This window comes from Platichthys flesus, chromosome 5 (genome assembly GCF_949316205.1).
Source record: "Platichthys flesus chromosome 5, fPlaFle2.1, whole genome shotgun sequence".
NCBI classification, from domain to species: Eukaryota; Metazoa; Chordata; class Actinopteri; order Pleuronectiformes; family Pleuronectidae; genus Platichthys; species Platichthys flesus.
This window is the reverse complement of record NC_084949.1, coordinates 27,747,377-27,814,832: the sequence shown is the minus strand read 5'-3', so window position 1 is coordinate 27,814,832 and position 67,456 is coordinate 27,747,377. Positions and strand designations below refer to the sequence as shown.

The following is a 67,456-nucleotide window of genomic DNA, read 5'->3' as shown; positions in this document are numbered from 1 at the left end:
AAGTGAGTTCAGATCAACTGAGCTGAAGAGGCGTCACATGGAAAAAGGAGAATAACAACCACAGCAACAGTTTCCTAGTTTTCATTTGAGAGTCTGAACAAAGTTATATATATATATTTTATATATATATATAAAAGCATGTAAATTCAAAACCTGTTTACTTCTAAAGTATTTTTACATTGTTGGTGTCAATCAAGCAAATGATTAGTGAGAAAGAATTCAAAACAAAGCCACAGAAACAGAGGAAGTTAAAAAAAGACGAATTAACATAAACATTTATAAATATAAAGATGAATATATATTAAGATGAATAAGTATAATGATGTATACATAAATAGATAAATAATCATAAAAAATTATAAATATGAACAAATATAAAGATGAATACATATAAAAATGTACGAATATAAAGATAAATAAATATAAAAATGTATAAATATAAAGATGAATGAATTAAAGTCTGAATGAACCCCCCCCCCTCTCTCTCTGCAGTGCACAGTCATGGGTCCTCTGTGCGCACGCGCACCATCACATCCTGCTGATCAATAAATCCGGACTAACCCGGGTCAACAATCAAGGATCATTTACAATGTGACACATTCCGGGTCTGACCCGGGTTACAGGTTTCTGATCAACCGTCTGTGATCCGGATCAACACACACACACATACACACACACACACACACACACAGACACAGACACAGACACACAGACACACAGACAGACAGACATACACACACACACCCACACACACTGTCTGATATGTGTATCTGGCCCGCTGTGGCCCGCTCTGGCCCGGCTCTGGTCCGGGTCTGGCCTACCTGGCGCACCGTCCGCTCCTTTTCCGCCTTTTGGAAATCTTCATCTGGGATTTGATTCTGCCACAAATCGTCCTGGTCCAGAAAACCCACTGTTCCTCAGGAGGGGGTCCGGGGTCCGGGCCTCAGTCTCCCGCAGGTTCAACCAGACCCGGGTCCGGCCTCAGACCAGACCCGCTGCAGGACCACCGAGTCCAGAGGGAGGCAGAAGCCCGGGTTTCATGTCCGGCTCCACGGGTCCAGGAGCTGGGTCCAGGTCCGGGTCCACCTCGGGTCCTCCTCCGGTCCTCCTCCGGTCCTCCGGATGCTCTGGAGGAGGAGGATGCGGACGATGATGCGGAGGATGATGATGATGATGCGGACTCACGGTCCGTCCTGCTCCGGGACCGGGTCCAGGACTCAGGGCCGGGGCAGATTCAGATCCAGGGCCCGGCTGAGGCTGCGGAGAGGCGGTGTGACGGGTCCGGTTCTCCGGCTCCGGTTTGTCCGCACTGCAGCTCTGACTCCAGCTGAGTCAACACCCCGACACAGCGACACTACATCCGGGGCTCACTTCAAAATAAAAGTCCGCTGACAGTCCCCTTTATATTGTTATATTATTTATATAAATATCATTTATATGATCTCTGGCTTTATCTGACTTTATCTGTAATATTGTATGTAAAAAATTAAGTATTTAATATTGTGTCTGACTTGGACTAATGTTAATTGTACTAGTTTATTACCGTCCTCACAGATATTCAGTATTTGATTAATATGTGAAGTTTATTTATTAGGTCACATGTCACCTCGATGATAACAAATCCTTCGTACTCATTTCTCCAGACTGTGGAGGTGAAGAGAGACAGAAGCAAAGCAGCAGCAAGGACACGAGGACACGAGGACAGGAGGACACGAGGACAGGAGGACACGAGGACAGGAGGACACGAGGACACGAGGACAGGAGGACACGAGGACACGAGGACACGAGGACAGGAGGACAGGAGGACACGAGGACAGGAGGACACGAGGACAGGAGGACACGAGGACACGAGGACACGAGGACACGAGGACAGGAGGACACGAGGACAGGAGGACACGAGGACAGGAGGACAGGAGGACACGAGGACACGTGGACACGAGGACAGGAGGACACGAGGACACGAGGATGCTCGTTTGGTTATAGAAATCAGGGAGGTTATGAATCTGCTGCAGAGTCGCGGGTCAACGTCTAAACACAGCGCTGGTGTCATCATCGCCACATTCAATAATTATAGAAATTTCAGTTTATGTAAATGTTGTTCTAAAGATGATGAGAAATTGAGCCAAAAGCAGCAGAACTTTAAAATGTTTTTACTGGCTTGTAAATCTTTAACTGGATGTTTTACTCTTCGTTGGAATAATGTGATGATGATGAATCTACAAACAACTGTCACATTAATTAATAATGAAACTATTTCAGTGCAGAAATAAAGTGTTTCTGTTTTTCATCCTGCAAAGAAAACTCAGGTTCATCTTCATCCAATGGGTTTCTAAAAGAAATCTGCAAATATATAAATATATATATATTTCTTTTTTACATTTTTATCTGTGACTTCTATGTGTAGGCAGCAAGTGTTTTTATGAACACACACACTTTTGTGTAATTAGCTATTAACTACAATGTATTTTACTGTATACAGAAATAGTGCGGTGGCCGACAGCTCAACATGTGTAAATATAATAATACAACTTGACAAACACAAGCAGATGTAGAAACACAGAAACACGAGGTTATTGAATCTGCTCCTCGTCGGTGATGATGCAACGTCCCAACGCTCTGAACCACAGCAGCTTCATCACGTCTTCGGTCTTTTGCTGTTTGCAACATGTTTCTGTATTTCCATGAGTTGCAGCTCACGTGTCGTCACACTGATGATGTGTCTCAATTTGTGTGTTTTTTCTATTTGCGTGTGAGGCTACAATCCTGTTTCAATACCTGCTTGATGTGTTTAATGAAAGTGATTTTACATGTGGGTGTAATGTATTTTTATTCTGAAAGGACTGACTGGAGGTTGTGTGTTATCTCTACCTTGACAGTGACTCCATCATTTCTTGTGTTCAGTGTCAGGTCCCACCCACAGGGCTGCACCTGAACGTCTCATCCTGCTCCTCATGTCCTCCTCTATTCTCCTCCTGTTCTCCTCCTGTTCTCCTCCTGTTCTCCTCCTGTTCTCCACATGTTCTCCTCCTGTTCTCCTCCTGTTCTCCTCCTTCTCCTTCCGCTGGAGCTTTTATTTTCTTAACACAAGAAATCCGCTGGATTGTGTTTTTCTGACAAGATACACACACACACACACTCACACACACACTCAGCCACACACACACAAACACAGACACACACACCTCGCTCGTCGATCAGCTGATTCTCTTTGTCTCTTTGTTTGTGACGCAGCTCTTGTTTGTTTGTTTGTTTTTACCTGAATGTTGTTTCCCTCCGAGCGACAGAGAAGGTTCCTCCCTGTTCTCCATCTTTACAGCATCAGCACCACACGCACACACACGCACACAATCACACGCTTAGCTTCTCCATGTTACATCTGCAGCTCCACACCGCCCCCTGCTGACACGGAGGTTGTTTTGCTCATATATTATATATATATATATATAATATAAAGACACTACACATATACATACATTCATCAATGTTTCTCACATTAACCCAAGAGTTCTGATTTCTTGCTTCTTTTATTTGTTCATGAATGTAATTTTATCTAATTTAAGATGAACATGTTTTATTTTATTATTTTCCAGATTGAAGCAGGATGTGTTTTATCTTCCTCTCTCTCATTCACTTGTTTCTATGATGGTTGTCTTCACTAAGATAACATTGAAACAGAAACATCTGACTTTAAAGCATGAATATTATTTTTAAGTTTGTGAATTTAGTGAACAGGGACACGAACATAGAACAACCACATCAACTTTAAGTGTAAATAGACTTTATGTGAAAAATACAGATTTCATTTGTGTCCCTACAGAGAGCGACAGGACAGAAATATAAAAATATACAGATCCCTTCATGTTTGTTTGTTTGTTTACATGTTTACATGTTTACACAGAGCTGAACGACGGGTTCGTGAAGTTCCCGTCGTCCTGAGCGTCGTCGTTCTCAGCGAAGTCGTCCGGGTCGAGATCGGCTTCAAACATCCGCTGCAGCAGGGCGTCCACCGTCCGGTACCCTGACACACGGACAGACACACATCCACTGAGGCAAAGAACCCTGACTTCACGTGTGTTGGAACTAATAAATGAAAATGAATTGAATGGAGGAGCAGTAGGTGGCGCTAGTTCTCCACTAAGGTGTCATCATACCAGTGAAGACAGAGCAGCGTGACAAACATAGATATATATATAAAGGCCAGATGTCTCGTCCGCGTTTCCGTCCAACGGAGTCGAACGTCCGCACATGGCGGCCATCTTGCCACAGGCGGCTCGCTCACCCATAACATTGTGTTGGTAGTGGTACATGTACTTTTTAAAGAATATAAAATAAAATAATTCTTGATGTATATTTGTAAAGGGATATCTTGTACCTATTTAAGAACATTATTCAATTTTTTTGCAGTGTCATAACTACCTCTCTGACGTCTATAACAAACCAAACTGTTTAAAAATCGGTTGAAAATTGAACAAGTTATGTTTATTTAAAAAGTACGTACGACTACAACACAATGTTATGGGTGAGTGAGCCGCCTGACGCAAGATGGCCGCCATGTGCGGACGTTCGACTCCATTGGCCGAGACATCTAGCCTTTATATATATATCTATGGTGATAATAACTGGTAAATGAATCGTACACTGGTCTACTTTTCAAAACAAAAGCCTCTATTAGGTCCAAACATGCTCTTATTGTCTAAATGGGCGTGGTCTTTTCTCCCCCCCCCCCCCCCCCCCCCGCTCAGTGCTTCTTACTTTTTGAAGCGATTTTAAACATCAGGGTCGGTTTGTTGGAGGCTGCTGATTGGCCGGTTCCCAGGTCGTTGTCGATGGTTTCCATGGCGTTCACCAGGTTTTCCTGCATCTTCTCCCTGAGCAACACAACATCACGGAGACACACAACATCACAATTCATCATCTGACACAAAGCTGAACTCTCAGAGCTTTCACCTTCCAGACGACACGCAGGGCACGAGACACCTGGATGTTACCTGAACTGAACTGAGTCTAAATATTGACTTTCATCTTTCAATTATTAATAATTACACAAACGTCCTGACAACACAAACCTGAGTCATTGAATTATAAGATCATTTTACTTATAAAAAATGACTGCAGTAAAATAAGGTTAAAAAGAAACAAAGGACTAAATCAGGGTTGTTGCTTAGATTTGTTTGAATGAAAGTCTTGTTCTAACTCTAACTCTAACTCTAACTCTAACTCTAACTCTAACTCTAACTCTAAATCTAACTCTAACTCTAACTCTAACTCTAACTCTAACTCTAACTCTTACTCTAACTCTAAATCTAAATCTAACCCTAACTCAAACCCTAACTCTAAATCTAACTCAAACTCTAACTCTAACTCTAACTCTAAATCTAACTCTAACTCTAACTCTAAATCTAACTCTAAATCTAACTCTAAATCTAACTCTAAATCTAACTCTAACTCTAACTCTAACTCTAACTCTAAATCTAAATCTAACCCTAACTCAAACCCTAACTCTAAATCTAACTCAAACTCTAACTCTAACTCTAACTCTAAATCTAACTCTAACTCTAACTCTAAATCTAACTCTAACTCTAACTCTAAATCTAACTCTAAATCTAACTCTAAATCTAACTCTAAATCTAACTCTAACTCTAACTCTAAATCTAACTCTAAATCTAACTCTAACTCTAACTCTAAATCTAACTCTAACTCTAACTCTAAATCTAACTCTAAATCTAACTCTAACTCTAACTCTAACTCTAACTCTAACTCTAACTCTAAATCTAACTCTAAATCTAACTCTAAATCTAACTCTAAATCTAACTCTAACCCTACAGCCAGTCGCTGTGTTCCAGTAACCGTCTAGACGTGTGACCAGTGGAACACTCCTTCAGACCCATCAGTGTTTACAGTGATGGGTCCACTGGTTGTGATGGTCACGTACTGCTCCACAGCCAGCTCCAGCTCTGAGATCTTCTTCTCCAGAGACGTGTGCAGGTCGCTCTTCTCCAACGAGTACTCTACGAAGAACGCCTCGAGGACAAACGCCACGAAGATGCTGAAAGAAGAACAGACGTGGGACGAGATGATGACATCGGGTCACATGCTCGTCTGGTCACTGCTACAGCAAAGGCAGCAGCAGCAGCGCCCTCTGCAGGTCGTTAATCATGGATCTATTACATTCAAATTAAAAAATACTTTTGGTTTGAGTCCATATTAGTGTTTAGGGGATCATGACCTCACTCCTCTTACTTGATGATGACGATGACGACCAGGATGTGGAAGAGGACGAAGAAGATCCGGGCCGACGCGTGGGTGACGAAGGAGAAGCCGCTGCTCAGCAGTGGAGTCGCGTTAAGGAATCACACAGTTCAGAGAAACAACAACAGAGGTTTTCATTGTGTGTGTGTGTCTGTGTGTGAGGATATCGTGCCACTGGTTGACCACAGTCAGCTCCACCAGCAGGATGAAGGAGGACACCACGTTGTTGAAGTTGTTCTTGCAGTAGTTGAGGTGAGCGAAGGCCGTTCCTCTCAGTCGAGGGTTTCCACAGTAGAGCTTCTCCGGGTCGTCCGGATCCTCAGAGAACTTCACTTTGTCTTTGAACAGCTCCATCCCCACCATGGCGAAGACGTAGTACACCACCTGTGGAGCAGGACCAGCACTCACTGAGCCGCTCAGCACCATCATCAGGTCACAGTAGGTTGGATTGAGCTGCTGTGACTTACGAGGATGAGTTGTCCGAACGTGAGGATGGCCGGTCCGATCCGGATCAGGGTGTTGATGATCGTACGGAACCTGGGACAGAGACGCAGATCAAACAACCACAGCTTCAGACAGAAAAGGGTTCGATTCCTTCATCTGCTGACGGCGCTTCTGGGTTCAACTGGGAGGAAACCTTCAAGATGCAAAGGGGCGTGGCCTAAATCAAACGCCTCATCCTCCACTGAATCTTTCTTCTACACCTGATTCGCTGAAATGGATTTTAGACGTTTTAGTTGTGTAATATTGTCGTTAGCAGCAATTACACAAACATGGAGAAATCAAGCCAGATGAATAAAAGCAGGAAGTCAGAGATCAAACCTTTGGATGCTGTCCACCACCCGGATCAGCCGGAGGACCCGCAGGACGAAGACGATGTCCAGGATCTGACGGCTGGTGTAACCTCCAGCTTCAACAGGACGGGGGGGGGGGGGAGACGTGTCAGCAGAGTGGAAACCAGTTCAGTGTTCAGTTCACAAACAGAACTCACATGACTTCATGGCCGAGTTGACGACCGTGGCGATGAGAGCCGACACCACGATGATGGTGTCGAACCTGGAGAAGGTTCAGAAAAAGAAAAGTTGGACTTTGTGAAGTGAATGTGATGTTTGAGCTGCTGCACTGGGCAGAATGAGACTGGGACTGGTGAGTGAACAACCAGTAGCCTCCCAGTACACACTCTCCAACTGGTTTCACACTGGAACCTGATTGGACAAAGACTATCCAGACTCAGAGTGCGTCTCCCAAAACTCATCCTGAGTAAATCACTGGGAGGAGTTAGATGACTCAGCACGTTTGTCCATCTGGACCATCGACCCCACTGGTCAGGGCCCGGGGGGGTAAAGCAGACAGAACCACCTGGCCTCTGACTGGCTATGTGATTGGACTGTCATTGTCCAATCACGTGACATGAGGTTAAGAACATCGGGTGCTCACCAGTTCCAGAAGTTGTGTCTGGAGAAGAAGGCTTTGGGCTCGAACACGTAGAGCTTCAGGAGGATCTCCAGCAGGTACAGAGCCAGAAAGACCCACTCGGAGTTGGCGATCATCGGATTCTCCTCGTCCAGCCCGATGAACACGGCGTTCACCAGGATGATGAGGTCGAACAGGATCACAAAGGCCCTGGAACACACACACACAGTCTGTATCGACCTCCATGTTGTTTCTGAGGTCACGTCTGGTCAACATGTGGCTGCTAACCCCCCCCCCCTCACCTGTGCTGGACCAATCGGCAGAGTAGGCGGCTGGGCCCTGATAGGTAGAGGGCGGGGCACAAATGGTAAAGTGGGTGTGGTCTGGACTTGAGGGTGATGACCTCGATGTTCAGGAGGTCGGCCAGCTGGACGAAGGCCACCTTACCTGTCAATCAAGCACAGAGTGAGTGGGGGTGTTAAAGCAGGAATCAGACTGCCGGTTTGTGGGACCCACCGATGAACCCCTGGTTCTTGTTGTCGGAGACGCTCCACAGCAGCTCTCTGTGGGCGTTGCTCATATCGGGCCGGACCAGTCGTACCACCTGGTTCCAGTTGGCCTGGGTCACCCCCGGTTCAACCCCCTCCCCCCTCGGCTCCTGCAGGACGGTGAACGCTCGCACCATCTTGTGCCGTTTGGCCCTGACCAGCTGCCGCATCTCCTCCTAGTGGACCAGGACATGTTAGAGTCCTGTGCTCTTCTCAGATCTTTTGATGGATTCTACTGGATCATGAGAACAATGTGTTTTGTGTCTTTGAGAGGGAATCAAACCACGTTAGCACCTTCAGGTGTTTTTTGTAGTTGTTGTAGACGACGGCCAAGAAGACGGACATGAAGATGTAGGTGTTGATGAGGATGTACACGATGAAGAAGATGGCGAAGACGAAGCTGGAGTTGTACGCCGGCATCCTGCCAACGAGGAGCAGAGAATGAAATGAGCAGAAAGAATCTGGAAACGAGGCTTTGAGCTCACACGGGACGAAATATGATCATAAACACAAAGATCATAATCTGGAATTCTGCGTTAGACGTTCATGCAACTGAGAGGAAACAGGGTCTCGAGTTTGTGGGTTTGGTTCTCGTCCCATCTGCTAACATGGAGGAGGATTATGACCTACACTGCCCCCGCCACCAGGGGGCAAACACAATGTTCTGGCTCCACTGTTGGGAGCTGTCCTTCATCCTTATCTACAGTTATTGGACGTGAAGGAAACGTACGATGAAGCTGAGAAACACTGAGGGAAACAGATTCCTTCACCAGGTCTCAGATCAGTTCAGTGACTCAGCGTCAGATCTGTGGACTCAGGAGCTCTTACATGATGTCGGGGCTGTTGGCCGTGGTGACCAGGACGTACAGGTCGAACACGATCTCCAGGTAGTTGGTGAAGTACGGAGATCCGTCGATGGTCTTCAGACCTCTGGAGAGAAATCACAGAGTATCATTCTGTGTCTGTTTTTATCACAATAACAATGTCACCATGTTTTAATGGTTAAAATGTTTTATATTCAGAACTTTCAGATTATAAACAGGAAGTCACAAGTTCTTGAGTCTGATGAATCTTCATCAGTTTGATTCCAACGATCCAGAAACGTTTTCTGATGTTTAATCTCTCAGTTGATGAGTTGGCAGATATGAAACTGAGACACATTTCATATCTGAGTCTTTCAACAAGGTGAAGAAACCTTCTCACTCACACGACAGATTCAAGTTTGATGGTTTAATGAATGAAACAGTGAAAAGTTGATGACTCACCGTTTACCCAGAAGCTTCAGAGCCATGAGGGAGAAGATGAGGACGCTGAACATGAAGAGCAGGAAGACGTAGAAGATCTGAGGCAGAGCGTTCCTGATGCTCCTGAACGCCCTGCGGAGCTGGCACATGAACAACACACAACAACACACAAACACACACACACCAACTGAGCTTATGTGTGACAGGATGTATCGTGTGATTTATACAAAATAAATGTTCTCTTAAATGAACGTCCTCAAACTCAGAGCATGAACATCGTAAAACTTCATTCCTGTGACAACATGAATCATTATCGTCGTATCATACGAGGAGAAGTGAGACGGAGCCGGGGGGGGCGGTTACCTGCCGTCCCTCTGTGACGTTGACCAATAGGAGCGGGCGCAGGACTCTGGACCAGCGGAGGGCGTGGCAGTCGGCAGCTCTCAGCGCTCCGTAGATGATCATATCCACGAGAGTCAGCTGGAGTCAAACCAAGAAACAAAACAGAATCAATTCAGTTGATCTTCTGAGTAGTGACCAGCAGGGGGCGACTCCTCTGGTAGATTCTATAGAAGTACATGAGAAAGTGACTTCTCACTTTATAGGTTTCTGTCTCAGTCTCTAGTTTCAAGTCTTCTTCAAACAGCTGATGTTCATTTAGTGATTTATGATCATTTAGAGTCAAACAGACCATAAAATGAGTTATTCCCCAAAGAACATCAACACTGACATAATGACTGATAAACCTGAAATGTTCCTGAAGCCAGTGAAGGAAACACGTTCACAGAGAGAAACAGGATTCAAGTGATTCAATGGAACCTGAAGTGGCCGAGGCCTCGAGTCACTGAGGCTCAGGAAACACTTCCTGCTCCGGAGTCGCTGACGAGGCGACTTCACGTGAAAGGTTGTTTCACAACAACAAGCAGAAAGTGATGTCAGCACATCCTGACTTCCACAGGAACTCTGCTCAGCAACTTCAGCTTTCACTCAGAATAAACCAGGAAATAGCCTCGTCCCTGAGTCCACACAAACTCCCAGTGATCTGTGCTCTGGGACCAGTCTGTCCAGTCCAATCCCCCCACAGCTCGGCTCTGGCCCGTGAGAAGAGAACACGGATCCTCACAGCTCCAGCACATTTCCTGCAGTTTGTAATTTTACCACTTAACAGTAAATTCATTATGAATCAAGTCACAGAGTAATAGAGTCACAGCCATCGTCTGCTTCAAAGACTTTGTTACAGGCAAACAGAGGAACTACATCTCCCATAATTCACCTCTCCCGCATCAGTCACATGTCTTAAAAATGTAACTCGACTTTAAAAAGGACCCGTGAACCTTCTCACGGGTCCTGGTCCTGGTCCTGGTTCTGGTTCTGGGGTTTGAGCAGATGTGTTTTTATCATTGCAGTACAGTGAGCGGCCACTAGGCTGTTACCATGAGGACGACAATGATGCAGATGTTTTTGGCGTCTTTCCAGAACTTGTCCCGGGGGATGACCTTGGCGTAGTGAGCCAGTCGAGCGGTGAAGACCAGTAAGCAGAGCAGCTCCACCAACATGGTGGCCTGAAAACGATAAGCACATCTGGTTTGATGAAAGGACACAAAGGTTCTGTCCTCTGAAGCTCTCTGACGTTTGACACTCATCACATCTCCATCATGACACCAGGCGGCCATCTTACCCAGGAAGGCACAGTGAGGACGGCCGGCTCCTCGAAGACGGCCAGAGACAGATCCAGCAGGATGAAGAAGTAGAGCAGAACCTTCAGAAACCAGTGGTTATAGAGGAGATAGAGTCTGAAGACACACACACACACACACACACACACACACACACACACAATGAAAGATTACAACACTATTAGCAAATAACCCGTACACACGCTCGACCAATCCTGAGCCAGTGTCAGCTGTCAATCATCAGGTCTCAGCCCGTTCTTACATCATCAGACTGATTCAAACCAAACTGATCAGAAAATGGATCAAACATCAGAGAGAGAAGAACCAGCGGGAACCATAGACACATCTTCTGTTTGGTTCAGGTCTCATCTGCTAACATGGAGGAGGAGGAGGACCTATACTGGAGCCAGCCTCCAGGGGGACCCCGGGACTGGCTTCACTTTCAGGAGCTGTCATGTCGTCCATCTTTATTTATCTCTGGTAACTTTGGAGTTTCATCTTTAATGTGTGACTCAGAACCTGAGATCAGCTGATGATCTGAAACACACTGATCTTAACAGACCAGCAGGTTCCATCTTCAGTCTGAGCTGAAGATGGAACCTGCTGGTCTGTGAGGAGCCTCCAGGTTCTGGATGAAGACATGAGACGTCTCACTTCACAGCCCGAGGAGACGTGTCCACACAGATGTTCCTGTTGTACTGAGCGTCCGACACGTAGATAGAAGCCAGGTCCAGGTCCTGAAACACACACACACACACACACACACACACACACACACACACACACACACACACACACACACACACACACACACACACACACACACACACACACACACACACACACACACACACACACACACACATTTACAGCATGAAGATCATGTGATTGTATGATGGCTGAAGATCCATGAACCAGTTCACACCTGGCGGAGTTCATTCAGATCAACAACAAAGTTTCACAATAAACTTCAAACACTGATGACATGGAAAGAGAGAGAGTGTGTGTGTGTGTGCGTGTGAGAGAGCGAGAGCGAGAGAGTGTGTGTGTGTGTGTGTGTCTGTGTGTGTGTGAGAGTGAGAGAGAGAGAGAGAGAGAGATGGTGAGTTTCCTGTTAAATCGTTTTATGAGAGAAAACGGGACAAGAGTCCATCAGTTTACAGATGTCATGTGAAACCTCTCTCTCTCTCTCTCTCACCCCCCCTCTCTCTCTCTCTCTCTCCCCCCCTCTCTCACCTCTGTGCTTTTCTCCGGGTTCCCTCTGTTCCTTATTTCTTCTTCTCCTCCTTCAGACTCAGAAATCTTTTCACTTTTCTCTTCCCCCGACATCATGAAGAAAAAAGTTCCAACAAAACCTCCTGAGAAGAAGTTTCCGATCGGTTCTGCACAGTGTGTGTGTGTGTGTTTGTCTGCGTGAGAGTGTGTGTGTGCGTGTGTGAGTGTGTCAATGTGTGTAACTGTTTGTAACTGTTTGCTAATGTGTGTTAATGTGTGTGTGAGCTGCAGGTTTGAAGAAGTCCGAACAGATCGACCATCTCCTCTCTGCTCCGTGATGCCTTCACTGACCACGGGACATCACACTACTCCATGGTGCCTTCACTGACCACAGGACATCACACTACTCCATGATGCCTTCACTGACCACAGGACATCACACTTCTCTGTGATGCCTTCACTGACCACACGATATAAACATTTCTAATATACAGCTTCTACAACACAGGACACTTTTGTGATTGATGAAAAGACTTTCTGACAACCCAGTGATTTATTGTGTTTTAAATATACAGAAAACAGTGAAAGAGTCAAAGTCAGGACAAAGTCGGAATTCAATATTTCATATTTATCATTCCTCAGAGACTAATTCATTTCAGTAAAATCAAAACAAGGCTTTTATTTTGAAATTTGAGATTGAAACATGACAAGAGCACCAGTCTTTGGTCAGCTGATCGATTGTTCAGATTCAGAATTCATGTTTGTCATAGAATCCAGCATGAGATAAGTCATAAACAGCAGCGAATGAAGAAACAGCAGAAACAGTTACACAACTTTAAATAAATCTAAATATTGATGTAACACAGAATGAGATAAAATGGTAGAAAAAAAAAACAAATAAAACCACAAACAAACTCAAACCAAACAGAGTTTAATGTTGTTAACTTAAAATAAGGTGAAGGCGAAACTGAGGTGAAAATCACACATGAGAAACAAACACACAATTATATATTATATATTTTAATTTGTGTCTACACACTATAACTGTTCATTATGTACAGAAGCACTTTGACTTTAAAATGTTTTTATTTCCTCATTTTAAAAACACCGATCAGCCACAACAGTAAAACCACTGAAGTGAAAAAATAACTTGTTAAAGGAGGCGCTGGTGACGAGTGAGATGGATCTGAGCGACTCTGACATGAGGCAAAGTCATGTGGGGTGTATAAATCTGTATATATCTGTATATAAACACAATCAATGAGTGTGTAGAAAGACATAAATACAGATGGAAGACTCATCTCCACTTCCTGTCGGAGGTCCGATCTGCGGCACAAGGGAACCTACTGAACCTCGGCAGGTGGTTTTAACTTTGTGGCTGATCAGTGTATGTTGAACTCTGTACACTGTCTTTACTAAAGTGTTTTAATAAAGTGCAAATAACGTTGAATCAGAAATAATCCTGATTCATTTTAAGAAGATAGTAGTGTTTATTTTGATGAGTTGGTAAACGTTGACTGATCACGAGCAGCTCTTTAACAAAGAGGACGATCCATCAGCAACAATCAAATCTTTAAGGTGCTCCGTTAAACCATATCTGATATAAATCTTATTTATTCAATCATAACTATAAATGAACCCGCTACCGTTTTTCAAGCAAACAAAGAGTTCAACCGTTTCGATCACATGAGGCGTTAGAGTTTCAGATCGATGTCTCCTGGGGTTAGACCACAGACACAAAGCCGGACAAAGGCTCTAACTTCTCTAAAGAGAGAAAGAGATTTTCAGGAATATTACAGTGTCATTAGTGGCAGTGTGAGAAACTGTCATAGGCCTGATGGTTTTACTTTGGCAGCGACTTCCTGTTGTTCGTCCAGCAATTCATTAAATGTCATTACTTAACACAAGTGCAAATTAAATACACATTAAGAGTAATTTCTATCAGGGATGAGTCATGCATAATATTATATTTATCAGAAATGCACTTATCAATCAAGATGGTCCACTAATGGCAGTGACTGATTTGATCTGTTGTGTGAATTCTGCGCCGGTTGAAAAGCTGCAGATCCTTAGAATGTCCACTTGGTGGTGCTCTAACCTTATGAGCGGTTCATTCATAAACGGGTGAGTTTGATGAAAAAAACAACAAACAAAACAGTAAAAAAAAACATCAGCTATCAGCCAAATTGTTTCTGTGAACATTTTTATCAGCCAAGATTTTCACAATCAGTGTTTCTCTGATTATAATGTCCAGCGTCAGGAGCATCGAAGGCACATGGAGCGTGGGGAGCAGGAAGTCCGGTGAACTGTCGGACATTTTATTAATCTGTTGATTTAAATGTGAGGGAAAAAGTTGATATTGACCTGTTGTGTTGTTTTGCTAGAAAATGAAGGACGCTCGAAAGCAAAGGCGTCCTGAGCAAGAATCACAAAACCAGAGCATCCAAGAGTGTTTAAATGTTAAATATGCTCTACATGTAAAAAAGGGCAGAGACACAAACACAGGTTAGGCTGCTCGACAAATGTGGTAACATGAGGCGTGACATTTCCAAATGGAGGAAGGTGACCGCTGGAACCCTGCTCCTGCGTTCTATCTCAAACCTCTGTACAAAGACAGGACTGTAAAATACAAAAGAACACAATCAGAATCACATGTTCACGACCTCATTCTGTCTCAGTGAATCCTGGTCTGGATTCAGCGTCCAAAGAAGTTAACCGTTTCTCAACCACACTACAACTTCCTGTTTCCTAAACTGACGTAGCCGAGACAGATGTCACTTCGATGTGATTTAAATGCTTTGACAGCCGAGAAGACGAAGACGTCTGATCACTGCCTGGTGTTTAAACTCCTGATCAGTTTGTTACACTGGAACGTTTCCAACCAAACACAAACTGGAAGGAAGAGATCGAGTCAGATGCTTTCAAACCCGTAGCTGAGTTTCAACCAGATCTGGATGAACGGGGAACAAGTCTGAGCAATCTTCATCGTATCCATCCAACACGTTGATAATTGAAAAAATCTGTAACTTTTGAAGGTGGATGATGAATCGTTAAGGCAGCAGCGGAGGGGTTTTAAAATATCATAAAGAAATAAAGGCTCATGTTTAAATCAGCTACATCTGTATTTGTACGTGTCTGCACCAAACTGCACTTAGACACCAGTCGACTGATTCGTCAGAAGAACAAAGTGTAAACGAATCACTTCAGATGAATAGAAATCAGGAAAGTCCCAGAAGCCGATTAAAGAAGTTCTCCAGCATGATGATGTTGAATCTTATAAATATATATATGTCCTCTATCTTTCAGTTTTGAGTCTCCTCTTGTTATAAACTCTGATGGAAGAAGCTTCAGCCGAATGGACTTTGTGTTTCTAACATTTTGAAAGGCACCTCATGTCCTGGTGTGTGACTGAACACTGTGACACCGACCCGCTCTCTGGAGACGTTACTGAGACAAACATCAGAACTTAGTCCCATTTCTTCCTGATGACTTGACAACTTCTTCCCTGAAAATCCCCCAAATCTTCTACTCACAATGTGGGAGGGGTCCAGAAGGGGGCGTGGCAGGAAGGAGGAGTAGAGCCCAGTAGGAATCTGATCCACCACCTCCTGGTTCTGTCAGAGGAGTTTGGGCCTGGATGGGTTGGGCCTGACCGAGGAGAAGGCCCCGATGTGGGTGACCAGGTTGGGCTCCACGCTGTGAGCCGTCTCCCCCGGGATGGTCCTCGCCATCTGGTACAGGACCATGTCTTTAGCGTTCCCCTTCACGCAGAACGAGCCGTCCAGATACTCGGCCACCCTGAGCGAGGCGTTCCCGGGGAACAGCATGGCGGGGGTGCAGCACTCGGTGGCCGGGGACACGGCGTAGAGCTGAGGGGAGAGTCTCCGCAGCTCCAGGACGTAGTGCCGCCCCAGGAGCTCCGCAGCCGCCATGAAGTACAGGGTGAAGAAGAGGAGGTGGCCCAGCGACAGGGTGAAGGAGAAGGAGAAGGGGTTCCAGTAAGCGAGGCCGAGGAGGAGGGCTGTGGCTCCCACCAGGCCGAGCCCCACCCACTCCAGGATGCGGTAGGGCTCCGGGTTCCAGTAGCGCTGCAGCCTCTCCGGGTGATAGAGCTTGATGTAGAGCGTCTGGAGGGAGAAGCGACGAGACAGAAGGTCCTTCACAACCCAGAAGAAATCCTCCCTGGGCAGCGCGTCGTCCTCCAGGACCACCATGTTCCGGGGCCTCAGCAGCTCCCAGCCCCTCCGGACGCAGAACACGTAATCCCTCTTCTCCCTCTCGAAGGTGTTGACGGGCTCCCGGGCCGCCTGCTGCTCCTCAGGCGAGCGCCGCACCACCCTGACGTGGTTCTCCAGCAGCTTGGCGTCCTGGTTCTCCTGGGGACCGCTCTCCACGTCACAGACCAGCAGCTCGGCGCACCCCCGCTCCCCACAGCCCCCCACCAGGCCGCTCAGCTGCTGCATCACCTGGAGCAGGTAGTGGAAGTCCCGCCCCTCCCTCCGCCTGACGCTCACCACAGTGACCAGCAGCTCGGGGTGCTGGGCGGGGCTGCGGAACCTGGGAGACCCCCCCCCCGCTGGGCTGGAGGCGCTCTGCCAGAAGCGCAGTGCATCCTGACCCCGGGTGAGGCTGTCCTGCAGGACCTCCTCACTCATGGAGTCCAGGTACACGGACTTCATGAAGAAGTAGGAGTAGAGCAGCTGGTGGCAGCAGAGCGGCAGGACGATGCAGAAGGTGAGGAGGGTCAGGACCAGGGCCTGAGGGACCGGGCTGGACCACCGAGAGCAGAGACTGAAGAGAGCTCTCCATCGAGGCATCGAGCTGACGAGAGGGACTGGGAGGAGGAGGACGAGGAGGAGGAGTTCTTAATGTCCCAGCATGCACTCTGCTTCAACCCACGGGACCGATCCCTTCAGTGGAACCTGATGAACCTGCTGGGAGCGACTAACTGGAAAGTGAGCAGGGTGTTGGCAGGAGAACGTCTCAGCTCGTCCTGCTGTTGTGTGTCTGTGGAGAGACCAGAGCAGATTGTTGTTGTGTCAGTTGTGTCAACACAACGCACATTTTCAAACACGTGATCACATGACTAGACACCACCTGTGAGTGTCGTCTGTCCTCTGGACGAGAGGAAGACGAGGACGAAGCTTCTGCAGCTGCTGCTTGTACATGTTGTGTAGAAGTCTGTGTTGACCGTGAAACGTGTGTGTGTCGTCTCTCTCTCTCTCTCTCTCTCTCTCTCTCTCTCTCTCTCTCTCTCTCTCTCTCTCTCTCTCTCTCTCTCTCTCTCTCTCTCTCTCTCTCTCTTTGTCTAAACAACATAAACACAAACATCTGGATTGTTTTTGTCCACTCACTCTTCTTTTAATCTGACAGATTGCGTCACTTCCGGTCTCATGTATCCACACGCTCAATGATCAGTGTAACACCGAGTTAGCTCCCGGCTAACATAGGTTAGCCGGGAGCTAACTGACATGCTAACAGACAATGTGAAGAAACAGTGAAGAAGAAGAAGAAGAAGTTGAAGAAGGAGAAGGAGAAGGAGAAGAAGAAGAAGAAGGAGAGGAGGACTCACCGCCGCCATGTTCAAACACCCCTGTGCCTCTCAGCTACCGTAACATCTGTCTAGACCCGCACTATCAGGTACCGTAACATCTGTCTAGACCCGCACTATCAGGTACCGTAACATCTGTCTAGTCCCGCACCATCAGGTACCGTAACATCTGTCTAGACCCGCACTATCAGGTACCGTAACATATGTATAAAAATATATTTTTCACTTTCTAAAACACTGTGTGATAAAACGTTATTCAACCTTTTACTGATTTTATCAGTAGAGAATAATTCAGTGATCGTGTTTAAAGGAATGAAGCTGAAAGTCGGCAGTTCGATCCCCAGTCTTCCCTATCTGCGTGCTGAAGTGTCCTTGGGCAAGATGCTGAGCCTCGAATTGCCTCTCATGGAAAAACAAAGTGCTGCTAATAGATGCTCTGTGTGATTGTAAAACTGTAAAGTGCTTTGAGTCATCAAGACTAGAAAAGAGCTATAAATACAAAACCTTTACATATCAATGATTTAAGTGACTGTTGAGATCTTCTGAGTGATGTTCTAGTTGATTTAATTTCCATTAGTATATTTTAACTTGTCTCTTTCCAGCTGCTTCTGTTGTATAAGAGCTGCTCTAACAATAAAGTTCATTATCTCTGTGACTCTGAAGTGACCCGGTCTCTATCACACGTCTCATGCATGATCTGAACACACGCCTGTCGTCAGGGTGACGTCAACCAACACAAACACACCTCTTCAGATGTTTGATCAGGAATGTGAGAGATGAGGATCGAGAACCAGGACGTTGACGTGTGGTCATGTGATGAGCACGACACAGCCACAGGAAATCACTGTGTGTTCATAATCAACTCTTCTTTCATTGTTATTGTATTTTATCGGACTGCAGCTACGTTCATGAATGAATTCACTGACTACCAAATGGATGGTACAATATGAATGATAGATATTTACAGTTTGAAGTATAAACAGTTATTATGGGCCACACACAGTTCAGCTGTCCCAGCTGTGGTCCACCTGAGGCTCTGTTCGGGTTCCTCTCCTCCTCAGGAGTTGGTTTCCCAGTCGAGGGATCCGGTGACCGCGGCAGGAAACCAGATCCAGCCGCTGATTGTCTGAGGTGTTTGTCCGACAGCTCGGCGACTTGGTGCAGCCAAACAAGAAGCTGGCTGTTTCCATGGCTCTGTTGTTGACCCTGTGTGAGGTGTGAGGGCTGCAGGGTCTCACGCTGATTCACATGTATGAATATACACTGAAACAAAAGGAAGACGTGTTCATATTTGAATTAAACCCAGTGTAGGACTCTGTATGATCCTAATAAAAGTGGCTGCTCTGACAGAGGAGTCACATGTTGAGGTAAAACATTTGACCGACAGCGTCTAAGAGCCAAGACACACGAGGAGAGAAGTGGTTCATGTGTCATGTTGTGATAGAGTTGTGTTAGAGAAGGTCTTTCTCCAGAAACGATTCAGAGGAGGAACCTCTGGAGAAACACGGGTTCAAACCCAGAGCTCTGATATTGTGTGATGTTGTAAACAGACCTTCCCTCCAGGTCTTCACTGGTTGACCTCTAACTAGTTGAGAAGGAGCTTCACAACTGCAACAACAGAAGTTTCGTTGCTGATGGAAGCAGAGGTGACGTCATGTGGATAGATGAGTCACGCGGGTCTTGATAAGTGTCCCTCTCTGATCCTCCATCACTGAAGCTGCAGCAGCTCGGGAGCGGGTTCGGCCTCGTGTCTCCCTCCCTGCGCGCGGCCGATGGGGGATTCCGGTTTTTCCAGTTGGTTCCTTCAGGTTTAACGCGCAGCAGCTGAGAGACGCGCGTCAGTCCGAGCAGCAGCAGCATCATGGCCTCCAGCTCCACCACCATGGGGAACCTGCCCCGCGGGATCGGGATCTGCACCACCATCCCCGACATCCTCTACCTGCCGGAGCTGGTAAGAAGCAGCAGCTGGTCCCCTGGAGATCTCTGTGCGCGCTCTAACGCAGCTTTTACGCAGCTTTTACGCACAGTGCGGACACTTTTACGCACGGAGTAAATTCGGTGAATCCTTTTTTTAACGATTCAGCATCAAACAAACCAAAGAGCAGATGAATCTCAATGAGCGACTGAAGGGAAACTGAGCTGTTCCGTTCTGTGCAGACTGACGGTCTTTTCTGTTTCAACTTATTTAACAAAACATCTTCATGTTGAAAGTTATTCAGTTTTAGTTTTATTTTATTTTATTTAATCAAGCCAGACAACACAAATGGATTTTAAATACTTTTCTAAAACCAAGAAGGAGTGAGTGTGATTTTATTTGACAAAGAACGATTCATTCCCTGAGTTTCTCTTCTTGGTTCAAAACAAAACCTTTTTCAGATAAATTAAATAGACAAAGGACCTGTGGTTATTTTCAGTTCTGGCCGATGGGCAGGTTTCCTGTTGCTTATTAGATTATGACTGAACCATCTGCTGCTGTAGATTCACAGTTCATGTGAATCTGCTCAATCCAAACTTCATCTTTACTGTCAAAATATTTCCACTTTAACTCTCGATCCTAAACTGTGAACGTCATAATCTCAACCATGAGATGAGTCTGATGCTTTTTAAGATCGTATATTGTTTGTAATGTTTGTTTTAACCAATTTCCTTACAAACTTATAAAATGCACAATCACTTTAAAACCTTGGAGTCATGAAACAGTTGAATGAAGTTAAACTGTTTAACTATAAACTTTAAACCTTAAACTCAAAGCTGAATCGTTTTATCATGTCTGTAGTTTGGTTTATTAAAAATCACTTTCTGTCAGATATGATGATTATGGTATAATCTTCAGAGGTCAGAGGTCACAGCAGCCGAGCGTTAAGAGACAGAAGGAATTCCTCGAATGACGCAAGAGATCAGAATGAAGCCGAGAGCTGATATGAAATGAACGTCATGAAACTTAGGCATGTGTGAAGAAGGAGGAATCTACACACAAACAGACACACAAACAGGTGTGTGGCAGCAGGTGGAGGAGGGTGGAGCTGCATGAATAATGTAGACTGTCAATCATCAGAGGTGTAGGGTGAACGGAGGCAGGAACACCAGAGCTGGAGACACGACAAAATAATGGAGACGCCACGACTGGAAATCAGTGAAGTGATCGGACGTCAGGTTTCAGATCTGAGAGGAAAGGTTTCTGTCTTCAGAGGAAGAACAAAGCTCATCGGTTGAGACTCACGGAGCTTCAGGTTGAGTCAGAGAACCAGACTGAGGAACCGGATCGGACTCTTTCCTCAGGTTTCCCTGGACCAGGTTCAAACTTCTCTTCTGAAGCAGAATCACTGAAACATGAGGATCTAAACTGGTTCTTCTCACTAAACACGATGTGAAACCAAACTACTGACCAGACACTAATCAGCAGATGATTCACAGATGAAAACATTCGCTGCAGAAAGTCTGATTAATATCTGTTCTATGTCCTTGTGTCACCTCGTCTGCAGATCTTCGGCGGCCTGGTGTGGATCCTGGTGGCGTGCACCCTGGTGGTGCCGGCCAACCCTCAGGGCTGGGTCATGTTCGTCTCCGTCTTCTGCTTCGTGATGACCTTCACCTGGATGCTGGTGTTCGCCTGCGGGGGGCATCAGAACAGAGGCAGCTGGGCCGCAGCAGTAAGACGTCCACACACTGATCCTGGATCAGATCATTAACTCACGTCCAGGGTGGAAAGTAACTGAGTACTCTGTGTGATGACTCCATCCCTTGTTCTCTCTCCCTCTTCTTCTTCTGTCAGGACTTTGCGTATCACGGAGTCGCCGCCTTCTTCTACCTCAGCGCCTCGGTGGCTTTGGCCAAAGTGACTCTGGAGAAGAAGGCGGAGTCAAACCCACAGAACTATCGGCTGGACATCTCTGCTGTGGTGAGTCCAGTTTAACGTGATGATGGAAACCAGTGAAACGAAGATCAGGCTGAGACTCTAGAACCTGAAGGTCTGAGGTGGACTCACTCAAGAACCTGCTGAGCTGTCATTGGTCCGCTCATGGCATCAATACAGATGTTTCTAGTGCAGATGTTGTGTCTCTCTGAATGTGTTGTTTGTCTCTTCTTAGTTTTGTGTCTCTTGATCTTCACACGAACCAAACACTCCAACGTTCTTCTTCTTCTGTCTCTTCAGGTTTTCTCCTACGTGGCGACTTTGCTCTACTTCATCCACACCGTCCTGTCGGCCATCCGCTGGAAAAGCTTCTAGAGGTCTCCTCCCTGCAGAGCAGAACCAGAACTCCTCAGAGTCTGACTGGTGCTGAAGGCTTCAGGTTTCCACTCTGCACTGGTGGACCAGTTTGAGTCACAGACACTTCAGCTCCTCCCACAACCGACAGTCTGCGTTTCTACTGACGTGGACGAGATGATGTGAGACAGAAACAATAATCCAGCTCATTTAAAATGGATTCAAAACACCTGGAGAAGTACTCAGCATCTTTACTGTAAAGTAAGTGCAAGAAGTACAAATACTGCAAAGTTAATAGTCAAACTTTAATTTGATCAACATTAAAACAACTTAACAACTTAACAACTTAACATATTAGATAAACGTGTCACAGACATGTGGATCTGTGTCTGAGGGGCTTTATTAATTTGTCCACTGATACTTTAACTCTTCGTTTGTTCTTTTTATTTGAATTCAAAAGTTTCTGATGTGACGGCTTTTATATTTTTATAAACTTTGTCAAACTGATTCTTAAAAGCTCTGATGTGGAAACAGAACGTGAACCAGGATGTAAGTTGTGATTTTGAATTTGTCACAGTTCATAACCGACAGCTTCGTTTTTGTAAATGTTTGAAAGATTTGAATTAATTGTAAAATGAACGAGTTTGTTTTAACATTTGAAATATATTTTGAATAATTTTAATAAAAAATCTACACAAACAAATAAAATGCATTTCCACTGTTAGCATGGATGGATGTTATTTCTGATACGAAGCTAACGTGATAATCAGCTCTGAGCTAGCTTAGCTAATTTAGCTCTTAAATCGAAGCGTAAACAGCTTTCTGGTAAGTTTTTAATGATAATGATAAACCTCGGTCTTAACAACAGCTCTCACTTGGCTACTTGAGCTAACTTAGCTTGTAGCTACTTGAGCTAACTTAGCTTGTAGCTAATGTGTTGCTAAACCTTGGCCTCGATCACCTGCTCCGAATAAACTACTAGCGCAAACCGGGCTTTGGTAAATGTCGACCCTCTTTATTTATTCAGAGCGTCAACACGTCATGTGATGGATGCCGTGGGGGGGGGGGGGGGGGGGGGGTTGTTGACGGCTGCTGACAGTTGGTGAATCTTTGATGAGCAGTGACACCAGGTGCAGCAGAAAGGTCAGAGGTCACACACACACACTGAGGAGAACCAATCTCTGGATGGGGTGGGGGGGGGGGGGGTCAGCAGGTCCGTCAATTATTTACTGAGTGACACATTTCCATCGCTCAGCAGCTGGAGACAGAACGAGCGTCAGTAGAAACAAAGACGAGATCGATACTAAACAGAACCAATGCTAACGTTGGCTAAAGGTGAGAGAGGATCTGCAGCTACTGGCTTGTGATTGGTCGATAGCGTGAATCGACTCAGCAGCTCCGTCCCCCATCGCTACTGCACAGACTCGGGATGACGTCACCACCAGAGGGCGGCGTCTGGATCCGAGATGTTCTGGCTTCATTTCTGGAGACGTGTGGTCCATCTTTATTTACAGTCTGTGAGAAACAACCACTGACATGTGACCGTGAAGATCCACAGACTCATCTGTAGTAACTAGAAGAGGGATCGGTTCCGGTCCCCGACACGTTGTTGTGTTTACGAGTTTGAGTTTTAAACTTTATAAAACGGAGCCGGACGATGAGACTGAACATTTAATGATGTTGTTAAAACCTGATTCAACTGAATATGATGAAGGAACTGTAAACAGCAGAGAACATGAAACCAGCTGTGATGGAGTATGACAGGGAGTAAGTACAGGACACACACATACACAGACACACACAGACTCACACACTGGCTGGTCACTGAACTGTGGCTCTGATGTATAATGGATGAGCGGAGGCAGCAGGTGATAATATTGGAGCATCTCCATGAAACTGAAGAAGCTCGGTGAAGCTGCAGACTCACACCAGACAACAATCACACACAACAGACGCACAACAGACGACTCTATCTCAAATACTGTCTGTTGGTTTTGTCGTAGCAGTGAAGTGACGTCTCAGTAAACAATCTTCCAGCATCTTGTTTCCTCGGCTCACCTCCACCACTGAGCTCGTGTTTTCCTCTGCTGCCCCCCTGTGGTCAAACCGCTGCACCACAGGGACATGAGCAGCTGCTCGTGGACTCTGACGTAACGACAGGCTGCAGCTGTAGATTTTTGTATAATTTTATTTTAAAATATATATAAATATACAATAATCACGTAAAAAAATTGTCCCAAGGATAATCTGGAGCTCAAAATCTAAACGGATTCAAATACTTAACGAGAAAAATATTTAATCATCACATAAAACTTACAAACTTTTGTAGTTTGTAATTTAAACAAAAATAAATCATCATATTTCAGAGGTTCTTCAGTTTTCTGTGCATAAATCTCAGTTTGAAAGGAAACTAAACGTTCAGATAAATTTAATAAAGTAAATAAACTCAGTCACTTTCATAAGTTCTGCTCCGTGTGAACCATCACATGACTCGTCCTGGTCGATCGTGGCTCAGGCCAGTTTGGTGACCCTCACGTGACCTTTGATCCACAGCGTGTCGACCTTGCCGAGCACCGGGAGTCGGTGGTGAAAGTCAAACAGCTTCTGTCCGTCCACGAAGACACGGAACCGGCTCCGCTCGCTCCGGATCTCCATCTGCAGCAGAGAAGAGAAACATCAGGGATCTGACTCCACTGTTTGACTTGACTTCACTGTAAACAAAGATGGACGACACATCTCCACTCCAACACTGCCCCCTTGTGGTGATGACGGACATTCAGGGTCAGAATACGTGCAGTACCGGTATCGAGGTCCCGCCCACTCACCCGCTCGGGTCAGTCTCAGCTGTCTATCATGTTTTTATATCATTTAACTAAATGAAACCAAACTGATCAGAAACACTTGAATAAACAGAAACCATCTTTGACCAACATTTAGTGCCTATGCTGCAGCCGGCCACCAGGGGGCGACGAGACTCTTTGGCTTCACTTTAGCGGAGCCGTCATGTCGTCCATCTTTACTGACTGTGTTCTGTGGTGCGGTTCTGGTGCTGGGACCTTGAACGGCTGCTCTCGGATGAAGGGGAAGAAGGGCACCGATGTGTCCACGTCTCCCCAGGACCCGGACACACACGCCCGCCGCAGGACTTGTCGGTCTGGGAATCGAACGCAGAGCTCCAGGGCCACATCGGGCGGAGGCTCCCCGGACGTCCCGCGGCCACATGTCAGGGCCACGTAGAACCTGAGGGGGGGCGAGGACACAGGATGATGTGGATCATGAGTTAGAACTGTTTTGATATCACACACAGGACGCTGCTGGTCATTTTCTTTCAGCCACTTTTCTTTAAACTCATGATCAAGTCATTAAAATGATGCTGACTCAGCACTTCCTGTTTGCAGTGAGCTCGTGACCTTTCACTGAATCACTGTGAAACTGAAAAGAGAAATAAAAAGCTGATTATTCTCAAGCAGCTCGTGAAGTCGTGTGTTTACCTGTCAGGGCGGGAGTCGACCACGCCCACCACCACCAGCTTCTTCCCCGGCTCCATCCCACCGGAGATGTGACCTCTGAAGGGAACCACCTGCCCACACACACAGATCAACTGGGATCCGGGCTTCTGTCTCATCAGTATTTGTTTTATTGAATGAAAAATGTCGCCGTGAATAACCAACAGGTTTATTTCCTCATGGTTTCTGGATGTGGTGAATTTATCTTAACTCTTAATGGTCGGTGTTTTTCTTACCAGACGTCTGTGATCATCGGGATCAGCTGATTGGACGCTGGCTTTGCTCCCATCGGCCACACTCCGCTGTGGAACCCCCCATCTCTGAACAAACAACACAACACAAGTGTTGCTATTTTCTCACATTTTATTATTTCATTATTTTCTGTTTGTGAAAAACTTTAAGATCCGGAATTTCTAACAATCAACATTTAATTCTGTGTTTTTAATCCAGTTTCAACTGAACAAATACATTTTTACACTATTAAATTAATAACAGTTTCTACAACTGTGATGTTATTTATCATTCAGACTAAACCAAATTCACATACATAAAAAAAACTCCTTTATTGTATTTGTTTGTTTGTTGATTTAAATACATTTGCGATAAAGATTTTCTTTGTGTAAGAAAATTAAAATAAAGTTTTTGTGTTTCAGTGAAAACAGCATGGTGACGTCACTGGTCACATGGTTCAGACCGTGTGACCCTCACGTGCTGTCTCTCTGAGCTCAGATGTCCCTTCAAAATAAAGGCAGCAGATTCAAAGCATCGCTCTGTAGAACGAGGCTTTGATTTACACTTTAAAGATTTAACAGTTCAGTCCCATAAAAAGTTTTAAAACAGATAAAAGTTAGAGTCATTCCTGATCTTTCCAAACACAACGTCAGGATGTAGCTCGGTACAGAATATAAACTACAGAATAATTGAGTAAACATGTAGAAGCAATGATTACATTCAAAACTTAATTTACTAAATACTTTCAGTTTTGACAGAAAAACAAAAAACTTGAAATTTAGCAGTTCTTTGATAAAGATCAGAAAGTGTCTGAAACATGATCATCGTGAACAAAATAAATCCTGCTAATGATTTATCATAATAACTATAAATAAAATGTTGTGGTCAGAATCACCTTTAACTTTGGTGACTTGGGGACTAATTAACCCTCACACGGAATTATAGATATGTTGAATACTGAAGCTTTAATTTTGGTAGTCCCGACAGGAAGTAGCAGTTTCCTGTTCCGTCCACCTTGTTGTTGACAAACAGGTTCAACACGTCACACAAGTCAAACTAAAGTTTCCGACTTAACATGAAACTAAAATCAAACAAGTGGAGCTGAGAGATACAGTGTGTGTGTGTCCATATATGTATGTGTGTGTGTGTGTGTGTCTGTATGTGTGTGTGTGTGTGTGTCTCACCCTCCTGGTCGCTCCTGTCACTCTGTGTGTTTCCGTCATGTTGATCTGCAGAAAACTGAGGAAAGAGCAGCGTGAAGCTCAACCTGCCTACACACACACACACACACACACACACACACACACAATAATAACACACACACACACACTAATAACACACAGAGAACAGAGCTCTCATTGTTCCACTCTAACTTGAGACCAAACCACAGAGACTAAATCCTCCTCAGGTTCAAACCCTTTTCTTTTCATTTTTTATTTTCAGTGTGAACAGTTGATCCAGATCTGAACCGGATGGTAAAGACTTCCTGTGTGGACTCTGGACCTGCTGCGTCACTTCCTGCACGTTGAATAAAGATGGACGACTGGACAGCTACCACAAGTGAAGCCCGAGTGTCTCCATCGCCCCCTGGGGACTTGCTTCAGGACAAACTCCATCTCCTCCATGTTAGCAGATGGGACGTGGACCAATCGTTTGCTTCATAATTCAATGTTCTGTCAACAAACTGAGCTCATTAGTTTTAACGCTGCAGGAGCTTTCAACGTGGACGAGGACAGAAGTTAAACTCTAGTTACGACTTCGAATGTGGATCTGTCACAACAAACTGTCAAAGTTTGATCTCAGTGAACACGACGGCTCCTCGGTTCTAGAAGATCAACTCAAACAGGAAGGAACAGGAAGTCTGGACCTGGTTCAGGATCAGTGGGTTCGGTTCTGACGAGAAGAACAACTGACCTGTTTCAGTCTGTAGCTTTCATGTGAGTCGGCAGAGAAACGGTGAAACATGAAATGATCTGTCTCACCGGGTCTGCAGCTGGAGGACGAAGCTTCACTGCTCCTCATGTTCAACTCTCCTTCTCCACGAAGAGGAGGAGAGAGGGAGGAAGCAGGAGGGAGGAGGGGAGGTCAGAGGAAAGGTCGCAGCAGGAAGCCGGGAGAGTTACTTCCTGCTGCGCAGCACCGACACTTCATCACAGACATTACTCCACCTGTCAGTCAACGGGATCAAAGGACCTCCACCTCTGAATGTTCTCATCTGCTAATCAGCAGGATTATTCCCAACTGGACAGATTCCCATTACACTCACTGGTTTGAATGGTCAGAGACGAACTTGTTAAATTTCAGTGTGGATCAAATCTTTATTTTTCACTTTCTTTGTGAGGTTTAAACTTTCTCAGATTTCTTAGAAGACACATATTCAGAGAAATTCACGAGTGTGTTGAATTCAAAGTGTCGGTGAGATCTGAGCTCTGATTGGACACAGACTCATTCTTATGGAAACAGACGTGTTTGAATATTAAACTGAAAATAAAAGATGGACGACTTGAGAGCTCCTTGAGAGGGAAGCCACATGATCTGGATCGCCTCCTGGTGGCTGGCTGCAGTACATCTCATTAACCCTGCCTCCTCCATGTTAGCAGATGGGACACGGACCAGTTCAGGTCATTCTTCTCCCACTGGTTTGTTCAAGTGTTTCTGATCAGTTCGGTTTGAATCAGTGATTTGATTGACAGCTGAGACCGCCTCACGATTGGCTGGGAGCATGTATGGGCGGGACCTTGACATCGTCAGTCGGTGTCACAGATATTTACGTTTCTCTTTCGTCTTTATTTACGATGAATTAAACGATTGTTTGACACCGAGAATCTGCAGCAGAAACAAACTCACAAACAAAGTGTCTCCATGATCCTGTTTTATTCAAGACATTTTAGGTTCTCAGACATGCTGCCACACACACACACTCTCTCACACACACACACAGACACACACAGTGGTATGGTAGGCACACTGTAGTGAGGAGCTCAGACAGGAGGCACTTCTGAACATCTGATGCTTTTTGTTTCTCAGGTTGAGTCTGAGCAGCGACCACATCTCTTCACGTTTAACTTCCCACATGACAGAAGGATCATTGAAGTGAAGCTGCTGTGAGACGTCGGGTGGAGGTGATGAGTTCAACAGACTTCTGGTTTGAGGTCAAACTTCACTCAGGAACAGGAAATCAGACCCGTTTCTGTTTGTTAACGATACATCGGCGTTCTTGTGTTTAACCACAGAGGGCGCCACTGAGGGAAGTTAAAATCAGAAGAACCATTTACCCTCTGGTTCGTGGAGACGTTAATTTAATCATTTAAGTTTCCCCAGATTTCCAGAGAGAAATTCCGTTTAGACAATAAAAGCTGATTTTCGGTTCTGTCATTTGAGAGGAAACAAAAAGCTCAAGAAGGTTCAATAACAGCAGGAGGGAGAAGATCAACAGTAGTTTGAGTCGACAGCTGAGGTTCATGCTTCATGTTCTTCTACATTTATAAAAAAAAAAATTAACTTCACCGTCTCTGAATCAACACGTAAGATTTGTTTAAAGAGGAAAAAATGAAATTAAAGAGTTACATTCCCACATCCATTTTACTTTGGTAACGACAGGAAGTAGCTGAGGGTTTAGATTCTTTCACAGTTTGAATCTCGTTTATCTGAATTTAATTCTTTAATTTCACCTTTTCATTAAACTCTGTTCAGCCTCCTTCAGACCTCAAAGACACTAATTCCAGAAAATAATTTGTCTCAAGTATAAAAATGAAAGAATCTTTTACATCCGCAGGTTTTCAGTTTTCACCAGAGCGACTGAGAAGGTCTGGAGAACGTCTGGAGAACGTCTGGAGAACATCCGGAGAACCTCGTTGACTCTTTGAGATTGTTCCGTTCCCTCAAACCCAGAACACAATGAAACCTTCTCTTCAGCTCGCTGGAGAAAAGCTCTGCCACAGTATTGAATGTTTTCAAAGAATAAATTAGCCTCCACTTCACCCGGCGCTCCTGAAACGTCTCATAATTTACTAGTGTTCAGTTGAGTTGCTCAGTGCCATGAGGCAGCAGCTGCTCCTCCTCCTCCTCCTCCTCCTCCTCCGTGTGATGGAGGATTTAGCTTTTCATGGTGGAGCTGTCCAGGAGACTCCTTCTCCAGTTTTGTGTTTTTGGTCCCTGCTCCTTCTCCACCCTCAACCGGCCCCTGTGGAACCCCGGGGGTTGGCCCTCCGTCACTGAGTCGGGGGGGTAGTGGGTTGGATCCTGGACGTCTCCATCCTCCATCACCTCTTCTGCTCCCAGATCTCAGCCATGTTCAGGTCCAGCCGCTCGAGGCTCTTCAGCGCCTGGACGTTCTCCGTGTAGAAGGCCACGTCCACGACCACCAACCTGCAACAGGTCACATGTTTAGAACATGAGAAGGTTCAGGAGCAGCAGACACAGGCTGATGAGACACTGAACATGGGGGGGGGAAAGTGTTCTCGTGTGTGTCTGTGTGTGTGTCTGTATGTGTATGTGTGTGTGTGTGTGGGACAGTCACCCGTGCTGTGGTCCTCCATCATTAACGACCCCGAGTCGAGACAGTTGTTTCTTCAGGTGCATTTTAATACTGGCATTAATCCTCAGGAACAACATCTGTACAGGAAACAAACGACAACTTTCACAATAAAACCAGAACATCCACCCCCCCCCCCCACCTCTCCTCTTTGACTCCAGCTGGACTCACCTGAGTCTGTTCTTCAGGGAGAAGTTCACTAATGGCTTCGTGCATCTTCGCCATCTGTTTACAGACGTTTCTGAAACAGGCTGAGGGCATCGGGGCTTTGACTTCATACTGAGGAAACATCATCATCATCATCATCATCATCATCATCATCATCATCAGCATCACCACCACCACCACCACCACCATCATCATCATCCCGCTGAGGTCTCAAAGACTCAGTGTATGAATTGACATCTTTAATGAGGTCACAGTGACCTTCGACCTCTCACATTAAGATCAGTTCATCTTTGAGTCCGACTGAACGTGTGAACCAGTTTGAACCAGTTTGAACCAGTTCCCTCGAGGTGTGAGATATTGTTTTCACCGGCACGGGACAAACAGAAGTACACACGTCTCGGCTGTTGACACATACTCGTTAACACAACAGGTCAAAGTTCAGTGCGAGTCTCTGACCTTGGATAAAACCTTCTCAAACAGACTGTCCATGATGGCCACCAGCTTGGCTGAGATCTCTGAGATGTGATCGTTGTAGTCCTGAAAAGAAAGAAATGGAGAATTTAAGAGAATTTAAAAGCAGTGTGTTGATGTGTTATCCTGGATCAGAACCAGCCTGTGTGTGACGTTGTGTTTCAGTGTGTTACCTTTGTGATGTGGTCGAAGTGTCTGAGGACGCTGAACTGTTTGGGCTGCAGTTTGGTCTGGAAGTGACTTCTGATGATGGGAATGTAGAGAACCACCAGCTGCAGGCAGCGGGAAGCTAAGGCTGCACACACACACACACACACACACACAGACACACACAGTGAGCCTCGTACAGCACAGGTCATCAGGCTGATCTCAATGTGAGCAGTTGAAGTTACGCACCGAGGTTTTTGGTGGTGATGGTCTTGAGGCCGACGACCTGCAGAGCTCCGGCTCCGAGGACCAGCTGACAGCTCCGAGAGTTAAAGTGCTGAGGGACACAGAGGAGGAGGGGGGGGGGGTTACAACAGGACCAGGAGACGAGTCCTTCAGAGACGCTCCAGAGAGACGTCCTCGTCCTCTGTCCTGGACCATGATGAAGACTGAGACTGAGTTTGTTGCTGATTCTAAATTGTTTTACTGGTTTATCATTTTACTTTATTTTATCTTTCACACTTTTTTGATACAATTTCTTGTTTCTGGGTTAATGTAAAAATATCTATTTTTCTTTTTTGATCATTTTAATCATTTGAACTTAATGTGACTAAACCCAGACGTGGGTGTGGCGGAGACCTTGAGGAGGTCGGACAGACGCGTCAGCATGTCGGTGGTGATGGACGGGATGTCAGTGACACACTGACAGTATTCCAGAAAGATCCGGATCAGCAGCAGAACCGTCCTGAACAAACACAAGACGACTTTCAGACCACGGCTCACAAACAGCTCATCTTTATCTCCTGTTACAGATTTGATTCTGACTCAAAGTCCACAGCCTGTGTGACCACCTACCCAACCACAGCGTACTTCTGTCCATTGACGAGCAGGAAGTCAGTGGGTTTCCTGTCGTTCGGACCTGAAGGAAGAAACACGTCACAGCTCGAGTCTCTAACAACATCACAAAGCCCGCGTTGTGTTATCAAAAAGGTTAAGAACTGTGTGTGTCTGTGTGTGTGTCTGGGGGCGGAGCTTGTCTTTGGAGACCTGGGGTCATGCGGTCTGGTAGTGATATTCTGCCGTCGGCGATGGAGTTGACGAGATCTTGAAACTCGGCGGGAACCTCGGCCTGCTTCCAGCGCTCGTTGTCCAGGAGGAGGCTGCAGGAGACCAACAACAACAAAGATCTCAGCACATGGTCTTCAGGAACCATCATAATCACTAAATGTGGTTTCCTCTGGTCTGTTGCAGCAGAGTTGCACTGACACAACAGACCTCAGCTCACCTGAGCTTGGTCTTGCGCTCTTCGTGGAAGCGGTGGACGAAGCGGTTGGCCTGGCTCTGTAGCGCCCCCCTCAGGGACACACTGCGCCTGCCGCACAGCTCCTCCGTGTCCCGGACGAACCCCTCCACCGCCTGAGAGAGACACACAAACTCCGCCGAGCTCAGCCGCTCCAGGGAGCCGTCCTGACGGAGACAGAGACAAAGGCTGCTTTTCACAGATTCAGTGGATGTAAGTGAAAGCTCAGAAGGTGGAGCCCCGGCTGAGCGTGGTACCTTGGCTCGGGCCGTGAGGAGCTTGACGCAGCGGTCGTGGCTGATGTCGGACGCCGTGTGGAGCAGCTCCTGGATGTTGTTGATCACACGGTTCATCTCCAGCTCAGTGGGCATCACGTTCTCACCAGACCTGATGGAAACACAGGGATGAAAACGGCTTCACTCATTTCCTCTCGTGAAATCCAGATCGTGTGTGTTGAGGGACGTGAGAAGCAGTTTGAAGATCTTTAACTGCTCGACTGAATAAGATCTGAGAAGCACCGTACATGAGGCTTTGCTCCCGGCAGGTGGAGCTCTCTGTGGCCTCCGCCCGGCCCGGCTGGGTCCTGGAGCCCGGCCCGGAGCTCTGGTCCTGGGGCGCTGCCGCCTGCTGCTGCTGGGCCTCGTTCAGGGCGTCGCTGATGAACAGACCCTCGTGGGTGAGGTAGGCCAGCTCCGCCCCCCCCTGCAGGAGCGACAGGCCTTGGGGGGGCTCCTGAGCCGAGGCACCGGAACTCGCCTCCTCCAGGAGCCGGCTCTTGTGGTTTGAGTCCAGGACCTCCTGAACCACGTTCCTCATCACGCTCAGAGTCGCCTGACACACGGACGGAGGTTTGATTATTGTTTATTAATTATTTAACGTCTCCACGCACAAACTTCAGGTGTCTGCCCCGACTCACCTGGATCCTCTGCAGGAACAGGAGGAAACTGTCAAAGACGCTTTTCAGCAGCTCGAACCACTGAGGGAAGGTCATCAGACGCATCTGCTCCGCTAGCCTACACACACACACAGACAGACACAGACACAGACACGCGCGCACGCACGCACGCACGCACGCACGCACGCACGCACGCACGCACACACACACACACACACACACACACACACACACACACACACACACACACACACACACACACACACACACACACACACACACACACACACACACACACACACACACACACACACACACACACATTAAAAACCTCACGATATGGATGTATTTATTAACATCCTTTGTTATAATTGACATTGGACTAAATGTTAAACGCTTTAAATGATTCTGATTTAAATTAGTAAATCCAGGTGAAACCTCCAGACTCATATCTTTCACCATCTCTTTTTCAAACATGCAGCTTCAGAGTTAAAACCCTTTCCAGTCACAGACCATGTGAACGTGCACTTACACACGTCCTCATGCTTCTACTCACTTAGTGACGACTTCAGTGTCGATTTCCTCGATGTTGAAAATACTTTCTGCCACACACTTAAAAACACAAGCAGGAAGACGTTATGAAGATTGGTTCAATGAGCTGTTTACATGTCAGCATCACACACGTGTGCGTCTTCACCTGAGCGACGATGGACTTCGCTGCTAAGATCATCTCGTCGCTGTAGATGTCCAGAAAGTCCAGCTTCCTCTGCCTCAGGAGACCGAACACCAGCGAGCCCAGCCGGTCCTGAAGCACCAGAACACAGAGGAGTGAACAGGAAGCAGCTTGAGACCAGCAGAGGACAGTTTGCAATTTGATATTCGTTTGAATTTCTGTCAGACATTCATCCAGCAACATAATTAAATATAATAAAGACAATTAACACTGAAAGGCTCATTTAGAAGAAACAGGAGCAGAATAGAAACAGAAACCCGATCAGGAGCGATTGATTCCAGAAGCCACAGGATTTATAATAAATATTTATGAATTGTTGTTATTGCTTTTAAATCATTTGTTGTATAAAAGCAGAATAAACTTTAAAGAGTCTCTCTGGCCACCTGAGCTACTCTTAACAGTTAACCCCACCCGGCTGGCACTGTAGGCACATGAAAACAAACACTCAACAGTTATTTCCAAACAATATGTGATCGATCACTGATGAGTAAGATTGATTCAGCCCCAGGGAGGATTCAGGAGTTTCATGCGATTCAATTATTTTTGCGTCAGTGGTGTGTGTGTGTGTGTGTGTGTGTACGTGTACGTGTGTTAGTGTGTGTGTGTGTCCCACCTTCTGAGAGTCAGCGTTTGGTTTTTGAACCTGTGATCAGCACATCAGAAATGAAATGCATGAACAGCTGAGCTCAACATCATCGACCTTTAACTTCTAAGCACAGAACTGATAATGATAATGTTATTTTATGAAGCCTCAGCTGGACGCCATTTTGTTTTTTAAAAACCAGATATAACCCTATTTGGATGAGCAGGAGAGGGTGGAGCCTGACTTAGAGCTTGAGGACACGCCCACATGCACCCATTGGACGGTACTAGCTGTCAGTTTTTTATATTTGTGAGACACATAATGTGACAAACACACGAGTTAATGATGAAGGAAACGTCGGGCTGTAAAGTTAAGACATGACTTGAGACTGAGGAGTTCTCTCGGACCTTCTCCAGGACCTGCTGCTCGTCCCTCAGGCTGCGGCTCAGGTCGCTGCGGGCGTACATGCTGAAGTCCTCCACCATCATCTTATCAATCAGCTTCTCCAGCTCACACAGCTGGGAGCCAAGATGTCTGAGACACACAAACACTCAAATCGTTAACTTCTATCTGTGGTTACGAAGCCTCACATTGTTTCCATCTATTATTTATTAAACTGACGACTGAAGCCAAAGACTGGTTTCTAAACATCTAAATTCCCTCGTTCAGACTCAGGGAAATAAATGAAGCTTTGCTGTTGCTGGAGATCAAATCTGTACATTCACAGTTAACAGCCCTTTGAACTTGTGAGGACCCCCCCCCCACACACACACACACTCTGACACACACACTGTCTCCTCACCTGAAGCTGTGGATGCCCTGCAGCTCCTGCTGAAGCACCTCCTTGGTGGTGGCGATGAGCTCCAGCGCTCCGACAAACTCGGAGGTGGAGAGCAGCAGCTGCACCGTGGGCTGCGTCTGATGCACCGCCGCCATCAGCTTCATCTTGTTGTGCAGCTTCACGCAGTTGTTGCGGGTCAAAGCGGTGCGGAGGGCCTCCAGGGGCCCCTGGCACATGATGCGATCCATGGCGGCGGTTCGCCCCCGCAGGATGGCCACGGCCCGCTGGGTCTCCTGCAGCTGGTCCTGCAGCTCGTGCTGCGAGGACATGGCGTGGAAGAAGGCGTCGGAGCGCAGGGAGATCTGTCGGGCGATGCTCACCTCCACCACGTCCAGGTAGTGACTCAGCTGCAGCACAGACACACAACAACACAGTTCCTCAACACAAAGAAGAGTTTTCACAAGACACCGATCACCTGATCTAAACTGAGATCTGTGTTGTTAGGGTTAGGGCTCCGTCGACTAGTGACGTCACAGAACTGAATACTTCTGAACACAGTCGAGGCCAAAAATCTAGAAACGTCACGGAACTTTTTTAAGACTGGCACTCAAGTATATAGTTGTGTGTGTGTGTGTGTGTGTGTGCTAATACATTGTGTGTGCAGCCTCTTACAGTCTTGGAGTTATATCCAATAACTGAAATCTCATAATTGTCCTACATGCCACTGATCTGTTTTATCTTGTTAATAGTCTTTTCTTTTTATTTATGAAATGTAGTTTTTTGTGTTCAAACATTGTTTATAAATGAATGTTTCTCTATAAATGGGATTTATTGTGGAGTTTTTGTTGTTGTGTTGAATTGGGTTAGGAGAATCATGGAGATGTCTTGGTATTGACATCTCCACCGTCCACAAAGTTTTCACGAACAAACAACCACCTGCTCTCTTCTGTCAGTCTGATGCTGACTGAGCCACTTCAGCAGGTTTGGGTTCTGCTACTGAAAGTGTTCTGATGAAACCTGCTGACGTGTGAATCACCTTCTCCTGCAGCAGTTTGGAGGAGGCCACGTCTCTGCTGCTCTTCCCTCCAGCACTGGTGAAGTGCGACCAGGGCAGGACGGTTCCGAAGATCCCCGGGTCCTCCAGAGCGAAATCCGGCTTCATGAAGATCTGGAAATTAAAAATACAGACAAACAGGACATCATGAGACGACCGGTAATAAACAGCTGTAACCCAGGAAGTGATGCATTTGATGTTTCCACTCTCATTCACTCCTGATGTTTCACCGTCAGACGTTTACACTCCTTGGGAAAAACTACCAACCGATAACTCTCAAGGAAAATCTCTGTTTGGGTTTCAAATGAATCAAGTCTTTGTGATCCAGACGATTTCATATCTGGAGACAGAATAAAGCGAGGCTCATAGGAAACCTATCGTATTCTATCGCTGTTATATTGTACATTCCATATTTACCTGTTTTCTTAACTTATAAATGAACCCAAACATATATTTTCTTTACTCATATACCTAAAACACAGAAAACTCTAATTCAGAGTCATATCATAACCATTAAAACCATGTGACACAATCACCAGTGGAAGAACAGAACGAGTCACTTTCCCACTCGTCCAGCAGAAAGAGAATCCAGTCGCTCTGTTACCTTCGGGACTTGTTCCAGCTCCGCTCTGGACTTTTCTGGAGGAACAAGATAAAGGAAACTCTGGATCATTCACACGTCACCATTTGAAAAGTCAGATGAAGTTCAGTTTATATATCTGAGTCGTGTTCGAGCTCATAAAGACATCTGGTTATTAAGAGCTCCCGTTGGTATTTGGGGTTTTTCTTAGTCTATGAATAAAAACATATAAAATATCAGATCTTAAGAGAAGCTTTAGTGATCATTGATTTCTTAATGGATATCTGTCAACAATCAATCAGTGTTTATGAGACTGTGTTTTCATGGACTGAGGATGATGGGGGATGGGAGCGTCCTGTGGCCGCTGCATGTTAATAATTCATACCATGGTTGGTGGTGATGCTGGAGGCGGCGTCCACGTCGTCTTTGTTGGGACAGATCGTCCTGCAGCGCTCGTGGATTTTTTCCCTCTTAAAAAGAAATGATGGAAAAACAAATAACATCAAAAGAAGGTTTGAAGAGAATGAAAATATGATTTGTATCAGTGCAGCAGCCGCGTGAGGAGCAGCAGAAAACCAATCTGCCTTCCTCTGAGCTTCGCCTCAAGTGGGGAAGTGAGTGAGGAAGTCACAGGAAAATAAATCAGCACATAGGAATCAGGAAGCATCGTGTCTCCCAGACTCTCCATTGAGGAACTAATGACTTGACCCTTCTAATAATCTGACGGGGACAGAAGGACGATGTTCCAGATGACATAAGCTGTTTTCAGACGTGACCTGTGGGTGAGGTCCGGAGAAGGAGGTCCGGACTTCACCCACAGTTTGCTTTTCACACGTGCACATCGCAGCGGGAGGTTTTCTGCACAAACTCGTTCACAACAGCAACGAATCCTCTGCATTATTCAGGCGACAGGTCGAACAGCCGGGCGCAGCTGACAGAGGCAGGAAGTCACAAATCAATTCCACTGCAGCCATCACGTGATCTTTTGCCAACACACTGGTGTGAAACTGCTCAGACAGGATTCCTGACACACCCGCTGGGAGCCCCGGTCAGGTGACAGGTATCAAACCAGTCACATCATCTCTATTGTTTACAGTGAGGCTACAGAGGTGTGGCCTGCGGCGGCGGGGGGGGGGGGGGGGGGGGGCGTTACCTGCGCCGTCTCCTGCAGGTACGGTCCAAAGTGTTCTCTGGTTATGTTGGGGAGGTAGAAGGAGGGCATCACCTCCGTTTCTGCAAAGTCGAGGCCCCACGACTTGGTGAAGAAGTCCGACTCCCGCTTGGCCAGCCGGGGGTCGTTCAGCGCGGCGGGGAGGTTCACCTTCGAGCTGTACACCGTCCACCGGTCGTGCTCCGCCACCACAGAGGGGCCATCGCACAGGCCCCGCCCCTCACCTGCAGGACCACGAGGAGACAGAGTCAGACGTTTCATGAGAGGCTGACTAACGCAGGAAATTCAAAAAGCATAGAAATCAAGAGCACAAACTGGGACAGATCAGAATATGTCGATGTTTCCCACCGGTGGGTTCCTTGGGGCAGACGTCCGGCAGCAAGCGGAGAGGCCGCCGGCAGGACGGGGAGCGATCCCTCTCCTTGTGGTACGTTCCATCTCGGCCTCTCCCACCGGGACAAGGCACTGAGGAGGAGCCGTGGCTGGAGGCCATGACATTGGGACACGCCTCCTAGGAGGCTAGCTGGACAGGCACACACACAAAGCTAATATTAGAAACAGAAAACATATCAAATGATAAAGCTGATTGATATAAACTGTAAACAGATAGACACCATAATGGCCCCTGGTGAAGCTGACATGTTCCTCACATGTTCCTCACATGTTCCTCACATGCTCCGGAGGTTCTGTATTTGAGAACAAATGTTTGAGTCAGTTGCTCTGAGCACATTCTGGAACTTTCTTCAGCAGCCCCTGAGCAGAATGACTGGATGTCAGATGGAGTCGCAGCTCGACTTGAGGTGTTCAGTGAGTTGTGATGTTCTGACAGTCGACTCTCCTCTGACTGCTCACACTGTGGAGGAGTGAGACCCTCGTCTCTGCTGTAGATCTCAGCCCAGCGCTGAGAGGACCAGAGGAAACGTCTGCGGCTTCTGTCACCACTGCTTTTCAAAAAGCCACTTCTGCTTTCTCACAAAAAAAACTGAATCCTCTCAAAAACCATAATAACTGAATCTGAAATCCATCCAGCTCTCAGGTCCAGCTGCTTGTTTCTAACACCCACCGAAGCTTCTCAACCTCAGGGGTAGAAATAGACTTTACTGAGTGATGTATACGTTTGGACACGTGACGCTCTGGAGGACTTGATGCTGAACATCGACCATCACAGACTTCAGTCCTCATGAGCCTCATCTGCTGTTCTTCTACTATAGGTTGTACTGGTGGTGTTGGTCTCCTCATCCATATTAAACTATTGGTTGGATATTAATCAATCATGTGTGTAGTTATGATATATTTGTACTTGGGTGTCTAGAAAGGTTCTATGAAATAAAATGTATTATTAATAATTATCACCACCTTTTCAAACCTCCTGAGGGAAACGAGGGAACCTAGAGACGTGATGTTATATATGATCACAATCATCATTATGATACAAACAGCTGTGATCACCTCTGTGACCTGACAGCACCGAACCGGACCTGAATGGACCTCACCTGGGTTCTGGTCAGGAACCAGGATTAGAGCTCAGCTCGGAACAGTATTTATCCAGAGCAGCTTCTGACATGAGGATATTAAATATGAATGTTCTGAGTGTTTGTTTATCTTCAGGTTTCTCCTCTCAGCTGGGGCTCCAGTGACAGCAGCTAGCCAGCTAGCCAGCTAGCTTAACTTAGCTTAGCTCCAGAGCACCTGCTGCCTGTTCGGCATCGAACCCGCGGCGCTGACAGTGACATCATCACAATAAGAACCGTACAGACGTGTATGTTGTGTGACGTGTCGATGACGCAGCGGCTGAAGCTCAGAAGAACCGCGGCCTGCGACCACAGCTAATGCTAAAGCTAATGTTGTCAGGGGTTACACGTAGGCTGGCTACCGCTAGCATGTTAGCATGTTAGCATGTTAGCGAACGGACCGGAGGAGCAGCGGCGCAGTGACCGCGGGACTCGAACTCTGTACCTGAGGAGTGAGGAGCAGCCGCCGGTGTTTCTCCTCTTCATCACCTCTTCATCATCACTGAGTGACACACCGGAGAAGCTCGAGCTGGAAGACGGCACCGTACAGCGCCGGTAAGCTACCCAGCATGCACCGCAGCAGACCAGGGGGGCGGGGCCACCTGTCGCTCACAGGTGGCACATCACATCCGGTAACACAACTTTGTAATTTGTTCCAAGTAAAAAATAAACAGAAAGAAATGATTCATTAATACTTCAAGAAATACTTCAAGAAACACTTCAAGAAATACTTCAACCAGTACAAATACGTCCATGCACAAATAAACGAAAATACATATAGTTTGATATGAGACAGGGATATTTATGTATTTCTTCATGTATTTGTTTCTTTATTAACATTCTGGTCTGGATTTGACAAATCTAGGTGAATCAGTTCTTGGTCTGATGTGATCTATAAAACTGTGAAATGCTCATTTTTGTATTTTATCAATGAGATAACGGTTCTTAAATCTATAACTCTGTTTTATAATCTAGTTCATATCTGACAAGTGTTTTTAAAGTCTGATGTTGTTCTCTTCACATTTCAAGGTGGGAAACATAACATTTATGGATTCCTTATTTACACCTGGAAGTTTGGCCTCATGGTGGCGCTAGAGAAAAGGTCAGGGGATCACATGATGGCGTCAGAAATCCTTCTCCTGATCATGAATATCCAAAACCATGTTTCATTGAGTTGATTTAATTAAGTGTTTGATGAAAGAGATTCTTCTTCTCTCCACATGATGTCTTCACCACAAGATGGCCGTGTTTGTATCAGAGAGATTTTAGTTTCATGTTTGTAAAACCAGAGGAAGTGGACACGTGTTTTATTAAGTTCCAGAGAAACAGATCAAATATCAAAACATTCATGAATAGACACAGAAATAAGTCTTAGTGGAAACGCTGTTAAATTCATTTACAAAAGACTGAAGAGATAAAATAATAAATAAATCAAACATGATGTTGAAGTCAAAACTGTCAGAATCATACTTATAAATTAAGAAAGAGCAGAAATCATTAAATTACATAAATTTGTCAAATTAAGTTAAATTCATTTCATTGTCAGGATTAAATGATGAAAGGTTCCCGGAGTCAGAGCTCGTTGTGCTGTGCAGTCGTCTGATTGGTCTCTAGTCCAGTGGACTCTGGAAGATGAGTCTGACGCAGCCCAGGTCTCCGCCCAGCGGCCGGATGCAGAACGGGCAGGCGGCCTGGAGGGCGTGCGTGCCGTGCGGCAGGCGGATCTGACTCCAGTACGCCGCGGTGCTCTGGGAGCAGACGTGTCCGCAGGGGACGAAGGCGTGAGTGGGGGGTTCTGCGTCCAGATAGAACCCCGCCTCGCAGCCCAGCCACAGCGGCACATAGGGGCCCTGCGCCCGGCACATGGGGCACTCCCTCTCCTGACATGCCGCCTCCACCTCGGGGTGGCGGCGCCCCCCCCAGCCGTGGTAGCCGTGCACGTGGCCGCAGCGCAGGTAGGCCCAGGGCTGCTTCTCGTCCAGGACGTCCCTGCGGCGCAGGCTGGGGAAGGCGAGCGTGTTGAAGCCCACAGGACACTGAGGCCGCCCGGCGTTCAGCTCCTGCCGCAGCGCCTCCAGGTGGTTGACGGTGGGGGTGTGGGCCAGGCCCTCAGCCGTCCGCCACAGCAAGGTGGCGCCGCACAGGTCGATGAGCGAACCGTCCACCAACTCGTTGGACTCGGAGGAAACCTGAAGACGAGATGGAGGAAACGTTGCAACCTTTAGGCCTCGTCCACACGAATACAAGTTACTGTAAAAACAGAACTGAGGTCGGTCCATACCAGAGGTTCAGATCTTTATCAGTTGGAGGTTAATGGTGAGAAAGATTCTACCTGAGCGTCTCTAGAGCTGGAGGAGCAAAGTGGGATTCTCTGACTCCAAGTGACAGGGTTCAACTGATCAGTTTTCTGTATCACACATCATACAGAACTTCTGCTCTGTTAGATTTGCTGGTGTCTGTTGGTTCTCAGTGTGTTCCTCACCGTCTTCCCTCTCTGCTGAGCGGACCTGGTCTCCCGCAGCGTGAGGGCGTTGCCGCAGACGGAGATCTCCCTCCACAGGCCGGGTCTGGAGTCCTGGCTGAAGCCGTGACGCGGGTGCATCACCAGGACGCCATTGGTGGTCAGTCCGTCCATCTGGCCGTCCTGCATCCTCCACTTGGCCGCCCTCTCCTGGGAAAACATGATTTCGTGTTTAATGATTTAATTTTGACCAGAACAAGTTATTTGTAATTACATGGAACTCAACTAACGACCGGCAGCACCGGTGTGATGGGCCTACCCCGAGGAAGATGTTCTTGGAGGAGTCGAAGCCGGCAGCGTAGACCCGTGCAGAGTACGGCGGGTTCCTTTGGCAGATGATGCGGCACGCAAAGCGGGAAATCGTGCTCTGAGCCGCCGGCTGGGCGAGGGCCTGAGCGCCGGGCACCATGTCCGTCACCACAAAGTCGATGGGATTCTCCGTAGAGCGTCCGATCTGCGATCAGAGAAACCAGGTTACACGAGACAGGAGAAGTATCAGGACAAATCAAAGTGAGCGAGAACAAGAACTTTATTTAAATTCCCTTTTTACCCTTCAATAATTACGTATTGTTCATCATTTGTTTATTTTGCCTGAGACTGAATTCACGTTGGAATCAAGACTCTGAGACGAGCCTCATCTGAATCCAGCAAAGAGGACATGTTTGTTTTAGGACAGAAAATGTCCATCAGCGATGATGAAAACCCAGAAACTACGTCATCTGTGTCTCCAACCATCTGCAGCCTCGTGGAAAACATTTCCAGTTGAGCTGCAATTTAGTAAATATGTGAAACACGTTCTTTTTAATAATTTCTAAGTTAACATTAATTGAGTGAATCAAAAGAGAGATACGGTAAAGAGGATGAATCTCAGTTTGAGATGTCAGCTGTTCTTTCAGGAACCTTGTGGGTTAACCTGACCCGGACCCTATTCTAGGTGGAGATCTGTGTGGAGGACACAGACCTGGAACATGTCTGTGTTGCTGTCCTGGGTGTACTCCACCACCACCGTCTGGGCCCGGGACAGAGTGTAGGAGATACTGTGCTGCTCCTTGTTGCTGACGGCCTGAAACACAGGAGACATCAACAGATTAGAGAAACATGTGAGGTGAACTCCTGACAACATGTCTGAGGTGGATGACGGGTGGATGGTTGGATGACAGACGGATGGTAGATGGATGACAGAAGGATGATGGGTGGATTATGGGTGGATGATGGGTGGATGACAGACAGATGAAGGGTTGATGACAGATTGATGATGGATGGATGATGGACGACAAACGGATGATGGGTGGTTGACAGATGGATGATGGATGGATGGATGATGGGTGGATGATGGATGGATGACAGATGGATGATGGGTGGTTGACAGATGGATGGGTGGATGATGGGTGGATGATGGGTGGATGGATGATGGGTGTATGATGAGTGTATAATGGATGGATGACAGAAGGATGACGGGTGGAGGAGCTCTCACCTTGGAGGCCTGGGTGGAGCAGGACGTGTGGACGGTGCTGGGTGGATGATGGGTGGATAATGGGTGTATGATGGGTGGATGATGGATGGAGGATGACAGATGGATGATGGGTGTATGATGGATGGATGGTAGATGGATGACAAAAGGATGATGGGTGGATGATGGATGGATGATGGCAGAAGGATGATGGGTGGATGATGGATGGATGACAGACAGATGAAGGGTTGATGACAGATGGATGATGGATGGATGATGGATGACAGACCGATGATGGGTGGTTGACAGATGGATGATGGATGATGGATGGATGGATGATGGGTGGATGATGGATGGATGACAGATGGATGGGTGGATGATGGGTGGATGATGGGTGTATGATGAGTGCATAATGGATGGATGACAGAAGGATGACGGGTGGAGGAGCTCTCACCTTGGTGGCCTGGGTGGAGCAGGACGTGTGGACGGTGCTGGGTGGATGATTGGTGGATAATGGGTGTATGATGGGTGGATGATGGATGGAGGATGACAGATGGATGATGGGTGTATGATGGATGGATGACAGACAGATGAAGGGTTGATGACAGATTGATGATGGATGGATGACAAACGGATGATGGGTGGTTGACAGATGGATGATGGATGGATGGATGATGGGTGGATGATGGATGGATGGTAGATGGATGACAGAAGGATGATGGGTGGATGATTGGTGGATGATGGATGATGGATGTATGACGGGTGTATGATGGATGGATGGATGACAGATGGATGGATGGATGGATGACGGGTGGAGGAGCTCTCACCTTGGAGGCCTGGGTGGAGCAGGACGTGTGGACGGTGCTGGGTGGATGATTGGTGGATGATGGGTGTATGATGGATGATGGATGGATGACAGATTGATGGATGTATGACAGATGGATGACGGGTGGAGGAGCTCTCACCTTGGAGGCCTGGGTGGAGCAGGACGTGTGGACATTGCTGGGTGGATGATTGGTGTATGATGGGTGTATGATGGATGATGGATGGATGACAGATTGATGGATGGAAGACAGATGGATGACGGGTGGAGGAGCTCTCACCTTGGAGGCCTGGGTGGAGCAGGACGTGTGGACGGTGCTGGGTGGATGATTGGTGGATGATGGAGTATTGGTGTATGATGGATGTATGACGGGTGTATGATGGATGGATGGATGACAGATTGATGGATGGATGACAGATGGATGACGGGTGGAGGAGCTCTCACCTTGGAGGCCTGGGTGGAGCAGGACGTGTGGACGGTGTTGGGTGGATGATTGGTGTATGATGGGTGTATGATGGATGATGGATGGATGACAGATTGATGGATGTATGACAGATGGATGACGGGTGGAGGAGCTCTCACCTTGGAGGCCTGGGTGGAGCAGGACGTGTGGACATTGCTGGGTGGATGATTGGTGTATGATGGGTGTATGATGGATGATGGATGGATGACAGATTGACAGATGGATGGATGGATGGATGACGGGTGGAGGAGCTCTCACCTTGGAGGCCTGGGTGGAGCAGGTGTGGACGGTGCTGGCTCTCACTCCGTTGGCTCTGTTCCTGCGACTCAGAGCGAAGCCACTTCTCCGGCGGCTCTTGTCAGCGCAGGTCAGAGAGCCGTTACATCTGAGCACATGACATCACACTGCTGGTTACTAACAGGGGGGGGGGGGGGGGTCAGGTTCAACTTCAATCTGTCTGTGAAGTTTATATAAATAATAAATCCTCAGTACAACGTGTAAGACTTTATAACATTAAAGTAGAAGGATCATATGTGTCTTTATAAAATTACTTTCATCTATGAGACAAAGACTTTTCACTGCTGCTCCTGAACGGGATCAGTTTCATATCATATTTTGAGATTGGTGAGAATTACTGATCACCTCATATCATATCATATTTTGAATTGAAAGACTTTCTGTGTAATCATCTTCTTCTTATTCACCTGAAATATTCAACTGAATTACTTCACGATTCTTTAGTCTGAACCCAAATATCAGGTGTGAAAGTTTCCTCAGAGCACGGTCAGACTAGTGTGTAGTACTGGAGAGTACTGGAGAGTACTGTGGAGTACTGGAGAGTACTGTGGAGTACTGTGGAGTACTGCGTCTAAAGGTCCTGATGCTGGTAGTGAGTGAAGATCTTACCCCAGCAGTAGGAGCTCTCCATATTTGATGGGTCCTTTGGTGGAGGCGGGGGAGGTGGGGATGTTTTCCTGCCCGAGTGAAAACATCTGTGCGGGGGGGGGGGGGTTGCCCAGTGTCGCCCTCAGAGCGTCTCCATCAGCACATGTTCAAGACACGTCACCTACACACAACAACTAGAAGTTTAAAAACTTTGACTTCACAACCACACAATCTGATAATCTAATGTAAAGTGAGTCGTTTCTCCTCACGTCACTTTGAATATTTAATTTAAAATGTAAAAACAGCTGCTGTGGCATTCACACAAAACACACACAAAGGCTTCAGCAATACACACACACACACACACACACACACACACACACACACACACACACTGTCTTTGTGCTGGGAGCAACAGTGGCACACAATCTACGTATTGACTGCAGAGCACTGGGTGAGGCTGTGAGGCGGCAGCGGCAAACTGGGCCTGATGTCATCATGCTTTCACCACTGACAACAATCTAATAATAATAAAAAAAATATATATATATATATGTACATATTACTACACATCTCATAAACCATTGTAAATGATGATGGCTGATAATCTAAATCTAAAATGAATGGGATTTTACTTCCTGAACCGAGCTGGTGAAAGGAAGAGTCCAGCTCATCCCATCCTGTTCTACTGGAAGGGGGGGGGGGGGGGGGGGGGGGGACTCTCCCACTGCTCTGTTTCACCATCTAAACTGTGAAAATGATTGAGTATTGAAAACACTGTGACTCTGGGAAGTGACTGACATCGACCACGTCCATGAACAGCGTCCCGGGGGAAACCCTGCAGGCTGCTTGGCTTCAAGTTGAAGATATCTGTAGTTGTGAGTATAATGAAAAGAAAAGAGAGCCCCCCCCCCTCCATCAGGACCGGCGAGGCTCAGTCCCTGAACCCGAGAGGCAGAGGACAGACAGAGACTCACTGCCTGGATCTGGACACCAGGGAGGACGGCTGGTCTCAAACAAACCCTCTGTTGTGAATGTCTCTCCTCTCGTGACGGAGACGTGACCTCCGCCCACAGACTCCACCCGTCACTCATGGTTCCTGATGGAGGACACAAAGCTCTTTGGGTTTCAGCTTCTTCTTCATCATCACAGGGAAGAGCTTCGTTTGTTATGGTGGCGCCCACTCTGCCTCCCACTCCTCAGAGTAGCATGGATTTGAACCTGACTCCATCACTGACGTGGACTTCACGTGTGAGACAAAGTGAATCAACGTGTTGACTCTGACTGTGTCGTCCCACTGGTTATTACCCATGATCCTCTGCTTCCTGAAGAGCTGCTGCTGTAACAAATCCACCAAACTGATCTGAAGTCTTCATGTTTAACAGTTTCCTGCTGAATGTTAGAGACAAACTCTGGTTTTTAATAACTTCAGAGTGTTTTGAACTGATCTCAGTTCAGCTTCACTCTTCAGCTGCAGCTGGTTATGACTCTCAGTCAGTTGTTCTCACAGGAGATGGAACCACCAGATTATTCAGATTGGGGTCCGGATTGGGGCTCATTAACCAGATGAACCAAGATGACACACGGCCATTAATGTTTGGAGAAGAAGACGTGAAGCTTCGTGGAGGATTTCACCGAAGATCAATTTCATAAGAAGAGTTTGTTCTTAAAATGACTAAATACAACATTCTGTAGAGTTTTTCTCAGAGCTTGGTGACGATTAGAATCAGAATAAAGGGTTTTGCTGTTATTTCAAATGTATGATAATAAGAAAGACGAGGTGTGTGTGACACTATTCAATCACTGATGGATTCGATCTCAGCTTTAAAAACCGGCCCATGCCCATTATGCCTTTGAATGAAGGGTGCTAAGATGACGGTCTCCTCAGCCTCCCTGCTTCCATCCACCCCCTCTCTCCGGGCCGGGGCAGCGCGTGGCGGGTGGAGGACGGGTCGGCCCGCTGCGAGACGACAGTTGGACAAGACGGAAGAAAGTTTGGGTTTCAACCGGGGGACAAAGGCAGCGTCTGCAGGGACAGATGCTCCTGCTGGACGGGGAATGCTAATCAGTTTGTGTGGCCTGAACAAAAGAGACCAGCTGGACTGCAGAGACCCAGGAGGACCTGCCTGTCAACCACAACCACTGCACACACACACACACACACACAGACACACACATACACACACACACACACACACACACACACACACACACAGACACACACATACACACACACACACACACACACACACACACACACACACACACACACACACACACACACACACACACACACACAGTAATCAAAGTGTAATTACTTGGTTTAAGATGTGTAATTACTCTATATATAGTTAACAGCAAATTTAAAATCCAGGATTTGAAGGAAACACTACATGAGTATTTCGGGATACTACACAACGTACATTCTGTCAAAGTATAACTGTGTGTATTATTATTTCAAATGACATGTGTAATGTGGTTAATAACTATCTTTACATCCTGAATTCAACATCACACACACTTCATGTAGAATCATCACAGGGAACAGTGTTAAAGTTTAGGGAACAAAGATAATCCATTACAACGATAACACATTATAAGTTAAATACACTTTATCAAATAAAATGCTGACAAATAACACAAATGAGCTCAAATCTCTTTAAACACAACAGTTAAGTGTTGAATGATCAACGTGGGATTGTTCTGAATGTCTCAGATTGAAATGACAGAAGACTCGTTTCAGTGAAGTTGAATTAAACCGCTTTTCACACATTGAACTGGTTGAGCTTCAGTTTTCAAACTGGTTTGAAATCAACTCACAGAAGTTCGGAGGCTCCTGGTGCGAACGTCCCGCTCACCGATGAGCTCACCGATGAGCTCACCGGCCTCTGAGCGCTGAGCCGGACTCGGTGTTAAGAACGTCCCCGGGACTTTGAGCGAGTTCTCTTCGGTCAAACGTTAAATTCACAACAAACCCAGTGAGCTTCAGCTTCGTCTCCGAACCGGCCTCTGATTGGCTGATCATCACATTCTTACCCTTACAGTGACCAATGAGCGCGCTTCACACCCGACTGCAGCCAATCAGAGGCAAGGACAGGGCGGTTCTTGAAAGACAATGCTTGAGCCTCTTCCTCCCAAATCTTTTCAAAATAAAACAAGGAAGTCCAGCAGCGGCATTTCAAAGTTAAGCAATTAAAAGAGTTTATTATAAACTCTTTATATATTTTCAGTAGTAGAACAGATTTTTCCTCTGTTTAGTAAAGACGAATCATAAACTATATTTCCTCTTCTTCCTCAAGTCACTGAGCTGAACGTCTTCACTGCTCTGTTTGAATTCAGCTCCTGGACGTCAGCGACACAGTGACACATGTCGGCCTGCAGTGACTCCTCAACTTCAACACAACTCAGCTTGTAAAGTGCAACATTAAACTTCTGGATGTTTGACACAGAAACAAGCAGAACAACGTCACGTCAATTCTCAAATAACTTTCGGTGTCACATTCAACGTGCGACTGATCAACTGCCTATTTTTTGTAAAGACCACAAAAGTCACATAAAATCACTTCCTGTGAAAATAATGTGTTATTATTGCGTAACACAAAAAGCCAGTTGAACACAACATTTTATGTTCGTCCAGAAACAGGAATAAAACAACTTCAGAGCAAAACGAAAAATGTGTTAGGACTTAATTCTTTATAAATGAAACCTACGAGTAAAAGTCCACTTTAAGATTGTTACTGTTTATAAAGCTGCATGTTTATTTAAAAAGTTTCTTTGCAAGGTTCAGTGAATGTTTAATTCATTTTATTATAATACTGGCATTTTTTTTTAATACATACATTCTTTGACCTTTTGTCCTGTGGGAAAGATTTCATTAGAGATTACAGGTTTGAAGTCCTTGGAGATTTATTGAATTATGAATTATAATTGAAGTGATTATTAGCATCAGAACAATTTGGAGCAAAACTCAACTGAGCTGAAAAACGTTTGTTTCATGATCACTTCCCTCAAACTGTGTGTTGCTGCAGCTCCTCTTTTCAGCCTCTGTCTGAAACACTTGGTTTTACCTCCTGTCTCTTTAATGCGCGCACCTCATGACCTGTGTGGTATCATTTCACATGTTTCCTGTCACAGCTCTCACCACAGACAGGTGTATGACCCATGTTTGGGCTGATGAATATTTTCGTATATGATCTATTTTTTGCTGCCTTAGTTTGGCCTAAAAAATATTAAAGTAGGTCTGAGCGTGTTGTTTTAGAGTTTGTGGTTTACAGACCTTTCAGTTATTTTCATTTCGATCCTTAGATACACACGTCCAAATGGTACACATGGTGATTTGGGGAAACATAAGCGACATAAAGTCACACAATTAATAAGTAATGACATGAATGAACACGTAATTCCACATTTAATGTATATTTGTTGACCTAAGTACTAATTACAAATTCGAACTTTGATCTTACAACTCAAATTTACAACGTTTAATCTTCACTAAACTTCACGTTTGATACTGAATATAAAGATGGACAACATGACAGCTACCCCCAAAGTGAAGCCAAATGATATCTGTCCCCCCCGTGGCTGGCTGCAGTGTTTGTCATAAACCCGTCCTCTTCCATGTCAGTGGATGGGACATGGACCAAACCAAAAAATTGCTATATGGGGCTTACAGTTTCAGTTGGCCACTAAAGTCGTTTCTAACACTCTGTAAAATGAATCAATTCACAGTTATTACAAACCACAGTTTAATCTAACCCCATCAGACTCAGCAAGCATGTAAGTGTAAAGAGGAAGGGGGGGGGGTGTTAAACAGTTTTAACGTATCTTTCTCTTACAGAATCTGTCTTTATTCTCAGACTCTTCTGTGTTGCAGGTAGACGTGTCTGTGATGTGACTGAGTTTCATCTTGTGCACATTATTTATCTGTGGAGGTTTTTCTTGTTTGAAGTCACAGACGAGAGCAGCAGCTACTATGAGTGTAACTGCAGCAGCCAGTGGATTGGTTGTCCTTCTTCTCACTGTGACAGGTACTGTACCTCTACATTCATGTTGTCACTCTGTTTTACACTCAGACTTCTGATTCACCTGAAGTGAGTTTGAGAGAGAAAGTAAAAATATAAATGAACCATTCATTCATTTTCAGATCACCACCTGTAAAGTGATTCAGAAAGAAAATATATGAATGAATTATCATCAGTATTATTTTGTATCTTAGTTTAGAAGTTTCTATCGTCTAGAGCTCAAAATATTACAGAGGCTGAAACATATTGTTATATTTATTATTATTATTATTATTATTATTATTATTATTATTATTGTCATCATGACTGAGTTCTTCTCCTCTCGATGAGGACTTGTCATCAGTGTGTGGAGTCATTAGTTGAAATGCTATGGAATGCTGCTCATGGAAATGTGTTTCTTTTCTACAGAGAGTAAAAAGTAAACTAAGTGTTCTCTGGTGTGTTATGAATCTGATTCTCTGTGTTACAGTGGTACAGTGTGAGAATGGCTGGGATGTGAGTTACACTTCTACTGAGATCTGTGCCGTCAGAGGATCAACAGTGGACATTACCTGTACCTACACATACCCATCCACATTTAATAACCATGATACTACAGTTCAGGAAACGTTCTGGTTCATTCAAGAGAGTAATGGGATTCACGTTGATCTAAGGACTGATCCGGAGTATTCAGGTCGTGTGGAGAATCTCTGTGGAAACAACAAGTGCACTCTGAGAATCTCTAACCTGAGAGAGAGCGACTCAGCTGTGTACAAGTTCAGGTTCACAACAAACCAAACTACTGGGAGTTTAACTGGTTCAGCTGGAGTCACTCTGTCTGTCACTGGTAACATTTACATCTGAACATTCATTCATATATTTCCTACATCTTGTTTGGTTCACTTGAGTGTGTGTGTGCACTTTTATATGCATGTGTGTGTTGTTAGTTTGGAATGAAATGAATTCCTTATTCTCACAAACAGGTTTGCGTGTGGAGGTGAGAAGATCAGTGAAGTTTGACTCTTCTTACTGGGCAGAGCTCAGGTGTCAGAGCAGTTGTCGTCTTCCTGATCATCTGAACTACGTCTGGTACAAGAATCAACAGAAGATGATGAAGGAACAAGCATATTATTTTGGTTATTTCTCTTATGGAGACAGAGTTTCCTGTGCTGTTAAAGAAGTCGAGGATTTCCGCTCTCCATCACTGTGTGAGTTTAAGCTACAGTATTTCACTAACAGCACCATCTGCTGGAGTATTAGAGACGATGCATTGTACCATAACTTCATGTGTCTTTAAATACTTTTTTCTGCATGGGAACATTGAACTCTTGGGATACTACTGTCAGTACTGACTAAATACTGCAGTACTAGTACTAGTATTCTGCTTGTGTTAATATAGATGGAAGACAGCATAGTGATCGCCCCCTGGTGGCTGGCTGCAGTATAGAACATACATCCTGTCTCCTCCATGTTAGTGGGTAGGACATGGACCAATCTAAAAAGTCAAATACATTTTACTAAAAGATGGTTTGTGTCATTTTAGGTCGTTCTTATCAAACTCTATTGTTCATGTTTCTCATAAGTTTGATTTGAATTTGTTATTTGATGAAATGAAAATTAGATTAAACTTCATGATTGACAGCTGAGGCTGACTCAGGATTGGTTGAGCTCATGTATGGGCTGGACCTTGATACTGTGGCTCCACCTCCGGATCACTACTGTGCAGACTGTGGTTCCAGATGTGAAAGATGGCAGCGTTGGTATCCAGGATACTTTGGCTTCATTTCTGCAGAGTGGGAGGAAGTGGAGACGTGTCGTCCATCTTTGATCGACTCTGCATAAAAGACACAGATCATTTCCTCCATATTGACCAGTTTGCTCCATTATAAGAGCAACTTATACAAGGTCCCTCATGTTCCTCACCTCCAACAGTGTGTTTCTCCCTCACTCTGAAGTCTAAAGGGAACTTCACTGTGTTTTATGTGAACTGAAAGTTTCCTCATCTTGGCATCGTCATCATCTTAAAATGAAAACCTGCCGACTGGTGATTCACCAGAGAAAATACATGGAGTTAGTTTTATAAATGTATAAGTTTATCTTCTGATTCTCTGATGTGCTCTGTGTTACAGTGGTAAGGAGTCAGATCGACTGGGGTGTGAGTTACACTTCTACTGAGATCTGTGCCTTCAGAGGATCAACAGTGAACATTAACTGTACCTACACATACCCATCCAAGTGGAATAACCTTGAAACTACAGTTCAGGAAACTATCTGGTTCATTAAAGAGAGTAATGGGATTCACGTTGATCTAAGGACTGATCCGGAGTATTCAGGTCGTGTGGAGAATCTCTGTGGAAACAACAAGTGCACTCTGAGAATCTCTAACCTGAAAAAAAGCGACTCAGCTGTGTACAAGTTCAGGTTCATAACAAACCAACCTACTGGGAGTTATACTGGTTTTCCTGGAGTCACTCTGTCTGTCACAGGTAACATTTACATTAGAGTCAGTTTGAAATGTTAGTGTGTATGTTGAAATAAAACCACATGTTTGTTCACAGCCCCTCAGCTCCAGGTACATGTGAAGAGATCAACAGCCAATCCATCTTCTACCTGGACAGAGCTGACCTGTCACAGCAGGTGTCAGCTCCCTGATCATCTTTCCTACGTTTGGTTCAATAACAATAAACCTGTTGGACGAAAAAAATACTTTCACCTCCAACACTTTAATGCTGAAGACAGCTATCACTGTGCTATAGAAGGACAGGAGCGTTTCCCTTCTCCTACAGTGTGTGAGTTTACTCCTCCTCATGAAGCTTCAATAATGAGGAAGTAATTTAAATTCAAAAGTTGAACAGATAATAGAGACAGTGTTTTGGTTGTATTCTCATCCTGTGTGTTAATATAAACCATCCTTCAGATGCTCCAAAGCCTCCCTCTGTGTCAGTGAGTCCCTCAGGTGAGATCATGGAGGGCAGCTCAGTGACTCTGACCTGCAGCAGTGATGCTAACCCAGCAGCTCACTACACCTGGTACAAGGAGAACCGAGCTCTGCTTCAAGGACCAGAGGGTGTTTATCGTCTCTCCTCCATCAGCTCTGGGGACAGGGGGGTCTACTCCTGCAAGTCTGAGAATCAGTACGGACGGATCAACTCCACGTCTCTACACTTAGACGTCCAGTGTGAGTAGAAAACATCCACATGTCCATGAAACCCAGCACTGTCAAACTTCAGCTCGTCTCTATAGTCCTATTAGAGGAAGGAATACAGCAGAAAGGCAGTTTTAAGGACTCATGATGTAAATCTCTAACTTCTTTGTGACATTACTTATAAAATATCTTTCCATTATATGATGGAGAATAATGTTCTAATCAGTATATGATTTAGTCTCTCTGGTATTTGTGGAAATATCTTGGAAAATGTTTCTTTTGGGTCAAATCTTAGCTCATCTTGACCGCTGACCTCTGACCGATCAGCTGCAAAAGTTAATATTCACTATAATATTCAGTAAGTTTGGTTCATGAGTTGAGTTATTTTGTACAGTCACACACACAGGCTGAAAACAAACCCTCAGTACCTGCTTCTGTCTGTGCTGGCGCCCCGGGTTCATAATGATCATCTATATTTAAGAAGCACTTATCAAAACCACAGATTGAAAAGTTCTTCACTTTGGTTAATGAATATTTCTGAGTTGATTTCATGATCTTGCATGTTTTACACCAGACGCTCCAAAGCCTCCCTCTGTGTCAGTGAGTCCCTCTGGTGAGATCATGGAGGGCAGCTCGGTGACTCTGACCTGCAGCAGTGATGCTAACCCAGCAGCTAACTACACCTGGTACAAGGAGGACGAGGACTCACCAACAGCATCAGGACAAATCTTCACCATCACTAATATCACAGCTGAACATGGTGAAAAGTATCAGTGTGAGGCCCAGAACACACACGGACGTAGTAAGGCCACCTTACATCTGACTGTTGGAGCAGGTGAGTTTAGCACTCTGACTTTTATAGCCTACACCCCCCCCCCCCTTCTTGGCATTGCACCAGAACCTTAAATCATCAATACTCAGGATTTCCAGATGTGTCACAGCTGTATATCAAGCCCATCATATTGCACATGAACAATACTGACTGACCAACAGCATCACCTGGCAAACTGAGTCATCAGTCTAACCCCACTGCTCATGTCTCCTGTCTGTTGTCCAGGGAAGTCAGTGATAATCATGAATACCATCAGGCTGACTCTGGTGGTCGTGCTGGTTCCAGTGCTTGTCTGGACTCTGTGGACGAGGTAAAACAAATCCATCAGTTCACCCTCTGCTCTTTGACTGTCTTCTTCAAATGTCTTCAAACACTAGTTTCAGTGTTATGAAGTTCATTTTGTCAAATGTTGTGTTTGTTGTTGTTTTCGATCCAGGATGAAGAAAACTCTGAGTTTGAAATCAGAAGTGAATGAAGCTGTGGAGATGATAGAGGTGAGAGACAGTGAGGCCAGAAGAATGACTCCATATCACTGTTTTCATCTCACCATGTTAGAGAAAGAGAGAAAACATTTCTTGGATTAGCTACTTTGTCTGAATCTGCCCCAAAATGTAAAAGGTTCTTTCCATTGACCGTATATTAAAATGGACGTAGACTCTGGGTCTAGAAAGTGAAGTGAATGATCCATTTAGAGTCAAATAGACCATAAAGCACTGCAGGCATTGGGGCATGGATACCGTGTGATTGACAGCTAGTACTGGGTGCAGGTCACTGGTTTGAATGGGCGGGCAGTGTCCTTGGGCCCTGAGTCAGGCTCCACCCCCTCTCCTCCAAATATGGTTACTTCTGGTTTCAAAGAACCAAGATGGCGCAGGACAACGTGTCAAAAATGGAGGCTTCAAAATGTCAGCTCACAAACCAATGGGTGACAGCACAGAGTGTTGACACTTCTTTCTTGGCACATGTCCCGTCCTTCCACCAAGTTCTGTGGAAATCAGTTTATCAGATTTTGTGTAATCCTGCTGATGAACAAACAAACCAATGGACGGGAGGGGGGGGGGGGGGGGGGGCGCAACTACGTTCAAACTGTTTTGAATGAATTGTGATTACTTGCAGGTTTCATGAATAAAGTCCAGTGAGGATTAATATTTTCTCATCTCTCCTCCATCAGTCACACAACTGTCCTGAGTATGATGACATCGCTGCTGCAGCACAGACAGAAGACACAGAGGAGCAGGAAGACCTGGTGTGAAGCATCAGGTCAGAGCCACTGGGACAAACACAACCAAGATGGACGACTTCAGAGAACATCCGTACAAGCGAGTTTTACAGAATCCATAGTGTGTTGTTATTAAATACTGGAAATCTGTCCAAGCAACAAAATATCTGAGTGCAAGCGCAGAGTTTGAGCACAAGCAGAGTGAATGTAAGCACCAGCAGGAGCTGAGTGAGTGCAAGCGCAGGATGTTGAGTAAAAACACCACGAAATCTGAACGTGCTGATCCAGCTCTCAAACTAAAAGACCACGATTTAGAATGAAGAGAAAAGCACCGTACATTTCCCTTCTACTCTTGGTTTCCTGTTTTCTTCTCTCCTCAGGTGCACTGTGATTGGTTGAAAGTATTTAGGAGGGAACAGGAAGTCTCTCTCTTTCCATCCTTTGTTGCAGCAGCAGCAGTTTGTACAGCATGACCTTTAGAACAAGAGTATTGTTGTGTTGTTTCTTTTCTTTTTCTTCTCTGAAAGAGAGCTTTAGTTCTGATGTTGGTTTAGGTTGAAGGAAGATTCTCAGATCCGATGACCCTTTGTGGGTCGGTGTGTTGGGTTTCCCTTCTTTTGTCCATTTTGCCGGCCTGTTGTTGAAGTTGTTGTCTTTTCTACAATTAATATATTTTCTTTTTGCTGTCTCTGAACTATGTTGGACGTCTTGGTGATGAGCCTTTGAGGCTGTGGTAACACCACGTGACTCATCTTGTGTCTTATACATGATATTAATGTGGTTATTACATGGATAATGAATTATTATGTATCGTGGTGTTATGATTATTTCTTAAATAAATGTTTTTGGTCTTTTGTTTTCACTCCTTGTCTATTTGTTTGTTTGTTTTTCAACAGAATTACACCAGAAAACAAAAAACGGATTTTTCCACAAACTCATCAAATTTTGGCATGAATCCTGATAAAGGGGCGGAGCCAGGAGCCTGTTTGAATCACTGTCTTTATAATTGTGAGACTGATGAAAACAGTCAGGATTACATTACATTTCATTTAGCTGACGCTTTTATCCAAAGCGACTTACAATAAGTGCATTCAAACCCGAGGGTACATACCAAGGACGACAAGAATCAAGAAAGTACAATTTCTTCAAAATAAAGCAAAACTACAAAGTGCTATAAGTAAGTGCCATTTAAGTGCTACTAAAGTGTTAGTTTCAAAAAGTTGTGGCTGGATCCTCTGGTTCCTGACTCCGGCGTTACTCCGGACGGTTTTTCCATCTACCGGCAGGACAGGACTTCCGAGTCGGGTAAGAGCCGAGGTGGAGGGGTGTGCTTGATGGTGAACTCTCGCTGGGGCTCGGATGTTGTTGTGCTTTCTACACGCTGCTCACCAGACCTGGAGCTGCTAGCAATAAAACCCTTTTTACCTTCCCCGTGCATTCAGCTCCATTCTAATCACAGCTGTTCACATTCCGCCGCAGGCAGACAAAACATGCGCGTTACACGATCTGTACGGAGTTATTAATGGACTTGAGGATGCACACCCTGAGGCAGTCTCTATTGTTGTTGGTGACTTCAATAGGGCTAATATGAGGAAAGTTCTGCCAAAATATCATCAGCATATAAACTTTTCCACTCGGGCTGACCAGACTCTTGACCATTGTTACTCGCAAATACGGAGCAGCTACAAACCGGATCACACTTCCATTATGCTCATCCCAACCTACAGACAACGCCTAAAACAGCGCCGACCAGCTAGCGGAGGTCTTCACCTCCATATTCAACCTCTCCCTACAACTGTCAACAGTCCCCACCTGCTTCAAGCAGGCCACCATCATCCCCATACCTAAGAAACCAACCATCACCTGCTTAGACGACTACCGCCCTGTAGCACTGACCTCCACCATCATGAAGTGCTTCGAGCGGCTGGTCAAAACCCACATATGCTCCACCCTTCCTGACCCCCTTGACCCCTCCCAGTTTGCATACCGCCCCAACCGATCGACGGACGATGCCATCGCCCTGACAACACACACCACCCTCTCCCACCTGGAAAAGGCCAACACATATGTGAGGATGCTGTTCGTGGACTACAGCTCCGCGTTCAACACAATTGTGCCTGAGAAGCTCGTCCCCAAGCTCAGGAGCCTGGGTCTTATAACCCCCCTGTGTAACTGGATCTTGGACTTCCTGACGAGCAGCCCCCAGGTGGTGAGAATCGGTAACAACACCTCCTCCTCACGGACCCTGAGCACCGGGGCCCCTCAGGGCTGCGTGCTCAGTCCCCTCCTGTACTCCCTGTACACACAGGACTGTGTGGCAACACACAGTTCAAACATCATCCTGAAGTTTGCAGACGACACCACCATCCTGGGTCTCATCTCCAACAACGACCAGACCGCCTACAGAGATGAGGTCAGAGGCTTGGAGACATGGTGCCAAGAGAACAACCTGTCTCTCAACGTCTGCAAGACCAAGGAGATGATCGTGGACTTCAGGAAGCTGCAGAGGGGGGGGGGGGGGGGGGGGTCACGGTCCGTTACACATTGACGGAGCTGTAGGGGAGGGAGTCTCCGAAAACATTAACAAACTTCTACAGGTGCACCATTGAGAGCATCCTCTCAAGCTGCATCACTGCCTGGTTTGGTAGCTGCTCCGCTGCTGATCACAAGGCCCTGCAGAGGCTGGTGGAGACAGAGGAGCATCACCGGCTGCCATCTCCCTTCAGTGCAACTCATCTACAACACAAGATGTCTGAGAAAAGCACTGAAGATCATCAAGGACCACATCCATCCAGGCTGTGGACTTCTCACCCTGCTGCCGTCTGGTAGACGTTACCGGAGCAGCCGAGCACGGACTACCAGACTCACAAACAGCTTCAAATCAAATTTGATTTGATTTGAGTTGCTCTGCGTAGACGTGATGTTATTCTGAGTTTCTGATATTTGTATGCCTCAGTCCCGGTGACACCCAGTGACCTCAGGCATCTTGTTTTCAGGTCGTCTTGTTCTCTGATTCTCGTGAACGAAACATCTCAAGATCCCTTTAAGCTGAAATGATGAGTTTGATGTTTGAACTGACATTTTTTTATGTCATTATCATTAAATGATACTCGACACTAAACAAAACCCCGAGACTCACACAACATCGTTTTATTCATATTTATTAACGGCTCAGACTCGGCCGTTTGCAGTTACAGCAACTTACTTCCTGCAAAGCTTCATGAAGAGTCAGGAGGGAGTTTGACCTTTGACCCTTTCAGGACCCTATGATTTCACATTGAAACAGAATGTTTCCTGTCGTTCATCTCCCAAGAGAAGAAAATCCTTTTCACGTCTCTTCAAGGTGCAAATGGTTTTTCTTTTTTCCGTGAAGGCCTCAGTGGTCGAGGATCCGCAGGTTTCCTGAGACGATCTTGTTCTCCAGCATCGCTCCGGCAGGAATATCGATCCTGTCGCCGTGATTCGCGATGATGATGACGGTTCCCTGGTGAACGTGAAAACACGGTTTGATCAAACACACTGAAGATGGAGTGAAACGTGACCTCAAATCATCAAACAGACAGAGGCGACAGCGAGAAGCAGCAAAGCATCACATTTGAAAGGTTACAAGAGTTAAAGTGACGTTTGAAATGGTAAAAGAAAGTGAGGGAACGTTCTTGACCTTCAGGGAGACCTTGTTCCCGAAGGTGACGTCCCCGGACACCGTGAGGTGGTCGAGCTCCAACATGTCCGGGATGTTCTCGAATCTGGACAGGAACTCCTGAACCTGCAGGACGAAGGGACAGAACTCAGGGAAGACGTCTTTCAGGTTTCACTCTTTATCCGATCGATGAACTTTGATGTGAGTAAAATAATACATGTTCCATAACTGCAATAAAGAAAATCTTATATCTAAACAAATAGTAACCAAACATGATCATATCGTGGAAATATCAAACTGATCTAGAATCTTAAACCATCATTTGTAAACTGAGAAAGACTTTGATCAGGATATTTAAATTCTAATATCACTATAATGAAAACGTTGAAGAAATAAAAAGTTCCCTCAACATAAATAATCAGCTGATTAATTATCTTGAAACTTTTCATCTCGATGACTCTTGACGAAGCTGATCAGTGACTCAGCGTGGTCACATGACCAAAGAGCCGTCACCGGACCTTGGTGAAGGAGCTGCCCAGCTTGACGTGTGGCGTGGTGGGGAACTCCCTCTTCTGGCTCATGGTGAGCGAGCCGGCGTCCAGGCTGTACAGGTTGGACATCACCAGCAGCAGGTCGGACGAGGTCTTCACCGGCAGGAAGCGGCTGCGCGGCACATTCACACCCATGGCGTTGTTGAAGCTCTTGATGGCGGCGCCCACCGCCGTCTCCAGCTGGATGACGTTCAGGCCGCCGTCCAGCGTCTGGGAGAGGTTCAGGGTTTAAGAGGAAAGGTTTTAAATGTTTAAATGATTCATTGACTCTGAATTGAATCTCTTTTTTTTAAATAAAGGACTTTTATTGTGAAAAGAAAATGTTGACCTAACAGTTAATTTAATTCTATTTATTACTTTAGTCACTAAAACATCATCAAACCCAACAATCTGTTTCCTTTTTCCAACATGGCGACATTAAACTATTCAATTTATTTATTATTAAATCTCAATAGTTTAAGATAATCAATCAATAAATGATCAGATTAGTTTGTGATTCATTTTCTTTCTAAACTAAAAAAATACAAATCGTCTCTTTGGTGTTTGAACATCGATAAAGACCTAATATGAGTGTGGTCATGATGAGGTCATGATGACGGGGGCGTGGCTCACCTTGGGGTTGACGATGATCTCCAGGTCCAGCTGGTTCTTCTCCTGCAGCCTCTTGATGGCCGGCAGTGAGATCCACAGGTTGTTGGTGTTGAAGATCTTGAACTTGGTGACGGACTTGAACTCGTCCACGTGGGCCTTCGGGACCTGAGCGATCTCCAGCAGCCGCAGGTGGTCCTCATACTGGATCAGAGTCCCGCCCTGCGCAAAACAGGAAACAGGAAACAGGAAGCACTCAGAGGCGGCGCACAGAACAAACCCGGAGGCGTCCGATCCAACGCGTCGGCGCTGACCTTCACGTCGGCTCTGGTTTTGTCGGTGACCTCCATGATGAACTCGCAGCGCCGGTCGGCCGGCTGACTCATCAGGTGGTGGAGGATGAAGAGGTCCACGGTGGCGCCCAGGTTGTCGATGTTGGAGACGAAGATGTACTCCTTGCCCTCGGCGAGGAGTCTGTCCAGCAGCCCCGAGTTGGAGAAGCTGGCGTAGACGTCCCCGTGACCCGGCGGGTACCAGGCCTCCGCGCTCTCACCACTCGTCCCCATGGTCCTGGCGATCGGCAGCAGAGACTCCTTGTTGATCCTCGGATACCTGAAAGGTTCACACACAGACTGTGAACCTGTGTGTGTCTGTGTGTGTGTGTGTGTGTGTGTGTGAGTGTGGGTGTTACCTGCTCTGGTTGAACGTGTGTATTTTGACTTTGTAGTGCTTGTATTTCAGCAGAATCTTCTTTGTGTCTTCGTCCGTGTTGAACGAGTTCATCAGAACCAGCGGCACGTCGGTGTTGAAGGTTTTGTTCAGATGCTGAAAAACAAAACCACAACACAGAGTTCAGCTCGTGGTCCAGTGGTGGGAGCGTCTCGCTGTGTCCCCCTGTGTCCCCCTGTGTCCCCCTGCCTCCCCCTGCATCCCCCTGCATCCCCCTGTGTCCCCCTGTGTCCCCCTGTGTCCCCCTGCCTCCCCCTGTGTCCCCCTGCCTCCCCCTGCATCCCCCTGTGTCCCCCTGTGTCCCCCTGTGTCCCCCTGTGTCCCCCTGCCTCCCCCTGCCTCCCCCTGCCTCCCCCTGTGTCCCCCTGTGTCCCCCTGCGTCCCCCTGCCTCCCCCTGCGTCCCCCTGCGTCCCCCTGCGTCCCCCTGCCTCCCCCTGTGTCCCCCTGCGTCCCCCTGTGTCCCCCTGCCTCCCCCTGCGTCCCCCTGTGTCCCCCTGTGTCCCCCTGCCTCCCCCTGCCTCCCCCTGTGTCCCCCTGCGTCCCCCTGCCTCCCCCTGCGTCCCCCTGCCTCCCCCTGTGTCCCCCTGCCTCCCCCTGCGTCCCCCTGCGTCCCCCTGTGTCCCCCTGTGTCCCCCTGCCTCCCCCTGTGTCCCCCTGCCTCCCCCTGTGTCCCCCTGCCTCCCCCTGCGTCCCCCTGTGTCCCCCTGCGTCCCCCTGTGTCCCCCTGCGTCCCCCTGCCTCCCCCTGTGTCCCCCTGCGTCCCCCTGTGTCCCCCTGCCTCCCCCTGCGTCCCCCTGTGTCCCCCTGTGTCCCCCTGCCTCCCCCTGCCTCCCCCTGTGTCCCCCTGCGTCCCCCTGCCTCCCCCTGTGTCCCCCTGCCTCCCCCTGCGTCCCCCTGCGTCCCCCTGTGTCCCCCTGCGTCCCCCTGCGTCCCCCTGTGTCCCCCTGTGTCCCCCTGCCTCCCCCTGTGTCCCCCTGCCTCCCCCTGTGTCCCCCTGCGTCCCCCTGTGTCCCCCTGCCTCCCCCTGTGTCCCCCTGTGTCCCCCTGCCTCCCCCTGCCTCCCCCTGTGTCCCCCTGTGTCCCCCTGTGTCCCCCTGCGTCCCCCTGCCTCCCCCTGCCTCCCCCTGTGTCCCCCTGCCTCCCCCTGCCTCCCCCTGTGTCCCCCTGCGTCCCCCTGCCTCCCCCTGCGTCCCCCTGTGTCCCCCTGCGTCCCCCTGCCTCCCCCTGTGTCCCCCTGCGTCCCCCTGTGTCCCCCTGCCTCCCCCTGCGTCCCCCTGTGTCCCCCTGTGTCCCCCTGCCTCCCCCTGCCTCCCCCTGTGTCCCCCTGCGTCCCCCTGTGTCCCCCTGCGTCCCCCTGCCTCCCCCTGTGTCCCCCTGCGTCCCCCTGTGTCCCCCTGCCTCCCCCTGCGTCCCCCTGTGTCCCCCTGTGTCCCCCTGCCTCCCCCTGCCTCCCCCTGTGTCCCCCTGCCTCCCCCTGTGTCCCCCTGCCTCCCCCTGCCTCCCCCTGTGTCCCCCTGCGTCCCCCTGCCTCCCCCTGCGTCCCCCTGTGTCCCCCTGTGTCCCCCTGCGTCTCTACCTCGATCTGCTGCACCGTCAGGTCCAGGAAGGTGTTCTCGCTGCGGACGCTGATCAGACTCTTGGGACCCTTGCAGCCCATACTGGTTCCCAGTCCACCGTTCAGTTTGACCACAGCCAGCTTGTTGAGGCTGGAGGCGATGTCCTCAGGGAGACCTTTGGTCCTGATCTTCTCGTAGGGCTGGATCTGAGGACACGGAGCTCAGTGGTGTGAAAAGACACAAACTGAAAACGTCTTCAAACAATTCTAATAATATTTGAATGTGATTAATATTCTGTGGTACTTTTGTGTTTTAGTAAAATCGTCCAGAATCAACTTCATCATCAAATCAACAGATCCTGAGGATTATTAATTTGTCTTTTTAGTGATTTTAGAAGTTAATTTCTAAATCAAAATAATAATTAATATTCATAGAACATCATAGAATGTGTGATGTGGTGCTCGATGTTTGGCCTTCGCTGAGCTCGACTGAGAGAAGTTACATTATTAGATCATTAAAGGTAAAGGTCACGGTTGACCTGTGACCTTTTGTGTGTGTCTGTGTCTCTGTGTGTGTGTGTCTCTGTGTGTGTGTGTCTGTGTGTGTGTGTGTCTGTTTGTGTCCAGCAGTGTCCAGAGTCCAACAGGAGATAAATGTCACCTCCCTAAAACCAGACTTCCAATGCTGCAGCGGTCAAACTATTCTTAGTCCTTAACCTTCACTGGGCCTGAGAATGTGTGTGTGTGTGTGTGTGTGTGTGTGTGTGTGTGTGTCTGTGAGTGTGTGTGTGTGTGTGCTGGTCAACACTTTTCTCTGAGCTCAGGTCTGGTTTCTGCAGCTGCTGCCTCATTTAAAAGGGGCAGTCCGTGGAGAGGCTTGTTTGAAGGATCAGTTTCTCCTCCAGGTTTCAGCCTCACCGCAGGTTTCCTGTTCTTACCGAGTCCTCTGGAGGCCGGTTGATCTTGGCCCAGTCGACCGCGGGACCTTTGACCTGAAGGAAGCTGTGGAAGAGCTTCTTGAATCCATCAAATTCTTTTCTGGAGATCTGCAACAGAACAGACATCAGCTGCTTCCACAGAAGATCTGCTCAGTTCCTTAAATACATACAAACACATATACACACTGAACAGTATCAACAAATAATATTGGTATCAGACCCAAAGACTCTAATTTGTCTTTATTGTTCTCCATAATATTTTTTATAAAATAATTTCAATCATGGATGTCACACTTCCTCAGTTATAAACTAAAGATCCACCACATGTTCCTCAGCAGGTGAACATGAGACGTTTGAAATGATCCTGTGTGTCGGGTGAATCCACCAGCGTTCACAGGGCAACACACAGGGTGTGTGTGTGTGTGTGTGTGTGTGTGTTTCCCCAGGACCTCTGGGTCGTTCACCTCATGTTCTACCAGCAGGACCCTGTGTGTGTTCAGATAACATGATGAACTCTGTGATCAATAACCACAAATATTTGTTGTACGGACGAAACAGTGCGTTCATGAAGTTAAAAGAAAGTCTGTGTCACGTGACTGTCCACTGGTCATGTGATGTAAACAGGAAGTAGATTGTCTCCTGTGCAGTTGGGAGGAAGTGTAACTGACAGGAAGTGCTACTGACAGGAAGTGTTACTGACAGGAAGTGTAACTGACAGGAAGTGTTACTGATAGGAAGTGCTACTGACAGGAAGTGTCACTGACAGGAAGTGTCACTGACAGGAAGTGTCAGCGACAGGAAGTGTAAATGACAGGAAGTGCTACTGACAGGAAGTGTTATTGACAGGAAGTGTTACTGACAGGAAGTGTAACTGACAGGAAGTGTTACTGACAGGAAGTGTTAGCGACAGGAAGTGTAACTGACAGGAAGTGTTACTGACAGGAAGTGTTGCTGACAGGAAGTGTTACTGACAGGAAGTGCTACTGACAGGAAGTGTAGCTGACAGGAAGTGTTACTCACAGGAAGTGCTACTGACAGTAAGTGTCACTGACAGGAAGTGCTATTGACAGGAAGTGTTAGCGACAGGAAGTGTAACTCACAGGAAGTGCTACTGACAGGAAGTGTTAGCGACGCTTTGTGTTCACCGCTGGTAGTCGAGTCATGTGACTGACGAGAACCAATCAGGGCGAGAACCTCCGCGTCATCGTTTACTAAAGTCTCAGTTTCAGGTTTTCGATTTAGAAAACTGGAAAACTCAGGTGAACCGACATGAACACAAACTGTGCTTCATTAATCCAAATGATAAAAGAACAGATTTGAACCGTGTGTCAGTAACTGGAAGACAGAGCAGAATGAGTGGCGCTCTCTCACCTCCGCCTGCGACTCGCTGGCCGAGTGGAGCAGCGCCTCCAGCTCCCGGTGCATCGCCTCCTCGTGCTGCTGCCGGAGCTTCTCCTGGAACTCCGTCATCACTCCTCTGGCCAGGTCTGCAACGATCACACAGAACAGCAAAACCAGGTGAACACATTTAAAACAAGTGGTCAAAACTACAACTGTCCTACAAAATAAAAGCCAGATATAAAAGGGATACTGTGGGAAAAATAAAAGCAGGTTTAATGTATCTGAGTAAAGTGATTAAATAAAAGTGTTACAACAAACGAACAATCACCAGCACAAAACACACAAGATACTTTCTTTTAAATCAATAAATATCTGATCTGACCTTCAACGACCTCAAGCTGAAACTAACTTTGGACTTTGAAAACACAAAATGTTTTTTTCAAATGAGTTCAATCCCTCATTTAACTTCTTGTTGGAAACTCAGGGATCAAAATTAAAAAAGACGATTACAACAGAACAACACGTCTGAAAACACAGCACAACTTCCAGTGAAAACTCAACTTATGAAACACAACCAACTGTATCTGGATTTAAAACACAGGGTTATAGAAACATCATACATGTTTATTTGTATTTCCCAGCTGTGACTGTTTCACAAATTCACAGGTTCAACATAAGAATTTCTGTTAAATTATGAATAAATTATGAAGGCTGGGGGATAATTATTGTGACAAATACCTGAGTAGAAATACAGATCTATAAATGTTTGATATAATTAATCTACATGCTGAGGCAACATGTAGAGGAATGAACTGAGTTATTTATTGCGTCAGTTTGGGATTATTAACGTTCGATTCTGATATGAATTGTTTTACAATGTTACTTCTTAGTGTTGTGAACAGTGATGTTTGTTAAAGTTTGTAACTGTTGTGAGTGAAGTGTTGTCGTGTTTTGTCGATTAAGACGAATCGAAAGCAAAAGTTAAACGTCTCATTTCTTTGTCACTCAAGAGCAAAACCTTATTTTTCAAACTTGAGAGAAACATGATTTGACATTTAACACGATCGTAACTGACGGTTAATATTCTCACAGAAAAAAAAACATTTTATTAAAAGTAGGCGTCGCTGGGTTAGAGGTTAGCTTAGCTGCTAGCACGCTGTCGACCTGGGTTCGTTTCCAGGCCAATAAGAATGTTTCCTACATTTCCCTTACGATTAGTAAAATATCTATCACTCTCTCTCTCTCTCTCTCTATCACTCTCTCTCTCTCTCTCTCTCTCTCTCTCTCTGTCCTCTCTCTCTCAATCTATCTATCACTCTCTCTCTATCACTCTCTCTCTCTCTCTCTCTCTATCACTCTCTCTCTCTCTCTCTCTCTCTCTGTCCTCTCTCTCTCAATCTATCTATCTATCTATCTATCTATCTATCTATCTATCTATCTATCTATCTATCTATCTATCTATCACTCTCTCTATCACTCTCTCTCTCTCTCTCTCTCTCTCTGTCCTCTCTCTCTCAATCTATCTATCTATCTATCTATCTATCTATCTATCTATCTATCTATCTATCTATCTATCACTCTCTATCTATCACTCTCTCTCTCTCTCTCTATCACTCTCTCTCTCTATCTATCTATCTATCTATCACTCTCTCTCTCTCTATCACTCTCTATCTTTCTATCTATCTATCTATCCATCTTTCTGCATGTTAAACACTTTCTTCCTTTTCTGAAGACAGAAAGTCTTTCTCGTGTTTTATGATCAATTTATTTTATTATGTCTTTCTGAGGTCAAAGCGTCGGTCAACACAAACAGGAACACAACTTGTTGTCATTCAGGAGACGACAAACGCCAAAGTAAACAAACATCTAAATATTACAGAAGATTCATGAATCACTTACCAGCTACAAGTAAAGACATTTTATTGCTGTTGAAAAACCCTGAACAGTAAATGATCAGATGTGAGGACAGGAAGCAGCCGGCGGCCTCACAGCGACTCCATGAGTTTG

The 67,456-nt window shown here is 46.3% G+C and overlaps 9 protein-coding genes across 14 annotated transcripts in view; 2 read left to right on the top strand and 7 right to left on the bottom strand.

Moving 5' to 3' along the window:
• The window catches only part of ttbk1a (tau tubulin kinase 1a), a 31,296-nt gene extending 29,921 nt beyond the window's left edge, over positions 1-1,375 (bottom strand). The window contains exon 1 of the mRNA XM_062388209.1: positions 822-1,375. The gene's annotated coding sequence lies outside the window, so the exon portion shown is untranslated. The remainder of the gene's footprint in view (positions 1-821) is intronic.
• Positions 1,376-3,761: 2,386 nt separating this feature from the next.
• Positions 3,762-12,690, bottom strand: tpcn3 (two pore segment channel 3). The gene is made up of 19 exons (XM_062388259.1): positions 12,367-12,690; positions 11,785-11,867; positions 11,133-11,247; positions 10,888-11,016; positions 9,818-9,934; positions 9,476-9,594; positions 9,039-9,140; positions 8,505-8,631; positions 8,179-8,386; positions 7,965-8,109; positions 7,687-7,872; positions 7,241-7,305; positions 7,072-7,159; positions 6,717-6,786; positions 6,417-6,633; positions 6,241-6,331; positions 5,933-6,046; positions 4,753-4,868; positions 3,762-4,018 (listed from the first exon to the last, which is right to left on the bottom strand). Exons 1-19 carry the CDS (start codon positions 12,460-12,462, stop codon positions 3,891-3,893), a joined length of 2,316 nt encoding a protein of 771 aa, XP_062244243.1. The 5' UTR covers positions 12,463-12,690; the 3' UTR covers positions 3,762-3,890.
• A 314-nt stretch (positions 12,691-13,004) lies between these two features.
• pgap4 (post-GPI attachment to proteins GalNAc transferase 4) lies at positions 13,005-18,432 on the bottom strand. Its single transcript, XM_062388361.1, has 2 exons — positions 17,918-18,432; positions 13,005-17,352 (listed from the first exon to the last, which is right to left on the bottom strand). Exon 2 carries the CDS (start codon positions 17,160-17,162, stop codon positions 15,963-15,965), a length of 1,200 nt encoding a protein of 399 aa, XP_062244345.1. The 5' UTR covers positions 17,163-17,352; positions 17,918-18,432; the 3' UTR covers positions 13,005-15,962.
• A 1,209-nt stretch (positions 18,433-19,641) lies between these two features.
• On the top strand, positions 19,642-22,829 carry LOC133954118 (myelin and lymphocyte protein-like). The gene is made up of 4 exons (XM_062388427.1): positions 19,642-19,847; positions 21,379-21,546; positions 21,669-21,794; positions 22,050-22,829. Exons 1-4 carry the CDS (start codon positions 19,758-19,760, stop codon positions 22,122-22,124), a joined length of 459 nt encoding a protein of 152 aa, XP_062244411.1. The 5' UTR covers positions 19,642-19,757; the 3' UTR covers positions 22,125-22,829.
• A 936-nt stretch (positions 22,830-23,765) lies between these two features.
• LOC133954107 (galectin-related protein-like) lies at positions 23,766-27,924 on the bottom strand. 4 transcript variants are annotated; one of them, XM_062388410.1, is made up of 6 exons: positions 27,823-27,924; positions 27,025-27,733; positions 25,846-25,929; positions 25,595-25,719; positions 25,160-25,343; positions 23,766-24,758 (listed from the first exon to the last, which is right to left on the bottom strand). In XM_062388410.1, exons 2-6 carry the CDS (start codon positions 27,061-27,063, stop codon positions 24,615-24,617), a joined length of 576 nt encoding a protein of 191 aa, XP_062244394.1. In that variant the 5' UTR covers positions 27,064-27,733; positions 27,823-27,924; the 3' UTR covers positions 23,766-24,614. The 4 variants fall into 4 exon arrangements, with proteins under 4 accessions (XP_062244394.1, XP_062244396.1, XP_062244397.1 ...); XM_062388412.1 differs by having other exon boundaries at positions 27,025-27,079; positions 27,755-27,866; XM_062388413.1 differs by having other exon boundaries at positions 25,595-25,704; positions 27,025-27,846.
• A 773-nt stretch (positions 27,925-28,697) lies between these two features.
• Positions 28,698-40,359, bottom strand: vps54 (VPS54 subunit of GARP complex). 2 transcript variants are annotated; one of them, XM_062388223.1, is made up of 24 exons: positions 40,214-40,359; positions 38,606-38,780; positions 38,240-38,481; positions 37,472-37,556; positions 37,111-37,145; positions 36,489-36,620; positions 35,474-35,859; positions 35,079-35,205; positions 34,702-34,731; positions 34,053-34,160; positions 33,912-33,967; positions 33,377-33,473; positions 32,984-33,291; positions 32,718-32,847; positions 32,446-32,627; positions 32,208-32,320; positions 32,016-32,079; positions 31,800-31,905; positions 31,410-31,497; positions 31,187-31,308; positions 30,999-31,079; positions 30,546-30,653; positions 30,360-30,454; positions 28,698-30,208 (listed from the first exon to the last, which is right to left on the bottom strand). In XM_062388223.1, the coding sequence occupies exons 2-24, from the start codon at positions 38,748-38,750 to the stop codon at positions 30,103-30,105; spliced, it is 2,946 nt and encodes a 981-aa protein (XP_062244207.1). In that variant the 5' UTR covers positions 38,751-38,780; positions 40,214-40,359; the 3' UTR covers positions 28,698-30,102. The 2 variants fall into 2 exon arrangements, with proteins under 2 accessions (XP_062244207.1, XP_062244208.1); XM_062388224.1 differs by lacking the exon at positions 34,702-34,731.
• Positions 40,360-40,626: 267 nt separating this feature from the next.
• Positions 40,627-48,890, bottom strand: LOC133954056 (E3 ubiquitin-protein ligase pellino homolog 1-like). Of its 2 annotated transcripts, XM_062388332.1 has the most exons (7): positions 48,731-48,890; positions 45,932-46,091; positions 45,284-45,410; positions 43,251-43,352; positions 42,549-42,743; positions 42,251-42,439; positions 40,630-41,957 (listed from the first exon to the last, which is right to left on the bottom strand). In XM_062388332.1, exons 2-7 carry the CDS (start codon positions 46,015-46,017, stop codon positions 41,379-41,381), a joined length of 1,278 nt encoding a protein of 425 aa, XP_062244316.1. In that variant the 5' UTR covers positions 46,018-46,091; positions 48,731-48,890; the 3' UTR covers positions 40,630-41,378. The 2 variants fall into 2 exon arrangements, with proteins under 2 accessions (XP_062244315.1, XP_062244316.1); XM_062388331.1 differs by lacking the exons at positions 45,284-45,410; positions 45,932-46,091; positions 48,731-48,890 and adding an exon at positions 43,764-44,273 and having other exon boundaries at positions 40,627-41,957.
• Positions 48,891-53,485: 4,595 nt separating this feature from the next.
• LOC133954106 (B-cell receptor CD22-like) lies at positions 53,486-56,624 on the top strand. Its single transcript, XM_062388409.1, has 7 exons — positions 53,486-53,699; positions 53,828-54,088; positions 54,630-54,890; positions 55,113-55,197; positions 55,324-55,381; positions 56,059-56,147; positions 56,487-56,624. Exons 2-6 carry the CDS (start codon positions 53,875-53,877, stop codon positions 56,137-56,139), a joined length of 699 nt encoding a protein of 232 aa, XP_062244393.1. The 5' UTR covers positions 53,486-53,699; positions 53,828-53,874; the 3' UTR covers positions 56,140-56,147; positions 56,487-56,624.
• Positions 56,625-59,251: 2,627 nt separating this feature from the next.
• Positions 59,252-67,456, bottom strand: part of LOC133954051 (UTP--glucose-1-phosphate uridylyltransferase-like) — an 8,319-nt gene continuing 114 nt past the window's right edge. Inside the window, exons 1-10 of the mRNA XM_062388324.1 lie at positions 67,349-67,456; positions 65,480-65,595; positions 64,109-64,216; positions 63,192-63,377; positions 61,577-61,710; positions 61,200-61,497; positions 60,910-61,107; positions 60,265-60,507; positions 59,768-59,872; positions 59,252-59,590 (exon numbers count right to left, since the gene is read on the bottom strand). The exon at positions 67,349-67,456 is cut by the window's right edge and continues 114 nt beyond it. Of these exons, the coding sequence (XP_062244308.1) occupies positions 59,483-59,590; positions 59,768-59,872; positions 60,265-60,507; positions 60,910-61,107; positions 61,200-61,497; positions 61,577-61,710; positions 63,192-63,377; positions 64,109-64,216; positions 65,480-65,595; positions 67,349-67,367 (1,515 nt within the window). The 5' untranslated portion in view covers positions 67,368-67,456 and the 3' untranslated portion in view covers positions 59,252-59,482. The remainder of the gene's footprint in view (positions 59,591-59,767; positions 59,873-60,264; positions 60,508-60,909; positions 61,108-61,199; positions 61,498-61,576; positions 61,711-63,191; positions 63,378-64,108; positions 64,217-65,479; positions 65,596-67,348) is intronic.

Excerpts from the sequence above, each read along its gene's own strand:
- LOC133954107 (XM_062388410.1), bottom strand. The coding sequence starts at position 27,063 with ATGACGGAAACACACAGAGTGACAGGAGCGACCAGGAGG. Across the intron at positions 25,344-25,594 it reads GTCGACTCCCGCCCTGACAG|GTTCTACGTGGCCCTGACAT; the intron begins GTAAACACACGA and ends GCCCCCCCTCAG. Across the intron at positions 24,759-25,159 it reads TCCGAGAGCAGCCGTTCAAG|ATGGAGATCCGGAGCGAGCG; the intron begins GTCCCAGCACCA and ends TCTCTGCTGCAG.
- LOC133954106 (XM_062388409.1), top strand. The coding sequence starts at position 53,875 with ATGGAGGGCAGCTCAGTGACTCTGACCTGCAGCAGTGATGCTAACCCA. Across the intron at positions 54,891-55,112 it reads ACATCTGACTGTTGGAGCAG|GGAAGTCAGTGATAATCATG; the intron begins GTGAGTTTAGCA and ends TCTGTTGTCCAG. Across the intron at positions 55,382-56,058 it reads AAGCTGTGGAGATGATAGAG|TCACACAACTGTCCTGAGTA; the intron begins GTGAGAGACAGT and ends CTCCTCCATCAG.
- LOC133954056 (XM_062388331.1), bottom strand. The coding sequence starts at position 44,150 with ATGCACTCATCATACACCCATCATCCACCCATCATCCACCCATCCATC. Across the intron at positions 42,744-43,250 it reads GCAACACAGACATGTTCCAG|ATCGGACGCTCTACGGAGAA; the intron begins GTCTGTGTCCTC and ends CTCTGATCGCAG. Across the intron at positions 41,958-42,250 it reads CTCAGCAGAGAGGGAAGACG|GTTTCCTCCGAGTCCAACGA; the intron begins GTGAGGAACACA and ends TCTCGTCTTCAG.
- LOC133954118 (XM_062388427.1), top strand. The coding sequence starts at position 19,758 with ATGGCCTCCAGCTCCACCACCATGGGGAACCTGCCCCGCGGGATCGGG. Across the intron at positions 21,547-21,668 it reads GAGGCAGCTGGGCCGCAGCA|GACTTTGCGTATCACGGAGT; the intron begins GTAAGACGTCCA and ends TTCTTCTGTCAG. Across the intron at positions 21,795-22,049 it reads GGCTGGACATCTCTGCTGTG|GTTTTCTCCTACGTGGCGAC; the intron begins GTGAGTCCAGTT and ends CTGTCTCTTCAG.
- vps54 (XM_062388223.1), bottom strand. The coding sequence starts at position 38,750 with ATGGCCTCCAGCCACGGCTCCTCCTCAGTGCCTTGTCCCGGTGGGAGA. Across the intron at positions 35,860-36,488 it reads CCAAACTGCTGCAGGAGAAG|CTGAGTCACTACCTGGACGT; the intron begins GTGATTCACACG and ends TCTGTGCTGCAG. Across the intron at positions 33,292-33,376 it reads TGTTCCTGCAGAGGATCCAG|GCGACTCTGAGCGTGATGAG; the intron begins GTGAGTCGGGGC and ends TCCGTGTGTCAG.
- tpcn3 (XM_062388259.1), bottom strand. The coding sequence starts at position 12,462 with ATGATGTCGGGGGAAGAGAAAAGTGAAAAGATTTCTGAGTCTGAAGGA. Across the intron at positions 6,634-6,716 it reads CGTTCGGACAACTCATCCTC|GTGGTGTACTACGTCTTCGC; the intron begins GTAAGTCACAGC and ends CCTGCTCCACAG. Across the intron at positions 6,047-6,240 it reads GTCGTCATCGTCATCATCAA|CATCTTCGTGGCGTTTGTCC; the intron begins GTAAGAGGAGTG and ends TTCTTCTTTCAG.
- pgap4 (XM_062388361.1), bottom strand. The coding sequence starts at position 17,162 with ATGCCTCGATGGAGAGCTCTCTTCAGTCTCTGCTCTCGGTGGTCCAGC.